The sequence below is a fragment of the Oncorhynchus masou genome, chromosome 5, assembly GCF_036934945.1.
Source record: "Oncorhynchus masou masou isolate Uvic2021 chromosome 5, UVic_Omas_1.1, whole genome shotgun sequence".
NCBI classification, from domain to species: Eukaryota; Metazoa; Chordata; class Actinopteri; order Salmoniformes; family Salmonidae; genus Oncorhynchus; species Oncorhynchus masou.
This window is the reverse complement of record NC_088216.1, coordinates 31,377,198-31,449,286: the sequence shown is the minus strand read 5'-3', so window position 1 is coordinate 31,449,286 and position 72,089 is coordinate 31,377,198. Positions and strand designations below refer to the sequence as shown.

At 42.0% G+C, this 72,089-nt stretch overlaps 1 protein-coding gene across 1 annotated transcript; it reads left to right on the top strand.

The window, feature by feature from the left end:
• The first annotated feature begins 26,904 nt into the window (after positions 1 to 26,904).
• On the top strand, positions 26,905 to 68,646 carry LOC135539419 (egl nine homolog 1-like). The gene is made up of 5 exons (XM_064965293.1): positions 26,905 to 27,956; positions 51,776 to 51,895; positions 64,330 to 64,466; positions 64,899 to 64,966; positions 65,279 to 68,646. Exons 1-5 carry the CDS (start codon positions 27,165 to 27,167, stop codon positions 65,332 to 65,334), a joined length of 1,173 nt encoding a protein of 390 aa, XP_064821365.1. The 5' UTR covers positions 26,905 to 27,164; the 3' UTR covers positions 65,335 to 68,646.
• Positions 68,647 to 72,089: the final 3,443 nt, after the last annotated feature.

The window sequence follows — 72,089 nt, the reverse complement described above, 5'->3', positions numbered from 1 at the left end:
CGGATAAGAGGAATACAGCTAATACTTTATGCTCCATTTACCACACAGCACAAGTGTTTATTTCACCTGATTGCATAAAAGACTATGGTGGAGTGAGAATCGTGGAGGACTGGTCCAAAATTCCTCCTGACCATTGCGCAGGTCTGATCCTCAACTACAGAAAATGTTTGGTTGAGGTTATTGCTGCCAAAGGATGGTCAACCAGTTATTAAATCCAAGGTTTCACATACTTTTTCCAACCTACACTGTGAATGTTTAAATGATGTATTCAATATAGACAAGAAAAATATAATAATTTGTGTGTTATTAGTTTAAGCACATTGTGTATGCCTATTGTTGTGATTTCGATGAACATCAGATCAAATTGAATGACCAATTTATTCAGAAATCGAGGTAATTCCAAAGGGTTCACATACTTTTTCTTGCCACTGTATATATGTGATACAGTAAGAACTGTATGTGCTCTCCTCTCACCTGTGCTAACCCTTCCTGGTCACCTGTGCGACCTACACACACAAGACCAGTGACCCATAACCAACATATAGTGCCCTCTAGTGTACAAAACAAGTAAAAATAACCCTTGACAGACAACATATATATCATAAACAGGCCAAAATGGCTCCTATAGACAGGGAAACATGTAGAGTGTAAGAAATGCAGAACGTGTTTTTAAAGGGACAATCTGGGATTCTAAAAAAATGGATTTACCAATCACAGATTGTCCCTTTAAAAGGGCAGTCACTCCATGCCGGTTCGAAAAATAACAAAGCAACACCCTGCTACTGATTTGGTAAACAGCTGAAGGGTGGAGCTGGAGAAATGTAACAACTCTCAAACACATGGACAGAGCTATAGATACAAGGACTGACCATCCATAATATCAAATGTATAGTTTTAATCATGTTTTCAGGCTATACAGTATTTGTTTACATTCACATTGTTGGATTAAAACAAGCTTATATTTTGAGTTCTGATGGGGCACTACAGTTGAACTAAGCTCATGAGGCATCCATGGGGCATCTATAAGTTACAGTATATTCTTCAATAATGAAGGGGTATATGTGACCCGATTCAGGAAACCAGGCGTATGTCGCAAGTCTTGACTTCACAGGAGAGCCGTTTGAACGTAAACATTTTTTTAAATCAAAATGTGTTTTTGGGCAGAAATGCCTTCTTGAACATGTGAACTTTCATGTGCCTTAATAACAAACTTGTATGCCATCAAACTTGTATGCATACGAATACAATTTATTAATTATAAGCCTTGTTGGTTAAGCCACAGAAAAAGTCAGCAACCTTCCCACTAGCCATGATTGGACATGCCGAGAGAGGAATTCGGATTGGTCTGCCATAGAAGCTCTTCAGTCTGTGTTGGAAATCCTGTCGAACGCGGCTTCTTAAGAATGTATTGTGTAGTGGAGCTGCATAAGTGTTGCTCTCCACTTTCTGGAGGATCACGTTTTGAACTCAGTGGAATTAGGGTATTATAGCTAAAGAGATGGAGGAAACACCTGTCTCGGATTACATCTTCAAACTAAGGGCAACCGTGGCATGGCATTTCTGTCAGGGAGACGTGTCAATGCATGATGATTTATACAGGTAAGATAGTCTAGCGTTAGCTAGCTACATTTTCAGATATTACACGTTTTCTAATTTTGACAGAATGTGGTTTAATTTCAAGTTAAAGTGTACTGTTAGCTAGCTAGCTAACGTTAGCTGGCTGGCTCCCTTGCTGATGTTATCATTTGTTTCCCAGAGCCGTTTGCTAATCTATTTAGCTAACACTGAACATGGTTGGTTAGCTCCCAGTGCTGTGGCATTGTTGTTTAACTAGCTAACGTTAGTTGGCTGGCTTGTTAGCTAACGTTATGTGACTTGTGTGAACTTACACTTTGTTTACCTAGCTAGGTACATTGTTTACCTAGCGAGCTAACGTTAGCTGGCCGGTTCCCTAGTTGATGTTATAATTTGTTTCCCAGAGCCGTGTGCTGTTCTAGTTAGAGCCATGGTTGGTTAGCTCCCAGCACTGTGGCATTGTTGGCACTGTTCATTGTTTAACTAGCTAACGTTGGCTGGCTGGCTGGCTGGCTCACGTGGCGTGTATACAACACCCTTTGAATATGGCCGGTGTCAGTAAACGTCTGCAAAAACGTGTAATGAAATTGTTGCCAGCAGAGCTGGTTAGGCTGTTTTCATGTTATCCAGAGGTAAACAAATCATCGGCCAGAGCGTCAAGTGTGTGCTTTGAGAGTGAAACGAGATGGGGGGGAGGACTAAAGCTTAGGTTGAGGGTGTGAACAATGCTGAATGGGTGTAGACAAAGAATAACTCTACAAAAGATAGCAAAACATTCAAAGGCGATTTTGTCAAAAGTGAGTTTACAAGTTGATCAACTTTCAAAGCAGAATTACTTTCCCAATCTTCCTCAAAATGTATGATATACCATTGTATCTCTGAGTCTCTACTTTTATCTAATGTAAAAACACATAAGACCGAATCCAGCTGGTGAGTCACATATATCATTCATTTAAGTGTCTAAATGGATGTAGCAATTGCAGATTGTTCCTTTAAGTCTTGAATTTCTAATGTAAATGCACCAAGCAAAATGTAATTGATGTACAGAATTCCATTGAGCACCATACTGTACATTACAGGACAAGTACAGTCCAATAAAAGGCAAAGTCCTTCAGCAGTCATCTAAAAAAACACCCAAAAAGGAAAAGAAAATGTCCTACAGAGAGAGAGAGTCAAAGAGTAAAATACCAGTAAAAGGACCGTTTCTATTTTTACCACTGCACCAAAAAGTCTTACCACTCTGGGTTTTTACCAGAGTGATATAATGGAATAATGGAAGCATGCAATGACAACGTTACTACATAGTTGTCTGTTGTTGCAGCTGGAACTTCCATCAGAGAAGCTATTTGAGGATGACTGGAGGTCCTGTCTCCCCCGGGGCTACGCTTCAGGCTTGCCGCCTCTGAACATCGACATCTCAAAGTGGAGGCTGAAGTGAACAAAGATTTTACAGCAGAGAGAACAACGACGCAGCTGCATACAGGCAGACATGGCCTCCATCACTCGACAAGCATCAACAAAACAATGACTAACTGAAGCACTGTTCTCCACTTCACAGTTCTGATCTTAGAAATCTGTACATAGACAGTGTGTGCATTCTTTTATTCCAGCTCAATATTAAATCACCTAGTTTAATGATTCAGCTAATCCACTAATCATGGTCTTGGTCATTAGTTGACGAGACAAATCAGGTGTGTTGGTGCTGGGTTGAGACTAAAGCCCACACATACTGCAACCCTCCATGAATAGGGCTGAAGGACGCTGACTTAAAGGGACAACACCCTCCAAAATGTCAAGATGAGTTCATGTCCCAGGAGATCTGATTTGTATATCCAGCTCTATGCCACAATCCAAATTGAAGGAATAAGGTGATCACCATGTAATTTACACTTCTGCGGTGCTTATCTTTTCCATGAATTTGGGGTTGGGCTGGATCTCCAAACCAATGGCGTTTGACATTAACAGGTGCTTTGGTATACTCTTTTACAAAAAAGGTGCTGTCTAGAACCTAAAAGAGTTGTTCGGCTGTCCCCATACTGTAGGAGAACCTTTTCAAGAACCCTTTTGATTCCAGGTAGAACCCTTTTGGGTTCTATGCAGAACACTTTCTACAGAGGGTTCTACCTGGAATCCAAAAGGGTTCTACCTGGAACCAAAAAGGGTTCTCCTATGGTGAGCTGAAGAACCCTTTTGAAACCCTGTTTTCTAACATGCTGACAACCCCGTTCGCATCACGTGAGCAAGCGTTGCAAAATAAATTTACACATACATGTTACTCAATCATTGCACCCACACTGCTTGTGCGCGCTAACGAGCGTCTGCGTGGCCAGGTGCTAAAATTGAACTACCATTTACTCGTTGGTTTTTATACCTACGTGGGTAATTGAAAGACGAACTGAGGTCCACACTCCATTCCAGTTGGTAGTGGTAATGCACCTTAAAGTTGATTGCCAACCGCCATATGAAGACCAAAGAAGAAGAAGAAGCCTGAAGGAGGAGAGATTACTAGAAACAAACGTTTACCATTTCATTTGTGGATTAATTGTCGGTTCAGAGGACCTTGTGCATTTCAGGTAAAATAACAACCCAATGTTTATATCCCAGGATAAATTAGCTAGCAATAGCAAGCTAGCTAGCTAAATTGCCATAAATGTTTAATGGTTTTTGACCTGTCCCCAAATTAATATAGTTGGTTCAGAGTTTGTTTTGATATTTTAACCTAAGTGTCCTGATCGCGTCCAGTGTGGGGGGACAGAATCAACATGCGCGCCATGGCGAACACGGACACACGCGCACATATGGTCTGGTCAGCATGTAGGAGTGTATTCTAGTGACAACCATAGCGAGCATGTCAGTAAGCTCTCACAGCATAGCCATTAGGCTTCGGTGCTCTTAGTGGAATGGCTTGCGATTTTGACTGAGGGATGCAAGATTGCTCATTTGAAACCATCCCTTCCTCTGCCTACAACACAGTACAATGAGAATTTTGTACATCTATGATTCCATCATATTGGTCAGACAGCATAACGAGATAACTTGGAATGGTATCATTCTGCAATATGATGATAATAATATACAACCAATTTGGAGGCCTTTCCTCCCTGTATGACTTGATAATGAACTTACAGTACTTGACATACAGTATATTCCAATATTTGATTAATATAATTTCATAGATACTAGATTGCAAAACTTTATGCCTCAAAAAGGTTGAGGAAAATTGAAATTGTCATATTCTGTATGAAATTTAAATGACTTTACAATGCTAAAGGCTTGTAGGGGGACAGGCGTTGTCAAGCATGTACACACACAAACACACACAAACACACACACTTTTTGTCATGTCATTGGTCTATTGGGACCTTGCGTGAGAACAAGAAGGTTTGAATCTTAAATGCATTTAACCTCCAGTCTGGAATGGCTGCTAATTTCACTGGGTTAATTTGGTTATTGATGCATGAACAGACAATACCCACCCACATATTCCCATCCACACACACATATGCAAGCGTGTACGGTCGCACATGCGCACACACACACACACACGCACACACACACACACACACACACACACACACACACACACACACACACACACACACACACACACACACACACACACACACACACACACACACACACACACACACACACACACACGTCATTCAACAAGCCTCTGTATACTCAGACAGGCTGATAAGAATACACACTGAAAAATATCATCACAAGCACACACTCCGAACATACACACACACGTAACAGTATAGCTTCTGTCCCTCTCCTCGCCCCTACCTGGGCTTGAACCAGGTACCCTCTGCACACATCGACAACAGCCACCCTCGAAGCATCGTGACCAATCGCTCCACAAAAGCCGTGGCCCTTGCAGAGCAAGAGGAACAACCACTTCAAGGTCTCAGAGCGAGTGACGTCACCAATTGAAACGCTATTAGCGCGTACCACCGCTAACCATTTCACATCGGATACACTCATTTTCCTTTTGACCTCCTCCTTTTCCTCAGCAACCAGTGATCCGGGTCAACAGCATCAATGTAACAGTATAGCTTCCGTCCCTCTCCTTGCCCCTACCTGGGCTTGAACCAGGTACCCTCTGCACACATCAACAACAGCCACCCTTGAAGCATCGTGACCAATCGCTCCACAAAAGCCGTGGCCCTTGCAGAGCAAGAGGAACAACTACTTTAAGGTCTCAGAGCGAGTGACGTCACCAATTGAATCGCTATTAGCGCGTACCACCGCTAACCATTTCACATCGGATACACTCATTTTCCTTTTGACCTCCTCCTTTTCCTCAGCAACCAGTGATCCGGGTCAACAGCATCAATGTAACAGTATAGCTTCCGTCCCTCTCCTCGCCCCTACCTTGGCTCGAACCAGGGACCCTCTGCACACATCGACAACAGCCACCCTCGAAGCATCGTTACCCCTCGCTCCACAAAAGCCGCGGCCCTTGCAGAGCAAAGGGATCAACTACTTCAAGGTCTCAGAGCGAGTGACGTCACCGATTAAAACGCTATTAGCGCGTACCACCGCTAACCATTTCACATCAGTTTACACACACACACACACACACACACACGCACACGCACACGCACACGCACACGCACACACACACAAACACCAGTGCCTGCCCACTGGGCACAGACGTCAGTTCAATGTCTATTTTTTGGTTGAGTTGTCAACAAAAAATGTTACCATGACATTGGATTTAGGTTAAAGTTCTGTGAAAAAAACTCAAAATTCCCTTATGTTGTTGACGTTTTGCAAACCCAATCATTTTCCCACATTGATACGTCATGACATAAAAAAACAGTTTAAAAAACTTCATGACGTGGAAACAACACTTATTCAACCAGTTTTTGCCCATTGGGTGGCTGCCAAAGAACCCCTGTCACTGGCATCCCCCTGGCAGCGGTGGAATTTCAACACTGATCTCCTTCCACGCAATAAGCTACTGTCACCTCCGTGAACAGTCACAAGTCTCAGCTCCTCCAACGCCAACCATGCTATACACACACACACACACACACACACACACACACACACACACACACACACACACACAAACGTGTGCTCACACACATACAGAGACACACCCCAATACACACACACACACCCCAACACACATACACACACAAACACACACAGATACCCCCGTTCCACACACACCGCCCCCATACGCACACACGGTAGCCCCAGAAATGTCAAGTGGAAAGGAAGGCGCCTTGTCACAAAGGCCAAGCCAACTACTGTAAAGGTCAGTCCCAGAATCCACCTCTCAAATGGAACCCTATTCCCTATGTAGGTCACTTCTTTTGACCAGGGCACATAGGGCTGTAATCAGAAGTAGTGCACTATTTAGGAAATGGATTGCCATTTGGGACACATTCAAAGATTTCCTGGAGATAGCCGTCATTAACTGTCAAACTGAAAAGAAGGTCTTCATGTACCATTTTACTATGTACTTAAAAAAAAACCTGCTGTAAGTGATGTGGGTAAGTATTTTAGGTCACAACTAGCATAACTGCTTTTTCCTGTGCAGTAAAGTAATGTGTTACCCATGAAAATATAGTGTAATTGAAAAATATGATTCTAATTCTTTGGATTTCAAAGGCAATGGAGGGAGGGGCTTGCGTTGAGAAGCGCTGTCTTTGTTTTCCTTCTTTTGATACAGTTCTTTACAAGTGAATCATAAATCAAATTAAAAGAGCAGCCACAATTCTAACCGACAGACAAAAATATCTGTTGAACACAATACTGTACATTTCTAGCTGAGCATTGCATTCTGTAATGGGGCCCTTTGGAACAGACTCCTGATTAAAGTTAGATGGGATTCTACGTATCCTAGGTGACCTATGCCCTTAAAGGTGAAAGGCAAAAGATTCCTGCTTTGACATTTAAAAAAATACAGATAAATATATTACATTTTGTTTAGGCTCGAGCGATACTTTTCAATGTGTGAGCATGCGTGTGCTTTCTATCAGCACAATGGGAACGGAAAGCAAGCCCATGCTCGCACACGGAAAAGTATCGCTCGAGTCCAACATAATGGATTATAACGTTGTGAAGTTTCAGAATGACACATGTTTGTGTGTACAACATCCAAAGACATACATCTCTATACTGAGAACTTTGCCATTTCTAAAATCAAATCAAACTTTATTTGTCACATGCGCCGAATACAACAAGTGTAGACCATACCGGGAAATGCTTACTTACAAGCCCTTAACAGTGCAGTTCAAGAAGAGTTAAGAACATTTTCACGAAAAAACTAAAGTAAAAAATTACAAATAAAAAGTAACACAATAACAAAACAGTACCAAGGCTAAGTACAGGTACTGGTACCGAGTCAGTGTGCGGGGGTACAGGTTAGTTGAGGTCATTTGTAGATGTAGGTAGGGGTGAGGTGACTATGCATAGATAATAAACAGCAAGTAGCAGCAGTGTACAAAATAAATGGAATGGAAGGGGGGGTCAATGTAATAGTTTGTGGCCATTTGATTAATTGTTCAGCAGTCATATGGCATGGAGGTAGAAGATGTTAAGGAGCCTTTTGGTCCTAGACTTGGCGCTCCAGTACCGCTTTCCATGCGATAGCAGAAAAAAACGTCTATGACTTGGGAGACCAGAGTACGCACTACCCTCTGTAGCGCCTTACAGGTCAAATGCCGAGCAGTTGCCATACCAGCTCCTTTATCTTGCTCACATTGAGGAAGAGGTTGTTGTCCTGGCACCACACTGCCAGTTCTCTGACCTCCTCCGGAATAGGCTGTCTCATCGTTGGCAGTGATCAGGCCTACCACTGTTGTGTCGTCAGCAAACTTAATGATGGTGTTGGAGTCGTGTTTGGCCACGCAGTCGTGGGTGAACAGGGTGTATAGGAGGGGAATAAGTACCCACCCCTGAGGGGCCCCAGTGTTGAGGATCAGCGTGGCAGACATGTTGTTGCCTACCCTTACGACCTGGGGGCGTCCTGTCAGGAAGTACAGGATCCAGTTGCAGAGGGAGGTGTTTAGTCCCAGAGTCCTTAGCTTAGTGATGAGCTTTGTGGGCACTATGGTGTTGAACGCTAAGCTGTAGTCAATGAACAGCATTCTCACATAGGTGCTCCTTTTGTCCAGGAGGGAAAGGGAAATGTGGAGTGTGATTGAGATTATATCATCTGTGGATTTGTTGGGGAGGCATGCAAATTGGAGTGGGTCTAGGCCCTAGGGTATCCGGGAGGATGCTGTTGATGTGAGCCATGGCCAGCCTTTCAAAGCACTTCATGGCTACCGACGTGAGTTCTAAGGGGCCATAATCATTTAGGCAGGTTACCTTCGCTTCCTTGGGCACAGGGACTATGCTGGTCTGCTTAAAAAATATTGGTATTACAGACTCAGTCAGGGAGAAGTTAAAAATGTCAGTGAAGACACTTGCCAGTTGGTTTGCGCATGTTTTGAGTACACGTCCTTTCTGGCCCAACGGCTTTGTGAATGTTGACCTGTTTAAATGTCAAATCAAATCAAAATCAAATCAAATGTATTTGTCACATACACATGGTTAGCAGATGTTAATGCGAATGTAGTGAAATGCTTGTGCTTCTAGTTCCGACAATGCAGTAATAACCAACAAGTAATTTCTTCAGCCTCCTGAGGTTGAAGAGGCGCTGCTGCGCCTTCTTCACGACGCTGTCTGTGTGGGTGGACCAATTCAGTTTGTCCGTGATGTGTGCGCCGAGGAACTTAAAACTTACATCCCTCTCTACTGTCCCATCGATGTGGATAGAGGGGTGCTCCCTCTGCTGTTTCCTGAAGTCCACAATCATCTCCTTTGTTTTGTTGACGTTGAGTGCGAGGTTATTTTCCTGACACCATACTCTGAGGGCCCTCACCTCCTCCCTGTAGGCCGTCTCGTCGTTGTTGGTAATCAAGCCTACCACTGTAGTGTTGTCCTCAAACTTATTTAGTCTGCCTGGGAGCAAGACATCCTGGTCCGAGACGGGACTGATTTTCTTTTTGTAATCCGTGATTGACTGTAGACTCTGCCACATACCTCTTGTGTATGAGCCGTTGAATTGTGACTCTACTTTCTCTCTATACTGACGCTTAGCTTGTTTGATTGCCTTGCAGAGGGAATAGCTACACTGCTTGTATTCGGTCATGTTTCCGGTCACCTTTCCCTGGTTAAAAGCAGTGGTTCGCGCTTTCAGTTTCACGCGAATGCTGCCATCAATCCACGGTTTCTGGTTGGGAATGTTTTTGCTATGGGAATGGCATCATCAATGCACTTTCTAATGAACGCGCTCACCGAATCAGCATATTCGTCAATGTTGTTGTTTGACGCAATACTCACATCGCCTGCCAAGAGCCTTATCAAACAGTCATCCAGAACAGCTGGTGTTCTCGTGCATGCTTCAGTGTTGCTTGCCTCGAAGCGAACATAAAAAGGCATTTAGCTCGTCTGGTAGGCTTGCGTCACTGGGCAGCTCGCATCTGGGTTTCCACTTGTAGTCCGTAATAGTTTTCAAGCCCTGCCACATCTGACGAGCATCAGATGGACATATTTTGGTGTTTTTGAAGCCTTTGTACATGTTTTATCACCGCACTAAACCGCTCAGTGTGGCTCAGTTGGTGGAGCTTAGCTCTTGCAACGCCAGCGTTGTGGGTTTGATTCCTATGGGGACCAGTACAAAAATGTATGCACTCCAGCTGCTCTGGATAAGAGTGTCTGCAAAATGCCTTCATTAAAAAATATATGTCAATGGTGGGGGAAGTGAAATCACAAAAAAGTACCTGGAAACTTCTATAATGTGCCATCTACATAAAAAATGTTGGTTTAGTTCACAAATATAATTTGTTCAAAAAGCTAAAACCCACTATAGCTGATTCTGGCTTCAAACTCCTCTGGGTATTTATCTGTGTGCGAGTGTGTTCCTGAAGGGGTTTGCTTTAAAGCAAAAACGACACATTTCGGTGATCTGAACGCCTTCTCGCAAAAACTTTTGACACGCCAGTGATGGAAAGATCAATCCAAAGTGTTCAACCGACATGCCAACCTATAACTTTGAATCTGTCTTGACATTTATACTGTCCCCTTTACTGTCAAAAGAAGTTGCAGAATCGAGTCACTCAAGTGTTGACTTTTCCTTCAAATGTGACAGATAAGCTGGCCCACTTTCATGCTGAGAAGATACCCTGCCAAGCATTTACGACGTCCTGCTATTTCTCTAAATAGTTCTATGCTATCCCTAGACATGGAGGGAGAAATGCTTGCAGTAGCAGCAGCAGCAGTGCTACCTCAACGACTCATGTCAGTTGTCCCTAGACATTGATCTTGGGTCAGTGTTGCATCTGTACCTAGAGGAAACTTCAACCTGGAGCACCTCAGTGACTCACTTTCCAGAACAGGGAAAATGGTCCCAGACGGCACTGTGTGATTATGTCACAAGCCGTGGTGCGGCTCCTAAAAGCAAAAGGCAGACAGGTATGCATTAGCCCCTTAAACCAGACTGAGTGAGCACAGTGGCCAATCTGGTTGAGTTCAGCAGTCAGTAATATTGACCAGGCTAGACATGCGTAGCTACATATTTCAAAATAAAACTGTAGAATTCAGATTTGGGATAGTAATATTTATGCCACTGTCTTAATTTATAATGTCATGATGTTGGCCTGGGGATGTTACATTTGCAAACACCTTGGTTAACATAGTGATTCTGGGAACATCAGAAGGTGGGGGAAATAAACTATATTCTGGTAATCCGACCAATTGAACATATGCGGTGGTACTTAATGAATATGATGTCAGTTCGGTTGTCATCTGAGACATTCTCATCAATGATAAGATGACATAAACTTACAGTGGAAAGTATACACATCAGAGTTATCGGATTCACATGGAATTGTTGTTCAATTTAAATGTTTGAATATGAAATCATTCGTGATGGGATGAAATGTGATTTTAGCATCTAAAATGTGAGATTTGGGTTTTTATAAGGTTAAGGCTATGCTCAATCAGTGGCTCACACCAGTGAAGGGACATTTACATTTACATTACATTTAAGTCATTTAGCAGACGCTCTTATCCAGAGCGACTTACAAATTGGTGAATTCACCTTCTGACATCAGTGGAACAGCCACTTTACAATAGTGCATCTAAATCATTTAAGGGGGGTGAGAAGGATTGCTTTATCCTATCCTAGGTATTCCTTGAAGAGGTGGGGTTTCAGGTGTCTCCGGAAGGTGGTGATTGACTCCGCTGTCCTGGCGTCGTGAGGGAGTTTGTTCCACCATTGGGGGGCCAGAGCAGCGAACAGTTTTGACTGGGCTGAGCGGGAACTGTACTTCCTCAGTGGTAGGGAGGCGAGCAGGCCAGAGGTGGATGAACGCAGTGCCCTTGTTTGGGTGTAGGGCCTGATCAAAGCCTGGAGGTACTGCGGTGCCGTTCCCCTCACAGCTCCGTAGGCAAGCACCATGGTCTTGTAGCGGATGCGAGCTTCAACTGGAAGCCAGTGGAGAGAGCGGAGGAGCGGGGTGACGTGAGAGAACTTGGGAAGGTTGAACACCAGACGGGCTGCGGCGTTCTGGATGAGTTGTAGGGGTTTAATGGCACAGGCAGGGAGCCCAGCCAACAGCGAGTTGCAGTAATCCAGACGGGAGATGACAAGTGCCTGGATTAGGACCTGCGCCGCTTCCTGTGTGAGGCAGGGTCGTACTCTGCGGATGTTGTAGAGCATGAACCTACAGGAACGGGCCACCGCCTTGATGTTAGTTGAGAACGACAGGGTGTTGTCCAGGATCACGCCAAGGTTCTTAGCGCTCTGGGAGGAGGACACAATGGAGTTGTCAACCGTGATGGCGAGATCATGGAACGGGCAGTCCTTCCCCGGGAGGAAGAGCAGCTCCGTCTTGCCGAGGTTCAGCTTGAGGTGGTGATCCGTCATCCACACTGATATGTCTGCCAGACATGCAGAGATGCGATTCGCCACCTGGTCATCAGAAGGGGGAAAGGAGAAGATTAATTGTGTGTCGTCTGCATAGCAATGATAGGAGAGACCATGTGAGGTTATGACAGAGCCAAGTGACTTGGTGTATAGCGAGAATAGGAGAGGGCCTAGAACAGAGCCCTGGGGGACACCAGTGGTGAGAGCGTGTGGCGAGGAGACAGATTCTCGCCACGCCACCTGGTAGGAGCGACCTGTCAGGTAGGACGCAATCCAAGCGTGGGCCGCACCGGAGATGCCCAACTCGGAGAGGGTGGAGAGGAGGATCTGATGGTTCACAGTGTCGAAGGCAGCCGATAGGTCTAGAAGGATGAGAGCAGAGGAGAGAGAATTAGCTTTAGCAGTGCGGAGCGCCTCCGTGATACAGAGAAGAGCAGTCTCAGTTGAATGACTAGTCTTGAAACCTGACTGATTTGGATCAAGAAGGTCATTCTGAGAGAGATAGCGGGAGAGCTGGCCAAGGACGGCACGTTCAAGAGTTTTGGAGAGAAAAGAAAGAAGGGATACTGGTCTGTAGTTGTTGACATCGGAGGGATCGAGTGTAGGTTTTTTCAGAAGGGGTGCAACTCTCGCTCTCTTGAAGACGGAAGGGACGTAGCCAGCGGTCAGGGATGAGTTGATGAGCGAGGTGAGGTAAGGGATAGGGTCAAGCGGGCAGGTTGTTGGGCGGCCGGCCGTCACAAGAAGCGAGATTTCATCTGGAGAGAGAGGGGAGAAAGAGGTCAGAGCACAGGGTAGGGCAGTGTGATCAGAACCAGCGGTGTCGTTTGACTTAGCAAACGAGGATCGGATGTCGTCGACCTTCTTTTCAAAATGGTTGACGAAGTCATCTGCAGAGAGGGAGGAGGGGGGAGGGGGAGGAGGATTCAGGAGGGAGGAGAAGGTGGCAAAGAGCTTCCTAGGGTTAGAGGCAGATGCTTGGAATTTAGAGTGGAAGAAAGTGGCTTTAGCAGCAGAGACAGAGGAGGAAAATGTAGAGAGGAGGGAGTGAAAGGATGCCAGGTCCGCAGGGAGGCGAGTTTTCCTTCATTTCCGCTCGGCTGCCCGGAGCACTGTTCTGTGAGCTCGCAATGAGTCGTCGAGCCACGGAGCGGGAGGGGAGGACCGAGCCGGCCTGGAGGATAGGGGACATAGAGAGTCAAAGGATGCAGAAAGGGAAGAGAGGAGGGTTGAGGAGGCAGAATCAGGAGATAGGTTGGAGAAGGTATGAGCAGAGGGAAGAGATGATAGGATGGAAGAGGAGAGAGTAGCGGGGGAGAGAGAGCGAAGGTTGGGACGGCGCGATACCATCCGAGTAGGGGCAGTGTGGGAAGTGTTGGATGAGAGCGAGAGGGAAAAGGATACAAGGTAGTGGTCGGAGACTTGGAGGGGAGTTGCAATGAGGTTAGTGGAAGAACAGCATCTAGTAAAGATGAGGTCGAGCGTATTGCCTGCCTTGTGAGTAGGGGGAAGGTGAGAGGGTGAGGTCAAAAGAGGAGAGGAGTGGAAAGAAGGAGGCAGAGAGGAATGAGTCAAAGGTAGACGTGGGGAGGTTAAAGTCGCCCAGGACTGTGAGGGGTGAGCCGTCCTCAGGAAAGGAGCTTATCAAGGCATCAAGCTCATTGATGAACTCTCCGAGGGAACCTGGAGGGCGATAAATAATAAGGATGTTAAGCTTGAAAGGGCTGGTAACTGTGACAGCATGGAATTCAAAGGAGGCGATAGACAGATGGGTAAGGGGAGAAAGAGAGAATGACCACTTGGGAGAGATGAGGATCCCGGTGCCACCACCCCGCTGACCAGAAGCTCTCGGGGTGTGCGAGAACACGTGGGCGGACGAAGAGAGAGCAGTAGGAGTAGCAGTGTTGTCTGTGGTGATCCATGTTTCCGTCAGTGCCAAGAAGTCGAGGGACTGGAGGGAGGCATAGGCTGAGATGAACTCTGCCTTGTTGGCCGCAGATCGGCAGTTCCAGAGGCTACCGGAGACCTGGAACTCCACGTGGGTCGTGCGCGCTGGGACCACCAGATTAGGGTGGCGCGGCCACGCGGTGTGGAGCGTTTGTATGGTCTGTGCAGAGAGGAGAGAACAGGGATAGATAGACACATAGTTGACAGGCTACAGAAGAGGCTACGCTAATGCAAAGGAGATTGGAATGACAAGTGGACTACACTTATCGAATGTTCAGAATGTTAAGCTTACGTAGCAAGAATCTTATTGACTAAAATGATTGAAATGATACAGTACTGCTGGAGTAGGCTAGCTGGCAGTGGCTACGTTGTTGACACTACACTAATCAAGTCGTTCCGTCGAGTGTAATAGTTTCTACAGTGCTGCTATTCGGGGCTAGCTGGCTAGCTAGCAGTGTTGATTACGTAACGTTACGTTAAAAGAACGACAATAGCTGGCTAGCTAACCTAGAAAATCGCTCCAGACTACACAATTGTCTTAGATACAAAGACGGCTATGTAGCTAGCTAGCTACGATCAAACAAATCAAACCGTTGTACTGTAATGAAGTGAAATGAAAATGTGATACTACCTGTGGAGCGAGGCGGAATGTTGACCGGGTTGTTGAAGTTCAAATCGGAAGACGTTGGCTAGCTGTTGGCTAGCTAGCTAGCAGTAACTCCTACGTTAAGGACGACAAGTAGCTGGCTAGCTAACCTCGGTAAATTAAGATAATCACTCTAAGTCTACACACTCTAAACTACACAATTACCTTGGATACGAAGACAGCAAAGACAACTATGTAGCTAGCTAACACTACACTAATCGAGTCGTTGAGTGTAATAGTTTCTACAGTGCTAGTGGACGTTAGCTAGCTGCTGGGCAGATACGTTAGGACGACGAAATACGATAATTACGCAATTATCTTTGATACAAAGACGGCTATGTAGCTAGCTAAGAAGAAGTTGCTAAGATTAGACAAATCAAACCGTTGTACTATAATGAAATGTAATGAAAAGTTATACTACCTGCGGACCGAAGTGTAGATGCGACCGCTCGCTCCAACCCGGAACCGGGACATGGGCTATAAAACTTTTCAAACACGCCCGCCTCTCCCTTCTTATATAAAGTCTTGATGACAATGTAACCTCCTGTTCCGGGGATGTGAGGATGACTGTCCGATGTCAGAATGGTTCAGATAATAACTACAGAATGAAGCCAACATCAGCGTGAGCTTTGGTTGCGAATGGTATGAACTTTGAACTCTTATTCACTACAGATGTGATACCTCCTAGCCGTTGAGTTAGCAACAGCCGCTGCAAACGAGGGTTAGGAAGGAACAGGCAGAGTATCCCGTCTATCACATAACGACGTTACTACAAGCATCCAATTGACCACCAGAGACATTCTTCAAAGGACAAAGGACTCGGTTTGGCAACATGGCCTTCCATCTACCACCAACCTACTGAAGCGCAGCTCAGAGTAAATATTTATTGCATTTTCCTTTTCCAAATGGGCGGTAATTTAGAATGCATAAGATATTGTATTTACGATAGCACAGCTTCACCCTTTGTTCCTCAGTCTTGCCGCTCTTTCACTCAAACCCAGCCCCTTTTCTTTTGTGTAACATGCTGACATATACGTTCCGCCCGCTAGGGACGTTTTCCTTTATGACGTCATTTGTAATCAAGTTATGATTAATTATGTGTATGTGTAATTCTGTGTGATTATTTAGATATTTAGTAAATAAATAATTAAACCCATTTTTGTATTGCTGATTCAACTTGTTAGCCAGGGTTCGTGCAGATAACCAAGAATTTACAACTTTTAGATGAGACTGAATTAAGGTGACGATTAATATTGACTGCTATTGATGTAAAATATTACTAGGTCTTTAAGAGTTTATTAAGAAGATAACAGCTCTATAAATCTTATTTTGTGGTGCCCCGACACTCTAGTTAATTACATTTACATGATTAGCTCAATCGGGTAATATTAATTACGGATAAAGGAATTTATAGAATAGCATGTCATATCACTTAATCCGGCATAGCCAAAGACACAACAATAAGTACACACACAAACACACACAAGCACACCCCTCATAGTACACAGTAGGCCTATTTTACAGCTTCACTCACAACTGGGGCAAGAAGCCACGGGAGAAAATAACATTTGGAAAAAACTACAAATATAAAACAGTCTGTGAAAGAGATAGAAAGCATTATGAATTCACAAAAAAACATGGGAAATCTCTGGAAGCATGTGCTACTTGAGTAATGGTGTGAAAAGTTAAACTTGCTACAAATAACCCTCACACGAGCAAGGCAAATTTAACCATTTGGGACTTGAATCAGCCTACTGCTTAAAGATTCATTACTTAAGAATCAGGTCGCTGTGCTGCCACCCCAAAACACTGTGACATGCAGACTGGTAGTAGCTAGAAAACAAACTAAATAAATAAAAAGAAGGAAATTACAATAAAGTCTTGGCAGTGATGGCTTGACTACTGTAAACTCACATTCAGAAAATTCACAGGCAGCCAATGCAGAGACCTAAAAACTGCTGAAATGTTTGCTCTCCTCTGGTCTTGGTCAGTACCCGTGCTGCATCATTCTGTATGTTTTGCAGTTGACCAATGGCTTTCTTGGGTAGTCCAGACAGGAGAGTTTGACTACTGTAATGCTCTCCTGTCTGGTCTACCGAAGGAAGCCATTGGAAAAACATACAGAATGCTCCAGCACGGGTACTGACCACGACCAGATGGAGAGTACACAGTACACCGGTTTTAAGGTCTCTGCACTGGCTGCCTGTGAGTTTCAGAATTCATTTTAAGATTATTTTATTTACATGCACCCCAATACATATCAGAAATGCTTATGTGTGTCCAGTAGGTCCCTCAGGTTCTCTGACACTGGCGTTTTAACCATCCCAAAGTCATCGAGAAGCATTATTTAGTTATTATGCTGCAAGGCCTATGGAATAGCCTGCCAGAGAACCTGAGTGGGGCCAAAACTGTGGACATATTTAAAAGAGATCTTAAAACACATTTTTAGCTTTACTTTTCCTTAGGTTGCTTTTTGAGTTTTTCAGTTTTTGTCATTATTTTAGTTTTTTTTTTTATCTTATAGTTGTTGTGTAGTAAATATTTCAGCTTTTATTTTCATTGTTTATTTATTTCTCTCCCTGTGAAGCACACTGCGTTGCATTCCACGTCTGAAATGCGATCTATAAATAAAGCTTGATTTGATGGGTCTCAGACATATATGTTTTTTGCATGTGCTCGCTGTTTCGGTACATTTTAAATTAAACCACAACCAATTACATCTGTGAGAATAATAAACCAATAAGCACACTTAAACTGTAATAATAAGCATAACCTTAACCATAGCCATAAATGTAAGGATAATAATCACCATGTAACTTGCTCCATTTTTGCAATACTGTGCATGCATTTTCACCATATGCATAACCATATGACTTCCTCCATTTTCATCATACTGTAGCCTACATACATTGATTATAGCTTGTGAAATCCAGCCGACTGGAAACTTTGACCACGAGATTAATCAAGTGTACAGAATGTTTTAACCAAGGTCATGAACCTTCCATTCACACGCAAACACACACGCGGAGAGATACTTTATGCCTGCAGATAATGGCCAAACTCGCTGTAGCCAGAAAAGAGAGAGACAGAGAACAGAGAGAGAGAACAGAGAAAAAGGAGAGAAGAGAGAGGGAAAAGGTCACACCAATTAAGCAACACAGAGGTGGCGGAGAGTTCTCCAAATCGTGTCGTGGGGAGGCCAAGCGTGAGGGCCCTGACAGAGGCAATGTTCAACACGGACTCATCAGAAACAGGAGGGATAGATCAAATAAACAACCAAAAAAAGAAAAAACACGTTTCTATTTTGACTATGGTTCCGGGCAACTGCTGTCCCTTGGCTCTCAGCTCTCACATATATTTCACTTTGCAACAAGGGTGATTTCTGTTTACAAATTTCACATGCGCCAAATTGATGCAACTAGGGCACACTGGCAGATGGGAGTTGGTTTGTGTAAATCATGAGAGGAGGAGCCCCTCCCCACCGACTACTAGAGGCGCAGATTGTCGACCAGACAGACTCCTTGTTGACCTGTTGCAATGCATTCATCCACCAGGCGGGAGTGTAACTACTCAAAATCTAAATTGGAGCACTGATGAGCCCAAGTTTGGGTCGTGTTCATTAGGACATACAACAGAAAATGTTTTTAAATGTTTTAAAACAAGCAGTTCTTATTGGACAAGTACAGATAGTACCTCCCCATTTCACTCCATTTAGGTGTGTTTCCCTCCTTTCATGCCTACCCAACACAACTATGGTGTAGTTAACTATGGTCTAAGGTGAACCTGCTCATCGAACTGGGACAAACATCAAATGTATGTCTGAAAGCGCAATGTAGAAAAACCCACTATCTGTGTCTGCAACAACTGAATACTGGTCTGAGTTACAGTAAGCATAGATGGTGCTTGTTTAATTTCATTAACCTCGACAACACTGCAGGAAAAGTGACTTCAGTCGATTGATGTGGTGTTTTTTCAAACAGTTTTGTAGTGACATTTTATTTTCTATCTGTACTGTACTGTACTGTATGTAAGACTGAATTTGCTGAGCACCAATAGCCTGTATTACAGCGACCTCTACTGGAAGCATGTTTGTGTGGTTTTTGTGACAGCTCTTTTGAATTGATGAGATGACAGACATTTTTGTTATGGTGACAATAACATCATTGTCTTGACATTTGACATCAAGATGTGCTGTTTGTGTGACACTGCATTTTTAATTAAATAGTGCAGGAGAAATAAATACTATGTGATATCTTTACATTTGTATATTTTCACCAGTAGATCAGATTTTCTCTTATTTTGCACTTTTTTTCTCTCTTATATTGTGAACTTTGCTTATGATGATTAGCACCCAACCACAGAATTATAGACGGTACAATATCACCTCAAAATAATCTCCATCCAGTACATTTGATACAGTGTGACACCGAGGGGAAAAACAAGGAAAAGGTTGTAGCCTATACATTAACTGTAAATCATCAAGCACACATAAAAGACCAGAAACGTAGCTGAGCCATAAAATCAACACAGTTTAGCCAGCATTTCATCAGCTAGATGAGACTCTTAATGACAACCATGAACACAAATGAGGTCATATGAGGTCTTGAGCGGCCCATCAGTAAACAATAGCTACAGGCCCAATAGCCACAGGAAGGAGGGTTTAGCACTTGGATCTATTTTTACTGCGGCAATTAACATCAAAGAATGTGATATCTCTCCATTCTTTGGCCCCAGTCTGACACGTAGCTTCGTCGAATGTTGGATGGCTCCTTTCAACGCTGCTGCTATCACTTGGCCTGTCTCCATCTGTTGCAAGAGCATACCTCCACAACACAGATAGAAGGGAGATTGTGGTGTGAGAGAGGAAGGGAGAGGAAGATATAAAAAGAGAGAGAGAAAGTGTCTCTGTGTGTGCGTGTGTGTGCGTGTGTGTGCGTGTGTGTGTGTGTGTGTGTGACGCTTCTCCTCTTCGTCTGTGGAGGAGTAGGAAGGATCGGACCAATATGCAGCGTGGTAAGTGTCCATGTTAATCTATTGGAACTGAACACACAAAAACAAAATAACAAAGTGAATGAAAGAAAAGAAACAGTCCGGTCAGGTGAAACAACACACTAAACAGAAAACAACTACCCACAACTCAAGGGCGAAAACAGGCTGCCTAAGTATGGTTCTCAATCAGAGACAACGATTGACAGCTGCCTCTGATTGGGAACCATACCAGGCCAAACACATAGACATACAAACATAGAACAAAACATAGAATGCCCACCCCAACTCACGCCCTGACCAACCTAAAATAGAGACATACAAAAGGAACTAAGGTCAGGACGTGACTGTGTGTGTGTGTGTGTGTGTGTGTGTGTGTAAAACCTCCTTGGGAAAACCTTCTTATAACCTTATAATTATGTTATTTCATAACCACAATAGAAAGACTATACAGATTATACTGTATGGGAAATGTATCAGAGGAGTTTGGGGTTGGGGTCAATTCCAGGAAGTAAACTGAAAGTCCACCCCCCCAAATGTAACCTTATAGGAGGCAATGAGGAAATTTGAATAGATATTGGAGAATTTACTTTTTGTATTGACTGAATTGAATTATATTATTCACGTTTAGAAGTGTGTTTAAGACGTCATTTCTGGGACTTAGAACATTTGAATAATGTGTCCTAATTAACAGTTTTATTTCATAAAGACCATGTTTTTGGGCCATCTTTCCATCATACATGTGTCTATGTAGTTTTGTTATGAAATTACTGTATATTGAGTTGCCACAGCTTAATTGGTTTAAAGTGTGTTGAGTTGTTGCAACTTAATAGGTTTAGTGCAATCGGTTTCCTTAAGCCATTTGAGTAGCAAGTTTTCATGTTCAAGTGAGCTTGTGAGGACAGACGCTGGGATATGAAAAGCAAGTGCATGGAATGAATATTTAATAAATAACAAAACAGGGACAGCGTCTGGACAATGGGAACAAAACAACCTTAATGCAGACACAGGGAAAAAAAATAGGAAGTGACAGATATAGGGGAGGCAATCAATAAGGTAATAGAGTTCAGGTGAGTCCCATGAAGCGCTGATGCACGTAATGATGGTGACAGGTGTGCGTAATGATGGGAAGCCTGGCGCCATCGTGCACCAGAGAGGAGGAGCAGGAGCATGCGTGACAGGGCTTAACTCATTTGTGTGTTAGCTTCACTCAAAAGTGAATTCACTCAAAAGTGTTATGTTACAATAACATAGTATATTTAAGTAAAGTCGACAACATTTCAGTACACTTCACTTAATTATTCAGGTAAGGTCAACACTACTGTGTACACGATTGTGTAATTTGGGGCGGTAGATATCCTAGTTGTTTGAGCGTTGGGTCAGTAACCAAAATGTTGCTAGATCGAATCCTCGTGCTGACGAGGTAAAAATCTGTCGTTCTGCCCCTGAACAAGGCAGCTAACCCACTGTTCCTAGGCCGTCATTGTAAATAAGAATTTGTTCTTAACTGACTTGCCTAGTTAAATAAATAAATGTTACATTTACATTGATTATTTAAGTACGGTTAACAAGAATAGTATAGCTAGTATAGCTCTATGGCCTGAAACATTGCTGACTTTTGTCTACCTTATGACAAACTTATGTCTACCTTATGACTTACGACAGGGTTAGTTATGTCTAGCTTATGACAAGTTGTTATGTTTACCTTGTGACAGAGAGGTGCCTGGCAGTGCCCATGGTTGTGTGATTCGTGGGACCGTCTGGTTTATTTAAGGTGACGAGGAGAAAGGGAAGAGAGAGAGGGAGAGAGAGAGAAAAGACAGCACACCTGACTTCCTCCACAATAAACAGTTGGGATCCATCCCAAATAGCACCCTATTTCCTATGTAGTGCTTAGGGCTCTGGGCCATAGGGCTCTGGTCAAAAGTGCACTAGAAACGGAAGAATATAGGGTGCCATTTCAGACGCAACCTCGAAAATGAGCTGGCGTGGTAGGCGGCCAAGAATATCAAAACGTCTACCCACATCGACACAACCTCAACAAGACACCGGGTCCCTTGTTTTCCATGGGAGCGGTGAACCGCATAAGCGACACAAAGATGAGGACAAAACAGAGACGGTTAAATAGTATATTAATGACCTCCGTTTTTTGCGGCATCTTCTAAAAGGGTTTGGTATATTGTGATACCCTCTAATGGAGGTGGTAATAGAGCCGCCATGTAGATAGGGGCAGGAATTTATATCTGGTATGCATCTGATAAAAAAAACAGGGCTCTTATCACTTTGGGTCGACTGGGCCTTTCTTAGCGAGACAATACATCATAGACTGAGAGATGTGGGAGTTTATGTGGGTCGTGAATGTGCTGTTGCTTGAGTACTCTCTCCACGTTCTCTTTAAACGCTTACACCCTTCTACTGTGAAGGTATGGCTTAGTCAAATCCCCTATGTGAGAATAATGGATAAATTGCAAAGATTTAAGGATATCTTGGACTATTTATCCATAAATTGCTGGGTTCATTCTATCCAATCATTGATTATGATTTTGACTGCCTCCATAATGAGCTGGTGTTGTGCACTTTTCATTCAGAACACTGCAAAAGGTCACTTTCACACAGTTGTTTTGCATATACGTGCATCGGAGAAGTAAACACAGCTGCAAGCCAAAACTGGCAATGCCAATACTGTGACGCTTCCAACACCACGTGTGGGTTCAGGTCTACCCGCAGGTGCCAACGTCAGTACCGCCATGGCAGGGCCTAACAAAGCATTCAGTGTTGGGGCGAGCTAAGTCGCTGCCGCCGTCAGATTGAGCAGAAAGGAGAAGGTGAGTTATTGCCAAACATACCCTGTGCCCCAGTGACAATGTTGTTGAGTCATTGTATATGTGGCAGTAAAGTGGGCCATATAAGCAACTGTGCAGATGACAGTTAGGCTGGCCATGAAGTGAATATAATAGGCCTACCTACTATCCAAACATGCAGTACCAGTCAAAAGTTTGGATACACCTACTCATTCAAGGGTTTTTCTTTATTTTGTACTATTTTCTACATTGTAGAATAACAGTGAAGGCATCAAAAATATGAAATAACACATACAGAATCATGTAGTAAACGAAAAAGTGATTTAAAAAAAATCTAAATATATTTTATAGTTGAGATTCTTCAAAGTAGCCACCCTTTGGCTTGATGAGAGCTTTGCATACTCTTGGCATTCTCTCAACCAGCTTCAACTGGAATGTTTCTCCAACAGTATTGAACACTTGTTGGCTGCTTTTCCTTCACTCTGCAGGCCAACTCCTCCCAACCAACTCAATTGGGTTAAGGTCGGGTGATTGTGGAAGCCAGGTCACCTGATGCAGCACTCCATCACTCTCCTTCTTGGTCAAATAGCCCTTACACAGCCTGGAGGTGCATTTTGGGTCATTGTCCTGTTGAAAAACAAATGATAGTCCCACTAAGCCCAAACCATATGGGATGGCGTATCGCTGCAGAATGCTGTGGTAGCCATGCTGGTTAAGTGTGTCTTGAATTCTAAATAAATCACAGACTGTGTCACCAACAAAGCACCCCACACCATCACACCTCCTCCTCCATGCTTCACGGTGGGAACCACACATCATCCGTGGAACAAAAAATCTCAAATTTGGCTTCATCAGACCAAAGGACAGATTTCCACCCATCTAATGTCCATTGCTGGTGCTTCTTGGCTCAAGCAAGTCTCTTCTTCTTATTGGTGTCCTTTAGTAGTGGTTTCTTTGCAGCAATTCGACCATGAAGGCCTGATTCACACAGTCTCCTCTGAACAGTTGATGTTGAGATGTGTCTGTTACTTGAACTCTGTGAAGCATTTATTTGGGCTGCAATCAGGGGTGCAGTTATTCTAATGAATGTATCCTCTGCAGCAGAGATAACTCTGGGTCTTCCTTTCCTGTGGCGATCCTCATGAGAGCCAGTTTCATCATAGCGCATGATGGTTTTTGTGACTGCACTTGAAGAACCTTTCAAAGTTCTTGACATTTTCCGGATTGACTGACTTCCATGTCTTAAAGTAATGATGGACTGTTGTTTCTCTTTGCTTATTTGAGCTGTCCTTGCCATAATATGGACTTGGTATTTTACCAAATAGAGCTATCTTCTTTATACCACCCCTATCTTGTCACAAGACAACAGATTGGCTCAGACGCATTAAAAATTAAAGACATTCCACAAATTAACTTTAACAAGACACAACTGTTAATTGAAATGCATTCCAGGTGACTACCTCATGAAGCTGATTAAGAGAATGCCAAGAGTGTGCAAAGCTGTCATCAATGCAAAGGGTGGTATCTTTGAAGAATCTCAAATATAATATATATATTTTGATTTGTTTAACACATTTATTGGCTAGTACATGATTCCATATGTGTTATTTCATAGTTTTGATGTATTCACTATTATTCTACAATGTAGAAAATAGTAAAAATAAAGAAAAACCCTTGAATGAGTAGGTGTTTCCAAACTTTTGACTGGTACTGTATAACGGGGTATTTCAGAATTCAGAGGCCAGAGAGTGTATTATAAGGATGTTATAACTACTTGTGAGTTGTTATGACAGTTTACAGCAAGTGTCATAAACTACAAAGGTAGGCCTATCATAAAGCATAATAAATGCATGTGCCTCACATAGAAAGTTACTAAAAGTTGTTGTGAAGATAGCCTCCCTTCTTAGCTTATCTAAGATAGCGTTAGCAGGAAAAGTTCCAGCAAGCCAACTGTTACTCAGACAGACCTTATCAAAGCACTTTTCATATCAGGGATAATTACGCCCCAGATGTAGCCACTGAGAGATGTTAATGGTTACTGTACAAACAACAACCACTATAAAGACTTTCCCTGTGGGAGAACATAACATCTTAACCTTTAGGTTTTACAATGTATAATTCAAGTTAAAACTCTACAGTGTTCAAAAGTAGTCAACTGTATTAGTGTTGATTTTCAAATCTTTACAGTTACTGAAACTCCCTGAAAGCTAACACTAATAGTGTTAAATGTAACACTAAAAAGTGTCTATATTGTTCCACACTACACAGAGGTAGCTAACGCCATGTGTTATTTAACAACATCTACACTTTCTTTGCTGTGAGATAACCGCCACAATGTTGGGCTGTCGATCAATTTAGAAAAGTTGATCAAAAGTATATTTGTTTTAAAGAAAGCTTGAACTGTTGGGAAAGGGCCAGTGGTCAAGTCAGCTTAGATGGAAAAGCAATTCCCTCTGGACTGTAATCTAAAATTAACTTCAAGATAACTACAGCAAAAAGCAGTTGGAAAAAGCCCCTAATGTTCCCTTCAAAAACATGGTTGACAATATGTCTGTCCCAGACCAATTCTCTACCTCTCTCTAAGATAGCAATGGGAAATAATAATATTTGGGTAATTTTTTTGTCATATCCAAGGGTGGGATGTCATAATCAGTGCCTTGGCACACTTCATGTGGTGGCTGAGTTGGCCCTAGTCTAGTGCCTAGAATAAACTTGGTAACACTTTCTAGTGTTATAATTTACAATAAGTATATCATAAGGCATTATGCAATTTTAAGGTATGTGTGCCACATAGAAAGTGTTACCAAATGTTTCTACTTGGCGATTTGTGTTGTTGTTGTTTTATACTACATTTGTATCCCTCTGATTATACAGCAAAATGGGTATTATCCCTATCCAAATATTTTTGTTGTTGTTGATATTTTAACCATATTTTATTTGAATTGCATGCTCAACTTTTTAAATGCCCCAACACCCTTTTATTCCAAAGTTGAGCATTATAATTTTGACTTTAGCAATTATACACTTCCAATTCACGGTTTATTATAACCCTGGAGACAGTAAGGTTGCAGGTTGGTCTTCCTTGATTTTACAATGAAACACATTCATGTCTTCCTCTTCAGGAGAGGTGAAGGTCGAGTGTTATATGAGGTCCTCCTCTCTAAAAGGACTGAAGCCAACTGTGTACGTGCAGCCGCTCCAACAGTTCCTGTAAGAGTGCCAGTATTTACCAAGCAGGTGTTCAACTCGGTTTAATATTAATCCTCATTTATTATATGCTGCTGGTGTAGAGGAATTTGTGGGTAAAGGAACACAACCTTTCGTCAGTATCTGTTTTCAGTGAATGAGTCAAACATCAATGGGTAGTGATTTGCTGTCAACACTTTTGATAAGGTGTTGCTGTTTATTATCATTACTGTCCAGGTATTTCTGGTTTATGATATAGGAGATATATTTCTGATTTTATGATTATTATGATATTATATTTATAATGTTGCATCATATGTTTAAAATCAACTCTGAATATATAGTTGTGTTAATGTTAGGTTATAGTCACTCTTCATCCTAGTATAAAAGTACATTTGATGAATGAGAGCATATATGGATGAGTGTCCAAAATAGGCTAATTTCATATTGCAAATTAACAAAGCTTCATTGCGGGTCAAACTCTTTCTATTTAATTATGAGAAGAACATTGGGGACATCAAATCATGAAATGTACACATAACACATTCATCATTTAGGAACACATTTATAAGAAGTAAACATAACATGCTGATGTAAACAACCACTTTAACTGAAAATATAAAATAATGAGTGGTTATAGCTTATTAATAACGATCTGAATGATAAAAACAACAGCGAATTGGAAAAAACGGCACGCTTTGTTTCTACCTTTGAATGGGCCTTGCCCCCCTCAGCCGTTGGCCCTGCCCTCGTTATGCTGACGTCAGGGGTTGGGTTACTTTGGACTACGTGTGGAGTGAAGTTGAGGGGGGAGGGGGTGGGGTACGGTGCATCGGCGCCATGCGACTCGACCAGAACGACACACAGCAAACGAGAGTCAGGCAATTGGTTGTCGTGCTCAAACAGTATTTTATCTATTACCAAACCCAAAAGGAGGGCAATTCACCATGTGATTAAATAATTTAGCTGGGATGCCGCCGCTCTCCAATTTCGTTTTGTATTGTTTTAGGAGTCTTACAAAACTTACACGGTAGCAGCGCGTCAAAGGAGCTAGGTTTAAAGGGGTGCTCGCTCTGCCTTAAGCATGGAGACGGAGAGCGCGAAGGGAAGCGCCGTCGTGACCGATTTGGACAGGGACCAGCAGTATTGTGAGCTTTGTGGAAAGATGGAAAACCTGCTTAAATGTGGACGATGTCGGAACTCGTTCTACTGTAGTAAAGAACACCAGAAATCGGACTGGAAGAAGCACAAGCAGTTTTGCAAAGAGGCCGAAAAACCTCAGTGTCAGCCGCAGCCCGAATCAACACAACAGCCCGCACGGACTGCGAAAGCAGGGCAAGGCAAGCGGTTCAAAAAGAAAAGCTCCGAGCAACAGAATGACACAGCTTCTCAGAGCACCACTAACACTGGACGTTCAAATCCGCCTGCAGATGGCGAAAGAATGAAAGATTTGATCACTTCGGCAACTCGCTCGGGTAGTGTGTCTGACAGCAAGCAGTCTGGGGAAGGAATTAAGCTCAGCTATAAGACCAACGGACAAACGATGTCCCCCCCGGAAAAACTGGCTATGAACTATATCGTTCCATGTATGAATAAGCACGGCATCTGTGTTGTTGACAATTTCCTTGGAGAAGAGACTGGACTGAGTATTTTGGAAGATGTGAGAGCCCTCCACAAGACTGGTAAATTTACTGACGGACAGTTGGTTAGTCAAAGAAGCGACTCCACTAAAGATATACGAGGAGACAAAATAACTTGGACTGAAGGAAGAGAGCCTGGTTGCGAGAAGATAGCCTTTCTCATGAGTCGCATGGACGACCTGGTCCGACACTGTAATGGTAAACTGGGAAACTACAAAATAAATGGAAGGACGAAAGTAAGTAAACACTGAAAGTGAGTTACACATTATTATTAGATGTTAACATATTGAAATAGTTATTTATCCTCTCCAGTTGGGACTATTTAAAAGTTATGACTCTTAAACATTTGTTTTTGCAGCAACATAATCGTAACATTGAAAACAGGAATCAGATATTTAAAAAATGTGTAATAGTATGAATATGGTATCATATGAATTATACTATTATAAGAATATATCATACATAATCTTATAATAACATATGCCTATTCTTAATATAATAATTCATAAGAGTAGGCCTATATGGTGCATTTGGAAAATATTCAGACCCCTTGATTTTTTCCCCCACATTTTATATTAAACAATTTAATCAATTTTAGAATGTCTTTCTCTCCTCAATCTACACACAGTACCCCATAATGACAAAGCAAAAAATGTTTTTATAAAATTTAGCAAATGTATTTAAAAAAAACATCACATTTTACATATTTTTTATTTAACCTTAGCTAAGTCAGTTAAGAACAAATTCTTATTTACAATGACGACGCTGGGCCAATTGTGCACCGCCCTATGGGACTCCCAATCACGACCGGTTGTGATCCAGCCTGGATTCCAACCAGGGTGTCTGTAGAGACACCTCTAGCCCTGAGATGCAGTGTCTTAGAACGCTGCGCCACTCGGGAGCCCAGTATTCAGACCCTTTACTCAGTACTTTGTTGAAGCACCTTTGGCAGCGATTACAGCCTCGAGTCTTCTTGGGTGTGACCCTACAAGCTTGACACACCTGTATTTGGGCAGTTTCTCTCATTCTTTTCTGCAGATACTCTCAAGCTCTTTTCAGGTTGGATGGGGGAGCATCGCTACACAGCTACTTTCAGGTCTCTCCATAAATATTCGATTGGATTCAAGTCCAGGCTCAGGCTGTGCCACTCAAGGACATTCAGAGACTTGGCTGCGTGCTTAGGGTTGTTGTTCTGTTGGAAGGTGAACCTTCACCCCAGTCTGAGGTCCTGAGCCCTCTGGAACAGGTTTTCATCAGGGATCTCTCTGTACTTTGCTCTGTTCATCTTTCCCTTGATCCTGCCGTTTGGCAAACTCCTTAAAGGCCTGATTGGTGGAGTGCTGCAGAGAGGATTGTCTTTCCGGAAGGTTCTCCCATCTCCACAGAGGAACTCTTGTGTTCTCTCAGAATGACCATCATGATCTTGGTCACCTCCCTGACCAAGGCTCTACTAACCCGATTGCTCAGTTTGGCTGGGCGGCCAGCTCTAGGGAAGGTTCTTGGTGGTTCCAAACATCTTCCATTTAAGAATGATGGAGGCCACTGTGTTCTTGGGGACCTTCAATGCTGCAGATATTTTTGTTCTGACATGAACTGGTCAACTGTGGGACCTTTTATAGACAGGTGTTTGCCTTTCCAAATCATGTCCAATCAATTGAATTTACCACAGGGGGACTCCAATGAAGTTGTAGAAACATCTCAAAGATGATCAATGGAAACAGGATGCACCATAGCTCAATTCCGAGTCTCATAGCAAAGGGTCTGAATACTTATGTAAATAAAGTATATATATTTTTTAATTAGCAAACATTTCTAAAATCCTGTTTTCGCTTGGTCATTATGGGGTATTGTGTGTAGATTGATGAAGAAAAACATGAATTTCATGCATTTTAGAATAAGGCTGTAACGTAACAAAATGTTTTAAAAAGTCAAGGGGTTTGAATACTTTTCGCATGCACTGTATGAACAAGAATATGAAAGTATTGTAGCGAATTCTGAAAGTAGCCCAAATATGACTAGAACCGTAGTCTGCAGCTGTGAAGCTTGTTGGACGTATTGCTAAATTCTTTAAAGCGACATTGGAGCCAGTTTATGGTAGAGAAATTAACATTCAATTCTATGGCAACAGCTCTGGTGAACATTCCTGCAGTCGGCACGCCAATTGTCCCCAGCACAAGGTGCACCTGTGTAATGATCATGCTTGTTTAATCAGCTTCTCGCCTGTCAGGTGGATGGATTATCTTGGCAACTTACGTACTGTACACCACTTCTTGAAACAAAGCAGAATCAGTGTTACTCACAATACAATGACTTGATGCTTATTAAATTGTTAAATTAATTAAATATTAGTACTGTATAATATACTGTATGCTATATGTAAAAACAGAAAACACCCAAATTCAAGTGTTAAATCAATTTTATTCATGGATTGCCACTGTTACAACAGTGAAACAGAAAGGATATGTGTTCGAACACAGTAACAGCTTCTGTTTTATAATGACAAAATTAATAGCCCAACCACCAAGACACACGGTCAGCAAGACGTGTGGTCAGATGATGAAAATATCAGTAGCCTAAACATCATTATAAGCACCAGGTGGCATTGATAAATAGTGAAAAATCATAACAAAAGCAATAATGGCATTATAATGAATGTGTCTATGACAGCAGTCAAAAATAGATAATTATTGTCAGCTCGTGCTCACATTGTGTGTGTCTTCACGCAATGGCACAAATCTTCGTAACTTTCACTTGCTTGACACACTGACGTACAGTGCAGTCGGAAAGTATTCAGACCCCTTGACTTTTTCCACATTTTGTTACGTTACAGCCTTATTCTAAAATATATATATTTTAAAATTCTAGACATTTTTGCAAATGTATTAAAAATATAAAGATACCTTATTTACATAAGTATTCAAACCCTTTGCTATGAGACTCAATTCAGTTCAGGTGCATCCTGTTTCCGTTGATCGTCCTTGAGATGTTTCTACAACTTCATTGGAGTCCACCTGTGGTAAATTCAATTGATTGGACATGATTTGGAAAGGCACACAGCATTGTGTCGAGCATTGAAGGTCCCCAAGAACACAGTGGCCTCCATCCCTCCAATACATTTTTATAGAAACTTTGCAAAAATAGATAAGATAGTGCTACCATGGAAAGGCAAATACCTTTCTATTTGTGGAAAATCACCATGATTAACTCTTTAGTCATGTCCCAGTTTACCTATTTGTTTATGGTCTTGCCTACACCTAGTGAACAGTTTTTTTTTTATTAAATGGAGAGAGAAAAAATATTCCATTTTATTTGGAACGGCAAGCCAGAAAATAATTACAACGGGCCTATTTATATAATGAATATGAATTTGAAGGACAGAAATTAATAAATATTAAAGCATTAGACCTCTCACTAAAGGCTTCAGTCATACAAAAGTTATACTTAAATCCAAATTAGTAACAATGTCTCGGTTCAAGAAAGGCCTTTTCCCCTTTATTCTGATTACAACCTCACTTTCAGATATTTGAAAAGGAAATAATCTCCCAAATATCACTATTTTCAAAGCATCATATAAAGTTGGTTGCAATTAAAATTTTATCCACCAGAAAAGACAACAAATAATACAACAAATACTGGTTAAACTCAAATATACTAATTGATAAAAAACATTGCCTTTTTTAAATTTTATTAAAAACTAAAAATCTTCGTAAATTATATCATAAATACGACCGGTAGAGTTATGTCATACATACTTTTTTGTGTGTTCGCCAGCTCATGTTTTTATTCATACAAGCAGCTAACAAAAACATATGTAAATTTCTGCTCGACCCAAAATTACAACCAACTAATTGCAGAATTACCACAAAAATGTAAGAGGAAAGCGGAAAGGGGAAAGAGTAAGTAACTTGTCTGTCCGCCCTGCATTAAAGACCATAATCGGTTAAAGAAAATAGTGATGAATAAAAAAGTATACCAGTTTCATTTAATGACCAAAAAAATGGCAGCCGTGCCATATAGACTGCAAAGTAGATGGGAAGAGATTTTTCCATGGCACATGGTTTATGAACTGATACGCAAAATGAGGCCGGATTCAAAATGTATATATTTTTCAATTTAAATTATTATACAACATTCTTGCAATCAATAGAATGTTATTTATTTGGGGGATACAACTTTCCCAGCTCTGCAGAATTTGCTGTGAAGAGGCAGAATCATTAGATAATTTGTTTTGGTACTGTCCATATGTAGCTTGTTTTTGGTCATAGATCCAGGAATGGCTGAAGATTTGCAATATTTACCTGGAGCTAACGCTGCAGATAGCACTACTGTGCGATCTGAAAAGTCATAGTCAATCTATCAATAATATAATAATACTTTTAGCAAATTTTTTTATTTACAATCGGTAGAAACAATGAGAATAGAAAGGTTCAGAACTTTCATGAAACATCACAGCGCGGTTGAAAAATATATGGCAAATTGAAATCCAATAAGGATGGTGTTAAGAGATGGATGGGAGGTTTTGAATGGAGCTGAAGGTTGGGACTAATAACAACAAGATAACCATTGTAAAACATACTGTGCCTGTAAAACGAATATAGGTTGAACTTTTTTTAAAGACACAGTTTGAGAGATATGGCATCAGAATGGGCATCCGAAATAGATGGAAGGGGTTGAGGGTAGAGGAAGGACTGGATTAAAAACAAACAAAATAGAAATATTGTAAAATAGACTGGCCATAAAATGTATATAATATGTATAAGTTGGAAAAACAGGGGAGTGTTGTTGTTCACTAGTTTGCACCAATTGTGGGAGGGGTAGTAGGGTAATAAAGGGAAAATGTATATAAAAAAATATGTAGTGTGTGTGTGTGTATATAGCATGGCTGGCGATGGAGGAGCTGTGTGTATATTTTCAAAAATTATATGGGGGATTGAAAATTATGCACTGACGTACAATTGATGGAAGCTACAATCTATCTGCAAAAAAAAGACCAACTATTTGGCCCAAATGCCAAGTGTCACATCTGGGAGAAACCTGGCACCATTCCTACGGTGAAGCTTGGTGGCAGCATCATGCTGTGGGTATGTTTTTCAGCGGCAGGGAGATTAGTCAGGATTGTGGGACAGATGAACTTAGCAAAATACAGAGAGATCCTTGTTGAAAACCTGCTCCAGAGCGCTCAGAACATCAGATTGGTGCGAAGATTCACCTTCCAACAGGACAACAACCCTAAGCACACAGCCAAGACAATTCAGGAGTGGCTTTGGTTCAAATTTCTGAATGTCCTTGAGAGGCCCGGACTTGAACCCGATCGGACATCTCCAGAGAGACCTAATAATAGCTGTGCAGCGACGCTCCCCATCCAACCTGACAGAGCTGGAGAAAAGAATGTGAGAAACTCCCCAAATACAAGTGTGCCTAGCTTGTAGCATCATACCCAAGCAGACTCGATGCTGTAATTGCTGCCAAAGGTGCTTCAACAAAGTTTCTTTATTTTTACTATTTTCTACATTGTAGAATAACAGTGAAGACATCAAAACTATGAAATAACACATATGGAGTAATGTAGTAACCAAAAAATATATATATATTTGAGATTCTTCAAAGTAGCCACCCTTTGCCTTGATGACAGCATTGCACACTCTTGGCACTCTATCAACCAGCTTTGTGAGGTAGTCAGTTTGAATGCATTTCAATTAACAGGTGTGCCACGTTAAAAGTTAATTTGTGGAATTTCTTTCCTTCTTAATGCTTTTGAGCCAATCAGTTGTGTTGTGACATGGTAGGAGTGGTAGAAGATAGCCCTATTTGGTAAAATGGAAATTATGGTTATTCTACAATGTAGAAAATAGTAAACATTAATAAAAACCCATGAATGAGTAGGTGTGTCCAAACTTTTGACTGGTACTGTATTAAAGTTTATAAAAACATGTTTTTGCTTTGTCATTATGGGGTATTGTGTGTAGATTGAGGGAACAAACAATTTAATCAATTTTAGAATGTCTGTCACGTAACAGTGAACGTAAATGTGGAAAAAGTCAAGTGGTTTGAATACTTTCCGAATGCACCGCGCCTTTGTTTGGGTGTAATGCATAATAGTCTTCGGTTCTCTCTTTGTTGTGTCCCCGTCGTCTTGTCATTCTTCAGCCATATTGTGGAGTACAATGGCTGTGCAAGTGCCTTATTTTGCACAGAGGGAGGGATCTCACACCCCACTTTGTTCACGGTGCCTGCCAATGACAGTGGAGTAAAGAAATTGTCCATGGTGACATAGCTCCCCTTGCCAACCCTGATATAGGGTACATGCCATTTTGTAGATTATATTTAGAACAGATCAATACAATAGCATGGCCCATCCTGTTCTTCATTCACAATTGGCAGTTACATAATTATGCATCTTTCTCTTGCTCATCAACCCATTCACCCCCTTTTCCCCCCATCATACTATACTTCATTTATTTAATCTGTTTTTATATGTGTGAAATTAGTTCCGGTATAGTTCAGGTTGAGCTCCGAGGCAATTATTGGGGTGATTATCATCTGGACACTGCACTTTCAACTGTCGGGAAAAGGAGGGCCAATGGGGAATAACCATTCACTCCAGTTCTGTTTGTGATAAGATTCTAACATTGACAGTGTGTTTATATATACGTATTTAGGAAAAGTCAAGAATGGAGGGGCATGACTTAAAAAATGGCAGAATAAAAAAAATGAAATTCATGGGCAGTCAAAAGTGTTAATCCTAAAACCGATAGAAAGGATTCAGCGATGGCTTGCCACTGACAAACAAGATTATACATGAATCCTGGAATGACGGCCAATCGCTCATGTCCAACTAACGGCGAGGATGCGTTAGACACCTGTGGGTGATGGTCGACCACTGACGGTGTTGGACTGATCGTCGGTTCCAAAACGTCCCCTACTTTATGACTGAGTTCCTGCCCGACTTTATCGCTAGCGTCCCACCTCGTCAACAGCCAGTGAAACTGCAGGTCGCCAAATTCAAAACAGAAATCCCATAATTCAAATTCCTCAAACATACAAGTATCTTACACCCTTTTGAAGATACCCTTGTTGTAAATGCAGCCACAGTGTCCGATTTCAAAAAGGATTTACGACGAAAGCACTCCAAATTATTATGTTAGGTAAGAGCCAAGTCACAGAAAAACCCAGCCATTTTTCCAGCCAAAGAGTGGAGTCACAAAAAGCAGAAATAGAGAGAAAATGAATCACTAACCTTTGATGATCTTCATTAGATGACACTCATAGGACTTCATCTTACACAATACATGTATGTTTTGTTCGAAAAAGTTCACATTTATATCCAAAAATCTGAATTTACATTGGCGCGTTATGTTCAGTAGTTCCAAAACATCCTGTGATTTTGCAGAGAGCCCCATCAATTTACAGAAATACTCATAATAAACATTGCTAAAAGATACAACTGTTATACATGGAATTTTAGATCCACTTCTCCTTTATGTCACTGCTGTATCAGATTTCAAAAAAACTTTACGGAAAAAGCATGCAATAATCTTGAGTACAGCGCTCAGACAACAAAAACAAGCTATACAGATATCCGCCATGTTGTGGAGTCAACAGAAGTCAGAAATAGCACTATAAATATTCACTTACCTTTGATCTTCATCATAATGCACTCCCAGGAATCCCAGTTCCTCAATAAATGTTTGATTTGTTCGATAAAGTCCATTTATGTCCAAATACCTCCTTTTTGTTTGCGCATTTAGTATACAATCAAAACTCATGAGGCGCAAGCACTAGCTCCAGACGAAGTTCAGACGAAAGGTTATATTAGGTTGTTTTTATCATAAGTCTTCAAAAATGTTCCAACCGGAGAATTCCTTTGTCTGCAGAAATTCAATGGAACGCAAGCTAACTCTCATGTGAACGCGCGTGGTCAGCTTATGGCACTCTGGCAGACCTCTGACTCATTCAGCTCCCATTCCCCTCTCTTTCACAGCAGAAGCCTCAAACAAGGTTCTAAAGACTGTTGACATCTAGCCTTATGAAGTGCAATATGACCCCATAAACACTGTATATTTGATAGGCAATGACTTGAAAAACTACAAACCTCAGATTTCCCACTTCCTGGTTGGATTTTTTTCTCAGGTTTTTGCCTGCCATGTGAGTTCTGTTATACTCACAGACATCATTCAAATGGTTTTAAAAACGTCAGTGTCTTCTATCGAAATCTACTAATTATATGCATATTCTAGCTTTTATGGCTGAGTAGTAGGCAGTTTAATTTGGGCACGCTTTTCATCCAAAATTCCCAATGCTACCCCCTACCCTAGAGAAGTTAACATATAAGCTAACCAATTAGATCCAGAAGTCAAATAATTACTTAAGATTGAACACATGTGGACTATATTTAAGTGTCACACAATCTGAGTATATATACACCTGTACTGAAAGGCCCCAGAGTCTGCAACGCCAATAAGCAAGGGGCACCACCAAGAAAGCAGCACTATGAAGACCAAGGAGGTCTCCAAACAGGTCAGGGACAAAGTTGTGGAGAAGTACAGACCAGGGTTGGGTTCTAAAAAAAATATCAGAAACTTTGAACATCGCATAGAGCACCATTAAATCCATTATTAAAAATGGTGAAAAATATGGCACCACAACAAACCTACTAAGAGAGTGCAGAGAACTGGAAGGAGAGGCGGCCAAAGAAAGAATTGGTTTTGGGGGTGACGAGAGAGATATACCTGCTGGAGCGTGTGCTACAGGTGGGAGATGCTATGGTGACCAGCGAGCTGAGATAAGGAGGGACTTTACCTAGCAGGGTCTTGTAGATGACATGGAGCCAGTGGGTTTGGCGACGAGTATGCCAGCCAACGAGAGCGTACAGGTCGCAATGGTGGGTAGTATATGGGGCTTTGGTGACAAAACGGATTGCACTGTGATAGACTGCATCCAATTTGTTGAGTAGGGTATTGGAGGCTATTTTGTAAATGACATTGCCAAAGTCGAGGATTGGTAGGATGGTCAGTGTTACAAGGGTATGTTTGGCAGCATGAGTGAAGGATGCTTTGTTGCGAAATAGGAAGCCAATTCTAGATTTAACTTTGGATTGGAGATATTTGATATGGGTCTGGAAGGAGAGTTTACAGTCTAACCAGGCACCTAAGTATTTGTAGTTGTCCACGTATTCTGAATCAGAGCCGTCCAGAGTAGTGATGTTGGACAGGCGGGTAGGTGCGGGTAGCGGTCGGTTGAAGAGCATGCATTTAGTTTTACTTGTATTTAAGAGCAATTGGAGGCCACGGAAGGAGAGTTGTATGGCTTTGAAGCTTGCCTGGAGGGTTGTTAACACAGTGTCCAAAGAAGGGCCAGAAGTATACAGAATGGTGTCGTCTGCGTAGAGGTGGATCAGAGACTCACCAGCAGCAAGAGCGACCTCATTGATGTATACAGAGAAGAGAGTCGGTCCAAGAATTGAACCCTGTGGCACCCCCATAGAGACTGCCAGAGGTCCGGACAGCAGACCCTCCAATTTGACACACTGAACTCTATCAGAGAAGAAGTAGTTGGTGAACCAGGCGAGGCAATCATTTGAGAAACCAAGGCTGTCAAGTCTGCCGATGAGGATGTGGTGATTGACAGAGTCGAAAGCCTTGGCCAGATCAATGAACACGGTTGCACAGTAATGTTTCTTATCGATGGCGGTTAAGATATCGTTTAGGACCTTGAGTGTGGCTGAGGTGCACCCATGACCAGCTCTGAAACCAGATTGCATAGCAGAGAAGGTATGGTGAGATTCGAAATGGTCGGTAATCTGTTTGTTGACTTGGCTTTTGAAGACCTTAGAAAGGCATGGTAGGATAGATATAGGTCTGTAGCAGTTTGGGTTAAGAGTGTCCCCCCCCCTTTGAAGAGGGGGATGACCGCAGCTGCTTTCCAATCTTTGGGGATCTCAGACGACACGAAAGAGAGGTTGAACAGGCTAGTAATAGGGGTGGCAACAATTTCGGCAGATCATTTTAGAAAGAAAGGGTCCAGATTGTCTAGCCCGGCTGATTTGTAGGGGTCCAGATTTTGCAGCTCTTTCAGAACATCAGCTGAACGGATTTGGGAGAAGGAGAAATGGGGAAGGCTTGGGCGAGTTGCTGTGGGGGGTGCAGTGCTGTTGACCGGGGTAGGAGTAGCCAGGAGAAAAGCATGGCCAGCCGTAGAAAAATGCTTATTGAATTTCTCAATTATGGTGGATTTATCAGTGGTGACAGTGTTTCCTATCTTCAGTGCAGTGGGCAGCTGGGAGGAGGTGTTCTTATTCTCCATGGACTTTACAGTGTCCCAGAACTTTTTTGTTAGTGTTGCAGGAAGCAAATTTCTGCTTGAAAAAGCAGCCTTGGCTTTTCTAACTGCCTGTGTATAATGGTTTCAGCTTCCCTGAACAGCTGCATATCACGGGGACTGTTCGATGCTAATGCAGAACGCCATAGTATGTTTTTGTGTTGGTTAAGGGCAGTCAGGTCTGGGGAGAACCAAGGGCTATATCTGTTCCTGGATCTAAATTTCTTGAATGGGGCATGTTTATTTAAGATGGTTAGGAAGGCATTTAAAAAAATATCCAGGCATCCTCTATTGACGGGATGAGATCAATATTCTTCCAGGATACCCCGGCCAGGTCGATCAGAAAAGCCTGCGCGCTGAATTGTTTCAGGGAGCGTTTTACAGTCAAGAGTGGGGGTCGTTTGACCGCTGACCCATTATGGATGCAGGCAATGAGGCAGTGATCACTGAGATCTTGGTTGAAGACAGCAGAGGTGTATTTAGAGGGCAAGTTGGTTAGGATGATATCTATGAGGGTGCCCGTGTTTAAGGCTTTGGGGAGGTACCTGGTAGGTTCATTGATAATTTGTGTGAGATTGAGGGCATCAAGTTTAGATTGTAGGATGGCTGGGGTGTTAAGCATGTTCCAGTTTAGGTCGCCTAGCAGCACAAGCTCTGAAGATAGATGGGGGGCAATCAGTTCACATATGGTCTCCAGAGCACAACTGGGGTCAGAGGGTGGTCTATAGCAGACTGCAACGGTGAGAGACTTGTTTTTAGAGAGGTGGATTTTTAAAAGTAGAAGTTCAAATTGTTTGGGTACAGACCTGGATAGTAGGACAGAACTCTGCAGGCTATCTTTGCAGTAGATTGCAACACCGCCCCCTTTGGCAGTTCTATCTTGTCTGAAAAGGTTGTAGTTTGGAATTAAAATGTCAGAATTTTTGGTAGTCTTCCTAAGCCAGGATTCAGACACAGCTAGAACACCCGGGTTGGCAGAGTGTGCTAAAGCAGTGAATAGAACAAACTTAGGGAGGAGGCTTCTAATGTTAACATGCATGAAACCAAGGCTATTACGGTTACAGAAGTCGTCAAAAGAGAGCGCCTGGGGAATAGGAGTGGCGCAAGGCACTGTAGGGCCTGGATTCACCTCTACATCACCAGAGGAACAGAGGAGGAGTAGAATAAGGGTGCGGCTGAAAGCAATAAGAATTTGTCGTCTAGAACGTCTGGAACAGAGAGTAAAAGGAGGTTTCTGGGGGCGATAAAATAGCATCAAGGTATAATGTACAGACAAAGGTATGGTAGGATGTGAATAGAGTGGAGGTAAACCTAGGAATTGAGTGATGAAGAGAGAGATATTGTCTCTAGAAACATAATTGAAACCAGGAGATGTCATTGCATGTGTGGGTGGTGGAACTAATAGGTTGGATAAGGTATGGTGAGCAGGACTAGAGGCTCTACAGTGAAATAAGCCAATAGGGATGTTTTTCATCAGCAGGGACTGGGAAACTGGTCAGAATTGAAGGAATGATGGATGGCGCTAAATACAGGGAAATTCTTGAGGGAAACCTGTTTCAGTCTTCCAGAGATTTGAGATTGGGACGAAGGTTCACCTTCCAGCAGGACAATGACCCTAAGAATACTGATAAAGCGACACTCAAGCGGTTTAAGGGGAAACATTTAAATGTCTTGGAATGGCCTAGTCAATGTCCAGACCTCAATCCAATTGAGAATCTGTGGTATGACTTGAAGATTGCTGTACACCAGCAGAACCCATCCAACTGAAAGGAGCCGGAACAGTTTTGCCTTGAAGAAAGGGCAACAATCCCAGTGGCTAGATGTGCTAAGCTTATAGAGACATACCCCAAGAGACTTGCAGATGTATTTGCTGCAAAAGGTGGCTCTACAAAGTATTGACTTTGGAGTGGTGATTAGTTCTGTTTTTTTGTCTAGGTTTTTTTCACAATAGAAAATGTTTTGCGTCTTCAAAGTGGTAGGCATGTCGTGTAAATCAAATGATACAAAACCCCCAAAAAATCCATTTTAATTCCAGGTTATAAGACAACAAAATAGGAAAAATGCCAAGGGGGGTGAATACTTTCGCAAGCCACTGTATAGCCATCTGATGCCCAACTGCACAGTCAATGACATGGCACACAACCGTTGGTACACATCTAGTCGTGAGATCAGTCTTCACCCCTCCACCTGACAGAACTGTACTAGGGTTACAATACAGTACTGTGTTATTCATCGAGTCTATCCACACACACCAGCTGAATCACGCTGCTAGTATGCACTCATTAAGCCTAATCTCTTGACAAACTTTGAAGTCTTAACCATTCTATGTACAGTACAGTGTTGGTGTGTACTGTTAACCGGTTGACCGGTGATGCAAAATAATTCAATACAAAGCTATTCGAATACCTTTGACTGAGCTGTATGGAGAGCAATGCAAGCGTAATTGCTGCTCTGCTCATGTCCCCCTGACTTTCGGATGTGTAGTGGACCTTGGCCCCTTGCGCCTCTCTCACCAGCTGTTAACGGCACTCTACTGCCAAACTCTCATGGTTTATCATTACTTCATTCCACAATCTGCCCCCGTCGAGAGGACTAGTTCACTAAGGTATGCATCTGTTGTGGCCCCTATAGGTTCTTGCCAGGGGTTCATTGCAAAGTCCACAGGCCCACCACTCAAGCTCAACACATGGGGCCCACCCCCTCTTAACACACACAAACTCAATGTTTTGAGGTTTGAAGATGTACCCAAAAAGTTGCTGTGATGTGCACTTATCTTTAGTTAGGAATCTGCTCAATAGGCGTTTAAAGGTAGAGGCTCAGCCAAACTGCTGTGTATCATCTCTCTCTATTGTTCTGAACTCTCTGATATAAAAACTTGAGACCATTTCTTTAAACAGGGACTTCCTGGCAGGCTGCACCCTATGCTACTGATAGGACGTATTTGAGTCATCCATCGCCAGGACGACCTTCACATTTCCTGCATGTGAGGAACACCCCTTTACCGCTAGCTTTGGGCCCTTACTTGTGTTGTGTTTTGGAGGACAATTGCCTTAAAGATACACTTTGGAAGTTTAGTTCTCATTGTTTAAGTCAAATTGTGGCTTGGATGTTGGCTGCATGTTTCATATGCATATTATACGTTAATACATGCATTTCCTGTTTTCATACACATCCATGAAAAATATTGGGGAAACAATGTATGCTTTTGCTCATGGTTGTGAAAAAGGTCACTCTGTCCAATGAGGTCATTTCTGGACAATGGGCAATTTCAGTCCATTTAGGGTACACCTTTGGCCCAAGATCACCTTCCGGCAGATATTACATATAGCCTCTTTAAGTTATTAGACCAATAGAGAAAAAAGACACTGATGTAACTGCCATTTTGTTTGGGGGTGTGTCTCTGAACCCTTTGAGCTGCTGTAGTTCTCTCAACTCTGTTGGTTAGCAAGGTGACTGAGTTTGTTCTGTCACAGCTGTGAAGAAGGACGACCCCTGATAGATCAGTGACTGTTTGGACGTAGATTGGATTGCTTCCCTTATCAGTCTCTATACACAGACAGACATATGCATGAAGCTCAACTTTGTCTGCCATGGAAAACAGTGGAGCTGTGCTTGCTTGTAACGCAAGCCCCGGATTCTATGAACTTTACTGATGGGTGTCTAACCAAACAAACAACTTCTAAACTACCCAGAGAATGTTGCTTTTGGAACCCGGACATGCTCCGTGTCTTGATGTATCTTCTGTCTATAATGATTGGTTCTGTGGTTGACATGGGGAATGCAAAAAGCAACATTTCACTACAAGAAAAGCCTGGCTTTTGTGTTAACTAAAATTGGTATCTGGTGTCAAGATCTCAAAGAAATATGAAATTACAGTAATTCTACACTAGAAACAACACTATGGTATGGGGTTAAAGGAAAACAATCATCTCCCTAGAGTACAGATAGGGCTTTCAAGTGAAATTTGATAAGGAAGTAATCCGCCCTGCAAGCTTAAATAGTGGCTTGTTTATTTTCTATAATAATTTGACGTTTGCCTCAGTCGTTAGTTTGTGAGAAGCAGACTAGTGTCCAGGCTTGAAGGTTTCATTTAAACAATTTCTGGGTGTTAGGCCTAAACAGTAGGAAAATAAACAGACTGACCATGATATTGTGTGCCATATCCGCTAACAAATTGGGGAAAAAAACTATCATAATTGTTTCCTAATTGATTGTTTTCCAGTGGTACTAGGACTTTGCACAAATGCACTCTGTCAAGGTCTTAAAGAATAAGAAAATGTCCCCTTTCCATGATTGCAAGGCTTGGACTTATTTGCCTGAAAAAATTGTACATCAATGTTTTTTGTCGCTTGTCACTATTTTGAAATATACATTTGTCACCGAAAGTGTTGGGTGCCTAACACGCTAAAGTTGTCTTAATTGATGGACTTTGACATTTTAAAATGTGTTCATTTATCAACACTTTTCAAAGTTAATTTAACGCTTTTCCGGGTAATTATATGTACATGTTGAAATTGTTTATTTAAGCACTGTGGGTGTTAAAATTGCTTAGGATATTTTCCTGTGTACTTTCCTGTTTGACAATTCAAAGGACATGTCAGCTGCAATTGATAGACTTTTGTACAAATTCAAGGAAATTGGCAACAGTTCAATGCAGCTGGTCCAGTTTCATCTGTCAGTTTGCTCAGCCATGTCATCTCCTTGTGGCCGTGCACTACAACAGGATGTTTGAGAAGCGCCAAAGCAGCACTTCCTGCAGACACTGATACGGGCAACAGGGCCATACTGGTTTCTCTGACCTTTAGCACAATAGCATGTTAGCACCTACTAGACAATGAGGAAATGCTCAAGTTACTAGGCAAATAAATGTACACTACCCCTTTCCCCTTAACATGGCCCATTGCATTCATTTGGGATCCACCTGTGCTCCCTAAAGAATCTTACTTATGAGGACCTACAAAATGCAGTGGTACACACATGGTAATGGGAAACCTATGGCATAATTCCTCCTGGTTGTGTATACTGGTTGTCTCAGGCCTCATAGAAATTCCAAAAACCTTTGGTGAGTTACTGGCTGGCTGCTTTAGGATTGTTTGAACCTGTCCTGGCAGTTTCCCCACCATTTTTATCCTGTCTAGGAAGCGCTTTTGATTAAATTAGGGGCTTGTTTGGATGGGCAGCGATGCAGTGGGTTGACCCTCACAGGCTACAGGCTAAAGGCTAAAACAGCATTTTAGGGAATGTCAACAAAACAGGCTGAGCTCTCTAGTGAGTCACATAGATGGTTTATCCAGGGTTGTGTTCATTAGTCCATAAACTGTGGAAAGCTGACCAATACCGGGATGTGCTACGTGGACTTACGCATTTTCATTTTTCATCGCATTTTTTTTTCTGTTGCATGCCCTACTGAACACAACCCGAGTGTCTGGGTCTGTCAGCCGCTACTTACTCCCTGGTGGTGGGTCGGTGCTGGAGCTCTAGCACAATGAAATGCCTAATGCCTCTACTTACATTCTACGGTGGAGATGCACAGGCTAAAGACAGCCCATTTTGCCACCTTGTTTTATTTCAGAAGACCGTGGTTACTCCATTCGCCCAGAACTCACAGTGGCACTGTAGACTCACTGTGGAAAGTCTGTGAAACTGACAGGAAATAAGAGTTTTATGTTACTCTGTTTTGAGAGGTTATTTAAGAGAATGTTCACGTCATAGCAACTTCAAATTTTTTCGATCCTTAAGTGCTCGAACTCCTTATCTGTGCTACAGCTCATATGTGAAAACAAAATGAACCCTGGTCCAAATGGGTTCTCATGTGCCTCTGAAATGAAATGACGTTGCTTTACCAATGGTTGGAGTGTGGCTACCGACTTTCATCTCCCGCTGCACAGAAAGCTTTGATATGATGGCACAACTTGTTGTAGCAAATTCTTACAGTAGCGCAATTCTCTTCCCTGATCTTGGGGGACCCATAGCTTTTGCACACTCAAGCCCCTGATAAGTTGAATGTGGTGTGTTTAGCGCTGGGATAGAACAGAAATGTCCACGCCCTGGGTGGGTCCTCAGGACCTAAATTGTAGAACACTGCCGTAAAGAAGAGCAGATTTATCGACTTTGATTGAATATTGCAGGTAATTTCAAACGTGGATGAGTTGCTTCGTGATCTAAGTGAAGTTGCATTGAAAGAGTAAAAACAGTTGCTTTTTAAACAGCTGCTTTATATAAATCCAGCTTAAGGCATAAAACAGTGCACATCCTTCTTGAAAGTCAGTCTCACTTTAAAAGGTCACTTTGAAGGCAGTTCAGGTCCTTCATCTCAAACACTAGATGTCTGTCAGACAGTAACTCATGTAGCGTAAACTGCACACTGAGGGGGTTGTGCATGACCAGTCTCAATCCTCAATTGGCTCGCTAACCTCCCTCTCTTGACCATAACAAATGTGTTTACTCCAACACCGGTTGAGCCTGGCCTGGATGCTCTTCTAGTGCCAGGGCTAGTCCCCACTCCCCGCTAGAGGAACAGCAGCCAGCTAGAAGACAGGCAGACAAGCAGCATCACGCACCGCACGTAGCACGATCATTAAAATAAAGCCTGTCTGGATGGGCTCCAGCTGCCGACACAGCCAACGCTGAGTTTAGATCAGTTCAGCCACTCTTCACCCTGAAGTAGGCTTGGGCAGTATACCATTTATACCATATACCGCAGTGGAGGCTGCTGAAGGGATAACAATAAATCACAATAATGTCTGAAACGGGAGTGAATGGAAAGAATGTGTTTGATGTTTTTGATACCATTCCACTCATTCGGCTCCAGCTATTACCACGAGCCTGTTCTCCCCAATTAAAGGTGCCTCCAACCTCCTGTGGTATACCGGGGTATTGAAAAAAAGCAGCAGGATGTTTTTTTCAATACCGTCTAAACTATGAAGTTTTTCACAAATATTTGTAGCTAACTTTTAACCATTTCACACGTACCAACAAACAGATGTGATCATCCTACAGTGGTCCCTGTTGCGTACTATCATACCTCTTGATTAGAATGCTTATTTCGAACGTCCATTTTCGATTGACACAACAATCAGCATTTGAGCTGGCCACATTTGTTTCCCCACAAACATTTTGCACAAACACAGTCCTTACAAAGCTATGTCCAGAATGTGACCAGTTTATTTTTGGATGGAATGATCAGACGTTCACATAAGTAACACAATCATTAAAACAAGAAAAATCTAGGCTACATTTGTTCTGGCGCTAACTGAGGAAAGATTGAAGTAACACAAGCGGTCATATTTTTATAACTCTCGGCTGATAGAAACTACAATATGAATGAGCTAATAGCAATTACTATTTATAATTAATCACATCACGGGTGAGCTCACCACTGATCAAAATAATTGAGTAAAACACTTTCTATGAAGTAATCTGACGATGGGTAGTTTGTGCGCACCGCCTTGCTTTTTCTTTTTTTCCTCCATCAACCACAGATAATAGGAGACAAGATGAGTTTGGTCGGTTTATAGTACAACCTTCAAAAAAAGTATTTTTTTCACACATCATAGGTGTCCATTGCAATAAATGCAATAATCGGGATGCATTATTTGTCAGTAGTACTTGAAAACAGGTGAATAAAACTGTAAATACATTATGCTCCATACATACTTACATGGGTAGATACTGTATGTGCCTACAGTAGAAACGACAACACGATATACAAAAAAATAAGGAACTTACTTTGATAGGAACGCACACATGTCCCAACGTTATTGTTTGTAAGGAAAACAACCAGGAAGGCAAATGTCCAATTCTTGCAAGACTGCGCAAATATATGCATATTTGATCTGCTCAAACATGAGTGAAGTTTATCCGGCTCAGTAAAGCCTCAAACATAAATTGTCCGCAACGCTGAAATGGGCTACTTCTATGTGAATTAATGAGGAGGTGAAACACACTTCAATTCAAACTGTTCTTAAAAAATACAATTTGTTAGAAAATAATTTTAAATTAACAAGTTTAAACATAGCCTATAGATAATTAGCAGGCAACGCGTATTAACTGTCCTGTTGCGTAATAAAATAATCACATTTAAGAACAGTGAGTGCATTCTGACATCACGTGCATAAAACAACTCACGACGGGGCGACCGTCAGAGATATTTGGAACTCACTTGTGAAAAGGTTTTAAGTTAATACCTGCAGTCAACTCGTGTTATACGTTAGGAGATAAAGCAGATTGCGTTCTTAATTTCACCTGTGACATTATTTTAGATTATGAAGCTTACCGTAGTTCCCCAGAACAGTTGAGCCAGTCGCGTGTTTGTTTTTAAATCGCACAGCAGGAGCCGGTATGTCCATAGCGTTCTATATCTATCGGCGTGTCTCAGTTGTGTGGCGAACACATGAGGCAATGCAATTCACTACTAATGGCTTTCTGCCAGAAGTCAAAAACTCTGGATGAGTTATCTGCACAGTTACAATTTTTTCCCTCTGTTTCCTATTAGCATTTTTCCTCCTCTGTTCTTTTTCCATCTGCTCAGTTTACACATGCTGCTCTTCCTTCAGAAAAGCATGCATCACATCTTTATTTGCACAATTCACCTAGTTCACTTTTGCTTGTAAATGTAAACTCACTGAAAAATGACATTCGGTAGCTACTAACCTGTATAGCTTTATGAGCTCGATTTCCTTGTCTTTGCAATTAGTTTGTTTGTTTTTCACTCGTTAGCAGTTAGCTAACAGTGTCTATGTGATTTTGCTATTAGTTTGTGCAAATTTAGTTAGAATTTTGATAATAGCTCCCCTTGTTCTCCCCTCCCATTTACATTTTACATTTAAGTCATTTAGCAGACGCTCTTATCCAGAGCGACTTACAAATTGGTGAATTCACCTTCTGACATCAGTGGAACAGCCACTTTACAATAGTGCATCTAAATCATTTAAGGGGGGGTGAGAAGGATTGCTTTATCCTATCCTAGGTATTCCTTGAAGAGGTGGGGTTTCAGGTGTCTCCGGAAGGTGGTGATTGACTCCGCTGTCCTGGCGTCGTGAGGGAGTTTGTTCCACCATTGGGGGGCCAGAGCAGCGAACAGTTTTGACTGGGCTGAGCGGGAACTGTACTTCCTCAGTGGTAGGGAGGCGAGCAGGCCAGAGGTGGATGAACGCAGTGCCCTTGTTTGGGTGTAGGGCCTGATCAGAGCCTGGAGGTACTGCGGTGCCGTTCCCCTCACAGCTCCGTAGGCAAGCACCATGGTCTTGTAGCGGATGCGAGCTTCAACTGGAAGCCAGTGGAGAGAGCGGAGGAGCGGGGTGACGTGAGAGAACTTGGGAAGGTTGAACACCAGACGGGCTGCGGCGTTCTGGATGAGTTGTAGGGGTTTAATGGCACAGGCAGGGAGCCCAGCCAACAGCGAGTTGCAGTAATCCAGACGGGAGATGACAAGTGCCTGGATTAGGACCTGCACCGCTCCCCTTGTGTGCTATGCCGGTAATATCGTAAATCTCGGGATGAGAGAAGGACGGTATGAAAATCTGGATACTACCCATGCCTCCTCTGGAGGTGGCGCGGTGTCAGAGATCGAGTAGGATGAGAGAGTGGGAAACATCACTCACACACACAAACACACCGAGGTGCATTCACACAGACACACACTCACTTTCAAACGTTGAACCATGCATTTACACAGAAAGACTGAAACATGCACAAACACCCTCACCTTCAGACACACAAACACAGGAATACTCAGACATTTACACTCAGACACCGATACACTCACTCCAAGTGTGCAAAGACTGGAGTGTTGAAGCACATTATGCGCAATGCCTATAAGTGCAATATAGCCTATTCCATTTGTGTGGCCTTATACAGTTCAGAGCTGTGACCCATTTATGCATTGTGCCTAGAGTAAGCGAGTACCTCGCTCCAATACATGTCTATTGCATTACACATACATTGGCTTTCTCACGTCTGCTTGCAGCAGTGCGGTATAAAATGTAACTGATCACCATCAACTTTATTAACATAAAACATTCATTAAACATCTGGGAAATAAAGTAACAAGAGCAGCAATTTCAGGTCACAGTTACCAAATTACCCTCAACCCCCTATAACAGTCTTGCTATGCATATTAAGTGCTTACAGTATGAGATGTTTCTTGCGTTTTGTAGGCCACTGTTGTCATAATATGGTATGCGTAGGGTTGCAAAACGTTTAATCAATTTCCCGGTTTTTGCAAAATCCCTGTTGGTGGATTCCTGGATTCAGGAGCGAAAAAGCAGGAAATCCGTAATCCCCCAACCAGGGAATTTATTGAAAGCTTCCTGAATTTTACAACCCTAGGTTTTGTACGGGCACTGCCTGTATAAAGGTGGTATGGCTGCCAACCTTTTTTCTCCATTCACCTGCTCTCTCTTAATGGGGGCACTTGAGAAATTGCTCTTGCACAGAGCTGATAGGAGGCATAGCATGGCATGCGAGACATGACCACCAGAAGCCAAATGACGCAATGCCCACATAATGTAAACCCCCACGGCTCACCACCCCTCTCGCACTGAGCGAAACCTCTCTGACGCACTTCAGCCCCACACTCCATGTCTTCAAATGGCATCTGACGTTATCTTCCGCATGTACCCGTTCACTCCTTTGACTTGCGTCAGCCCTCGGAGGTGTGTTAGCTTTGTCCCGACTCGTCTTTTGTTTGCGTGTGTCGGTCGTTCCCTCCATTTCGAGCCCAGCTTGCACCTGCCAGCAGGGAAAGCGCTAATGGTTGGATAACAGTTGAAATAATGGCGAGTGGATTGTGGGGGCTGTCATGTGTCATGCGTAGCCTGTCACTGACTGCCGGCTGCAGCGTGGAGATCACGCTACGGAATCCGAGGGTGAGCGCGGGGGAGATCGAAGCAGCGTAATTTATATTTTAAAAATGTCAAGTCATTTAGCCGAAGCTCTTATCCACAGTACTTACAGGAGCATTTAGGGTTAAGTGCCTTGCTCAAGGGCACATCAGATTTTTCACCTAGTCGGCTCGGGGATTGGATCCAGCGACCTCTCAGTTACTGGCCCAATGCTTTTAAACGCTAGGCTACCTGCCGCCCTATCCTGATGAGCTAAGCAGAAAAATTTAAACAATAGCAGTGGGCCTTTTTTTTCAAGTTTCTGCTGCCCTCGTTCCCAACGTTCCGACCTCGACATTCCAACGCTTTCGAGGATGGATTGTTCTGTTGTGCAAAACAAAAAAATCAAGACCTTGGTTATCACAAGGTCTGGCCTTCACGGCATGGCTTCACGACATGGTCTCCACACAGACAGACAACCACACACACACACGCAACTTTGATCACCACCGCCTATCCCAGTTAGACTCAAAGTCTGACCCAGAGCGCCGGTGACCTATTTCGTGACCTCAGACCCCCCTTTCCTCTCTTCGATTTCCTTTCTTTTGCGTGCGGGCCTCTCTTAAATAAAAAGACGAGGGGGTTTCCACCATCTGGAAATGACCCTGGCGGAGAGGGGTGAACGGGAGACGTGCAGAACATCCTGGTGGTTAACAGCCTCCCGCCCCCCTCTCCCCTCATCTCACCCCACCTCTCTGTCCTCCTCCACAGATGGAAAAGAGATCAGAAGGTCTTCCAGTTCACAAATAAGCACATACAGAAAGAGCCCGGTAATCTGGGGAAAACAGCAGTGTAAGCAGTCTCATGTCATGGTATCATACAGTCCTGTGGGGTGGTGGTTACATTCTGGCCATTGTTGGCAGTCTAAGAACCTATCAGAATTATGTTATCAGTGTAGCATAGTTATGATTATTGTAGAACATAATTGAAGAGGACTTGCTATGGGAACTTGACAGGTATATTGTTTGGAAAGCAGTTCCAATTCAGAGTGTTGTCATTTTGCCTACTTTGGAATTGAATGATTTGTCACGTCAATGTCTTCTGTTTCTGTGATTAGATATGAAATTTATGGTAACACTTTATTTGGATCGTCCCAAATAAATGGTTTGTACATGATTTGTAGATGTTCAATAACTGTCAACAACATTTCAGCTAACTATCCACTAACCCTAGGCCTAATCTTAACCTTAGCAAGTAGTTGCTTATCAACAGATAGTTGTCCCCCATGATTAAATGAGTCCCCGTACGTTCGTTCGTCACACGCAATTTCTCCGACACCACTGGACTGATTTTGATGAAAACTTAGGTGAATGATGTGTTTTGCCCTAGAGATCTGGCATTTACAAAATGACACATTCCGCCCTTTAGAATTTTGTGTAAAACACGCTATGCCTATGGCACAGAATTACCTATCTGCACAAAACTTGATATGTGGCATCTATAGACAGAAGTCTCAACATATCTCTTGATCTGTTTGACTCCGAGTGATTACATCTGGCACACGCTCAGGGATATGATAGCTAACCCATGCAATGTCTCAGACAGCACTGGCCCGATTTTGATTCAACTTGGCCGAATGATGCATCTTGCGTTAGAGATCTGTCATTTATAAAATTACACTGATTGATCCAAGGGAGGTGCTGCATCGTTCGTGGGGGACGACATGTTTACTTTTGCCTCGTTTGTTGAAAGTTTGACCATCTGTACTTTCAAGGTTCCAGTTGTATCGTCACATGCACAAAGACAGTGAAATGCCTTTTTTGCAAGCTCTTTCCTAACAATGAATGAATCAATATCAGAGCACAGTGCCATCTCTTTTGGTCCGTAGATATGGGACTATCCAAATAAAGTCTGACGAAATATACTACTTTGCGACTACTCAATTGTAGCCTATGTCCTTGGAAGTACTATACATCTCCAATGACCAAGCAAAATGCATGCGTGTGTGTGTCCCTCTCCTCCACTTTGGCCCAGTCCCGTGGCAATACCCGAGCACCAAAAAGATGTATCCATTTATAAAAAAGAAAGATTTATCTGTGCATAAAAAAAATGTACAAATCCACCCACGGTTTGTTACGTAACAACTTGTGCCTGTGACCCAGAGACCGACATAATAAAGGGGAAACGTGCTCGTAAGCCAACAGTTCTGACCTATTGTTTTCTAACACTTGAAGTAAAGGCCTGACTGATGACACAGCAAAAACAACTTGGCTACTCCAATTAGCCTCTTTCCTTTCAAATCAGCCCAGCAAGTGTGTCAGTCGCCCCTCTGCCTCGTCTTTCACCCATCAGCAATTATGAATAACAAGCTCGCCTTTTTGTTTGTGAATCTCTCTTTTTTTGTGTTAGCATGCTTTGAACAGGAATAATTGAGTATATACTTTGTATACGCATGCATTTCAATAGCAGTATTATCCATTATGAATCAACGAGACATCTTAAATGACATGACAATTTCATAATAGGAAATGTGGTGTTCTATTATATGCTTTACCAGAGTGTAGCCTAATCATGGAGGCAAGCATTCTGAAATGACATAGAATAGCGTGTTAAAAAGGGGTCACTTTAAACAATTGGCTTTGTGTTAATCATTTGTTGTGAAATGCATTGTAATGATTGTCACATTTAAAAATGTATTTGGAAAGCAACAGCCAAGCAACTGAATTGCATCTGTAATGATATCCTCAACCGGTGTAATTTATTGCTAACTTGCATGGACATCTTAGAAATAGGTGTTTGAAAGTATGTCTTCTGTTGGGAAGCATTTTTATTTTCTGTGACAACTTTTACGACACTGTCAAAATGGCCACCCAAAATATTTCCTCCTGACATGCCCTTCTCATGTTCTTTTTCAGGCTATGGTGGCCTGTTACCCAGGAAACGGGACTGGGTATGTACGCCACGTGGATAACCCTAACGGCGATGGGAGATGTGTAACATGTATTTACTATCTCAATAAAGACTGGGAGGCTAAGGTATGTCAAAATAATGAACTCAAAGCAAACTTTATGTCCAATATTTAGTTTATACTAACCCAAAATTAGTTTGAGGACATTTCACTGGGTAAAGAAGTATTTTTCATGACAAGATCTAGATGGCATGGGAAAGACTACATATTTTGGTCAAATTGTAACCAGTAAAAACAATTCTGGTTCCTTAAAAAAGAACAGTAGATCTATACAAGGCCTATTCATCAAAGATGCCATAATGATGTCATTGCAACCAGTTCTCTCTGCTGGGAACAACACTGTGGCTTTGAATATTGACTCTGTTAATTCCATGCCAGTCACCCTTCAGTTTCTGGATGTAATCCCAAAGTTCACCAAGCAGACTACTAAATGAGTTTATGCGGAGGAGAGAAGCGTTGATCGATAAAGGGGAAAGGGGGGTGTCTAAACAGGTACTGACACGCTATGGATTAATCCCATACATACTGTACACTGACTCCATTGCCTGGCAACCCAAACTCCTTGCTCCAGAAACCAATGGGTTGGGACAGAGCTAGAACACATGTTGGTAAAGCATTGTTTTGAAAATGTATCATTGGCTTTGAAACTCTGATTGGTTTGAGAGGATCCAGTCTGATGACTTTGTTTTGTAAAGCACCCCTCATTTTGACGTCACCACAGACAACTTCAACGATGGCAGTCTGACTAAAGTATGTAGCAAACGATAGAGCGGCGGAAGAATTCAGTTTGAGTCGGTCAGGTAACTGACTCCATGCCATATGTATGGTGTCCATATTAGGACAGTCTCTGATAGACAAATCAGAAGGATACCAACGCCTTGTGAATCTGAAGCTGTTTTAATATGACAACCATACATGCTACGGTATGACAAGTGATGACAAAAGCAATTTCTGACATGGCTGACTATGGAGTCCTGTTGGGACGGAAAACATGTAATGGACACAGTCTGCATAATTTACAGCTAATGTGGGCACTCACTGCTATTACATTTTCATCTCAATTGCACAAATCATACACAAAATCCCCCACACACACAGGCATTTATGCACCAAAGGGGGTGGCAGTAACTTCTAGAACAAACCCCAGGGCTACCACTAGAACATTGTGATTGCAGGTGGAAACTATGCTGGAATGGGGATGACAGGCAGGCAGATCCTCAAGCTCTCCCACTCTGACGTTGTGGGCCTTGATTCTAATACGATAGCTCCCTCCCTGCTCCTTCCCCCTTATCTTTGCCTTTGCTGACCCTCCTCTCAGATCTGAAAGAATTAACGTGAATAGGGAGATAAGGAGTTTGGAATCCACTAGTGGGGTCATATAGTTGGGCTGCAGCCTAGGTCCTTGTAAGACTCGACAGAAGAGAAGCTGTCAGTCTCACTGCCCTACAGGCTTGGTATAAGAGTAGCAGCTAATTATTAAATTAGGACCACTTAGAGATTTTACCTGGGTCATGTTCAGTAAGGAGAAAACAGAGTGAAACAAGAGGAACTACCTAAACTGTTCCAATAAAGACACAGATTTTTAATTTACTGTTGTGTAATAATGGTGTGCCCTACTGAGCACGACCCTAAACTTGCAAATGCCTCAACATCAGACATCCCAAACATTTTGTTGTAGCCCTGAACCAGCACACCTGATTCACCTAATCAAGGGCTTGAGGATTAGTTGAATCAGGTGTGCTAGCTCTGGAATATCACATATATGGAATGGTTGGAGGTTTCCGAGGAATGCTGGAGAAGTTGATGCATCATCAGTGTTTCCCACTTCCAGTCATCCAGTACCCCCGGACAAGCACACCTGATTCAACTTGTCAACTAATCATCAAGCCCTCAATTAGTTGCATCAGGTGTGTTTGTCTGGGGCAACAACAAAAATGTGTGCTGTTGGGGGTACTCGAGGACCAGGGGTTGGGAAATATTCTAATCAATGATGCCTGAGAACCTGGGAATTATTGTCTGACAGTTCCCAACAAGGGTTGTTCTGAGACCCTAGGCGAAGCCAAGGGCCGGGATACAGCCCATGGAGGGAGTTGTCACATGATAATTCCCGGGTATGAGGGAGTTATTGCTTTTTAAAACTTTTGCCAACATATTTACACAAATATTTTTCCTAAAAAATATTATTTTAACAAGTAAATTTGTTTTTGCATTCTGAAATTGCTACCCAATTGGGCTGGTCGTTAGTTCTTTTCTCATGTTTTGACCCAGTCATTAAATTAAAATAATTATATTAATTTGACATTGCTATGCTAAACAAATCATTGGCATGTAGCTAGCTAGCAGAGATTCAATAATGATGAGAGACAAGAACCTCAATTTTTATTTATTTATGTTTATTTCACCTTTATTTAACCAGGTAAGCTAGTTGAGGTCAAGTTCTTACAACTGCGACCGTGCCAAGATAAAGCAAAGCAGTGCGACACAAACAACAACAGAGTTACACATGGAATAAACAAACATACAGTCAATAATACAATCGAGAAAGTCGATATACAGTGTGTGCAAATGAGGTAGGATAAGGGGGGTGAGGCAATAAATAGGCCATGGTGGCAAAATTATTACAGTATGGCAAATTAAACACTGGGGTGATAGATGTGCAGAAGATGAGTGTGCAAGTAGCGGTACTGGGGTGCAAAGGAGAAAAATTAATAAAATAATGACAATATGGTGATGAGGTAGTTGGATGGGCTATGTACAGGTGCAGTGATCTGTGAGATGCTCTGACAGCTGGTGCTTAAAGCCAGTGAGGGAGATATGAGTCTCCAGCTTCAGAGATTTTTGCAGTTCGTTCCGGTCATTGGCAGCAGAGAACTGGAAGGAAAGGCGGCCGAAGGAAGAATTGGCTTTGGGGGTGACCAGTGAAATGTACCTGCTGGAGCGCGTGCTGCGGGTGGGTGCTGCTATGGCGACCAATGAGCTGAGATAATGCGGGGCCTTACCTAGCAATGACTTATAGACCTGGAGCCAGTGGGTTTGGCGACAGATATGAAGCAAGGACCAGCCAACGAGAGTATTTCGGTCGCAGTTGTGGGTTGTATATGAGGCTTTGGTGACAAAACGGATGGCACTGTGATAGACTGCATCCAATTTGCTGAGTAGAGTGTTGGAGGCTATTTTGTAAATTACATCGCCGAAGTCAAGGATCGGTAGGATGGTCAGTTTTACTTGGGTATGTTTGGCAGCATGAGTGAAGAATGCTTTGTTTGCAAAATAGGAAGCCAATCCTAGATTTAATTTTGGATAATTAATGATTTAATAAATATACAATAGGCCTACATAGGCAGCAACTTATGGTTGGCAAGTCCAAGCTAACCAAGCCAGTTGTTGATGTTAGTGACGTTTCCATTGATGGCACTCGAATGGAAGAACTGTCCATGGTCCTGGCAATGGTTAGTGACAGCCAGTGTTTGCCTCTTCTTTGGTGGAGAATCGGACATTCCTCACATCACTGCAAGCTAAAATGTCACTCCAGCACTTTCTGTTCTCCATGTTAGGGGCTGCTAAAAACCCTTAAATGAGCTCTCTCACCGATTGCCACACACATACATTATTTCCTGTTGTCCCACATATCAACCAATCAGCATCCAGGACCCAAACAACCTGTTTTATAATGATCTACATTATGAAATCTACTAAGAGGTAGATACCCGGTAGATACTTCCAGAGGGTCTTAATAGCTGTTAATATACTGAAGAAGGATATTTACGCAACATGCAACAGTTTCAAAGATTTTACTGAGTTACTGTTCATATAAGGAATTCAGTCAATATCAAATAAATTCATTAGGCCCTAATCTATTTCACATGATGGGGAATACAGATATGCATCTGTTGGTCACAGATACCTGAAAAGAAAGGTAGAGGCGTAGATCAGAAAACCAGTCAGTATTTGGTGTGACCTCCATTTGCCTCATGCAGCACGTCACATCTACTTCGCATAGAGCTGATCATTGTTGATTGTGGCCTGTGGAATGTTGCCCCCTCCTCTTCAATGGCTGTGCGAAGTTTCTGGATATTGGCGGGAACTGGAACATACTGTCGTACACGTCGATCCAGAGCACTCCAAACCTGCTCAATGGGTGACATGGCTGGTGAGTATGCAGGCCATGGAAAACTGTGACATTATCATCTTCTAGGAATTGTGCACAGATCCTTGTGACATGGGGCCGTGCTTTATCAAGCTGAAACATGAGGTGATGGTGGTGGATGAATGGCACAACAATGGGATCTTGTCACGGTATCTCTGTACATTCAAATTGCAATCAATAAAATGCAATTGTGTTTGTTGTCCGTATCTTATGCCTGCCCATACCATAACCCCACTGCCACCATGGGACATTCTGTTCACAACTTTGACATCAGCAAACCACTCGCCCACAGGAGCTCCCAGATCAAGCTCCCAGATCTCAGCCATGTTCAAGTCTAGCTTCTCAAGTGTCCTCAGTGATTGAACATTCTCAGTGTAAACGCGACATCCACCGTCACCAGCCCATGTTGAGGTCCACCGTCGTGGTGCATCCCGAGACGCGCCAGCTGCCTTTTAAGGTGAATTTTACACGCTATCTGCCATCTGCCCGGAACAGTTGAAAGCGGACTCATCGGTCACGACGCCGAACTGCAGTCAGTTCAAGACCCTGGTGAAGACGACGAGCACGAAGATAAGCTTCATTGAGATGGTTTCTGATAGAAATAATTTGGTTGTGCAAACCCACAGTTTCATCAGCTGTCCGGGTGGCTGGTCACAGATGATCCCGCAGGTGATGAAGCTGGATGTGGAGGTCCTGGGCTGGGTTGGTTACACATGGTCTGCGGTTTTGAGGTTGTTTGGATGCGCTTCCAAATGATCTATAATGATATTGGAGGTGGCTTATGGTAGAGAAATTAACATTCAGTTCTCTGGCAACAGCTCTGGTGGACATTCCTGCAGTCAGCATGCCAATTTCACGCTCCCTCAAAGCTTGACACATCTGTGGTGTTGTGTGACAAAACAGCCCATTTTAGAGTGGGCTTTCATTTTCACCAGCACAAGGTTCACCTGTGAATGATCATGCTGTTTAATCAGTTTCTTGATATGCCACACCTGTCATGTTGGTGGATTATCTTGGCAAAGGAACATTTTTTTTCTAATTTTGTCTGTTATAGTTGAAGTGTACCTATGATGAAAATTACAGGCCTCATCTTTTTAAGTGGGAAAGCTTGCACAAATGGTGGCTGACTAAATACTTTTTTGCCCCACTGTAATATGATGTTAGATTACACCAAGACTTGGTCTGTGCCATCTACAGCAGTGTTAATCTTGGTCCTTGGGACCCAAAGTGGTGCACATTTTAGTTTTTGCCCTAGCACTACACAAATCCACTAATCAAAGGTTTGAGGATGAGTTGATTAGTGGAATGACGTGTGTAGTGCTACAGCAAAGCAACAAAAAAAATTGGCCCTTTGGGTCCCCACAACAAGGATTAGGAAACACTGATCTACACTATGGGTTTATTTACAGATTGATGAACAGATCAAGTTTCTAAAATGAGGCCTGGGTAAGCCCAGTTATGGATAAATATACTTTATAAGACAAATTGGGACTGCAGGATGAATTAGAAAGTATGTGTGTTTGGTGCCATTTACACCATGCAGATACTCAGGGTGTTTCCACACTTGGTCCCTTTCAGACAATTTTCGCTTTTTTTTTTGGTTCAGTGTGAACACTCCAAAGGAACTCAGACCCCTCAAAAGAGCCCCCCCCATATGGAAAGATGTTTTAACATAAATACATTACATTTTTATATCAATAATTACATTTTTTATATCCCCAAAAACAATTAATTAATATAAAAAATAAAAAAAAAAATCTATATTTTTATTATTGATATGATTTAAAAAAGATATATATATATAATTTTTAAATAATTTTTGATATTGATAAATCATTTTTGTATATCTATACTTCTATGATAATGACCTTCATGGGGGCAGGATTATATTTGCATGCTGCATATCTTCCCTGCTCCCAACAGGAAGACACAGCAACATGCAGCAAAGATGCGCAGGGTGCCGTGACCCTGTTGCTACAGTAATATAGACATTATGTAGGCCTAAGCACAGCTCTTCTGACACTGTTGAGGAGCAGCAGTGGATAGTATTTTCGGGGAGGAAATCGAACTCACAAACACAGGTTTCTCCATTGAATCCAATTGGGAGTTAATGAATTTATATAGAATTTCAATGAATACATGTTAAAACAGCTTGCCATAGCCCACCATGTGATCTCGAGAGGTTGCTTGAATTCCAGTTCCCTTTTTTAGGGCAATTTAAACTCCAGAGGTTCACTTGTCATTCTTCCCGCACCACACTAGGCTACTTCAACACGGTTTCCCCTGACATAACCCCTCACATTGGTGCCACAAAACAAAATAGAGATGATGTGAGGGGTCGCAAAAAAAAAAGTGCTGTTTTTTTTTTTATATGGATTAGCTTTTTGTCAAGGATACACAGAAATTCCAAAATATGTGTGGACATTTTAGTTAAGGTTAGTTGTTTGCAATATGTTATCTATAGGCTAAGGGAGCTTCATAAGCTGTTTATTCAACACCATATTTGGTGAGAATCACAACAGGGTACAAAATCAATTCTAGCTCTTAAGGGAGCATTAGCCTACATTGGGTGTAGATTTTCAACTACAGCATTATTTAATCTGCAGTTATTATTCTGCTATTTATTTTGTTACTAATAATATTTACATTGCCTTCAGAAAGTATTTTGTCGCTGGCCAATACACAATACCCCATTATGTCAAAGTGGAATTGTTTTGTTCAAATTTTTGCAAATGGATAAAAAATTAAAAGCTAAAATGTGAGTCAATAAGTTTTCAACCCCAGTGTTTAACATGATTTTTGAATGAATACCTAATCTCTATACCCCACACATACAATTATCTGTAACGTCCCTTCAGTAGAATTTCAAACACAGATTCAACCACAAAGACCAAGGATTTCTAATGTCTTGCGACGAAGGGCACCTATAGGTTAGATGAGTAAAAATATCCCTTAATTACACTTTGAATGGTGTATCAATGAGGCCAATGGTGACTTTAAAACAGTTACAGAGTTAAATGGCTGTGATAGAAGATAACTGAGGATGGATCAACAACATTGTAGTTACTCCACAATACTAACCTAATTGACAGAGTGAAAAGAAGACAAGCTGTACAGAATACAACTTTTTTTTTTTTTTAATACATCCTGTTTGCAACAAACGTTTTGTCCTGAATCCAAAATGTTGCACAATCCAGGTGTGGAAAGCTCTTTGAGACTTACACAGAAAGACTCACAGCTGTAATATTGTGTGTAGGTCGTTGACACAAAATGACAATTAAATAAGTTTTAATCCCACTTTGTAACACAACAAAATGTGGAAAATGTCAAGGGGTGTGAATACTTTCTGAAGGCACATGTTAATAGGATATTTTAACTAAATGCAATCTATTAACTTCCAAAATATAAATAGGTATGTCTAGCTGTCCGGTAACTAATGGAATGGGCTTGTCTTGCTCTTTGTAAAAATCCTGAGTGCATTGAGTGAATGTTAGAAACATTTCTTGGTTCCTTTCTAAACATATCAATTTGAATGCAAAGAGGACTCGGATCACAGAATAGATTAAGTGAACTGGCAAAATAATTGAGTCCTCGTTTTAAAGGCAGGGGCAGTGTGAATACAAAGAGAACCGAGGTAATTAACTTCTCTTTTTTTTTACCCGAGAGTTCACTTTAAAGAGAACTGTGAAAACACCCTCAAAGAGCTCGGTTCGGTGTTGATTCTAGTAGAAACCATGTTGTTGGCTGATTGTTACCTCGTACATATAAAAAATAAGTTAAACGGTATTTCCACATTTTTTCAGGTAACTTTATAAGCTCATAGTGGGTAACAAAATTGGAGGCATAGCTGTGATTTACTATGAAGGAAACAGCCAAGAGGACACAAGTTGTGATACCAAGAGAGTACAGGGAACTTACAAATACCTGCACACAATACCTGCACATCTCTGAATAGAGAGAGAATTAGCACATAATCACTTTTAGTTTACTTTAAGGTACTGTTGAACTGATTTTCAATCATGTAAGCACGAGGTATCATTTGCCCTTTTAAGTGTATCCACATGGCATTATGGAGTGATATTAGAGCTGACAGAAATAGAATCTGAATAGAATAACTTTGAATCATTTCAAAATTATTGAGATCAGATAAAATTTCTGTTGCCATTAAAATCACTCCAAACAGCAATACCTTCCCTTTTAGTTATTTTCTACTTAAGATGTAGGGTTAAGACCAATTTACTACTCTGTCATATCCACTAGTTCCTCATCATTCCCCAGTCCCCCTTAGGAGGCGAACGGTTAACTTAATCCCCCAGAGAAGCTTGGGGAAACGTGCATGTTTGAAGGTCAACAGACCCCGCTCTCATGTCATCTTCACACACTGCACACACACACACATCGGACCCCACGCAGTCACAGGCAAACACACACACACCCCTCACACATACCTGTCACACACCGGCCCCCAAGCAAACCTGCATTCATAAGTTATGTAAATCACGCTGTGCAGATTCCTCATAGCTATGTTTAGCACCAGATTAACCCACAGGAAAAAGCCATTCTCCTTTAAAAAATGTCCCACCCTTAACATTTCTATCCTGCGTGTTTCAAGGGGTGTGTGTGTAGGGATGCGTGTGCACCTATGTGTGTTTGCATGCATTTATTTGTATGTGTTGGCATGTGTGATATATGGCCAATATACCACAGATAAGGGCTGTTCTTAAGCACAACACAACACGGAGTGCCTGGACACAGCCCATAGCCATGTTTTTTATTTAAATAGGCAAGTCAGTTAAGAACAAAATGCTATTTACAATGACGGGCTACCTGGGATCAGTGGGTTAACTGTCTTGTTCGGGGGCAGAACGACAGATTTTTACCTTGTCAGCTTAGGGATTCGATCCAGCAACCTTTCGGTTACTGGGCCAACGCTCTAACCACTGTCGCCCCATGTATCACAAACCCCCGAGGTGCCTTATTGCTATTATAAACGGGTTACCAATGTAATTAGAGCAGTAAAAATAAATGTTTTGTCATACCTGTGGTATACGGTCGATATACCACGGCTGTCAGCCAATCAGCATTCAGGGCTTGAACCATCCAGTTTATAATGTGTATTTTGGCCTGTGTGTCATTGGGTTTGTTGCCTTGGTGTTGCTCATTTTCCTCTTAACTCACACTGACCCAACTCCCAGAAAACGCTACACGTGGTAACAGCTTTATCCGTGGATGTGATTGCTCCTCTGTTTTCCATGTCGTGTGTACACAACTTATCTGCATAGAGTAAATAGCGACAGACACATCAAAAAGAGATGCGTCCCTTTTTCAGGACCCTGTCTTTCAAAGATAATTTTTAAAAATCCAAATAACTTCACTGATCTTCATTGTAAAGGGTTTAAACACTTTTTCCCATGCTTGTTCAATGAACTTTAAACAATTAATGAACATGCACCTGTGGAACGGTTGTTATTAAGACACTTAACAGCTTACAGACAGTAGGTCAATTAAGGTGACAGTTGTGAAAACTTAGGACACTAAAGATGTCTTTCTACTGACTCTGAAAAACACCAAAAGAAAGATGCCCAGGGTCACTGCTAATCTGCGTGAATGTGCCTTAGGCATGCTGCAAAGAGGCATGAGGACTGCAGATGTGGACAGGGCAATAAATTACAATGTCCGTACTGTGAGGCGCTTAAGACAGTAGTACAGGGAGACAGGACAGACAGCTGATTGTCCTCGCAGTGGCAGAACACGTGTAACAACACCTGCACAGGATCAGTACATCCGAACATCACACCTGCGGGACAGGTACAGGATGGCAACAACAACTGTCCGAGTTACACCAGGAACGCACAATCCCTCCATCAGTGCTCAGACTTTCTGCAATAGGCTGAGAGAGGCTGGACTGAGGGCTTGTAGGCCTGTTGTAAAGGCAGGTCCTCACCAGACATCACCGGCAATGACATTGCCTATAGACACAAACCCACCGTCGCTGGACCAGACAGGACTGGCAAAAAGTGCTCTTCACCAGTTGTCTCACCAGGTGGGATGGTCTGATTTGCGTTTATTGTCAAAGGAATGAGCGTTACACCGAGGCCTGCACTCTGGAGCGGGATCGACTTGGAGGTGGAGGGTCCGTCATGGTCTGGGGCGGTGGGTCACAGCATCATCGGACTGAGCGCTTGTTGTCATTGCAGGCAATCTCAACGCTACAGGGAAGACCTCCTCCCCCATGTGGAACCCTTCCTGCAGGCTCATCCTGACATGACCCTCCAGCATACAAATAATTACACATGTTAAGTTTGCTGAAAATCAAAGCAGTTGACGGTGAGAGGACGTTTCTTTTTTTGCTGAGTTTACTTCCTCATTCCTCCCCGCTATTTGCCTAACAAGCGGTTGATTTAGCCACAGCTGAAGGCGAATCTGATACAAATGGTTTGAACTAGAGGTCGACCGATTATGATTTTTCAACGCCGATACCGATTATTGGAGGACCATAAAATCCGATACCAATTAATCAGTCGATTTTTTTTATTTTTTTATTTATTTATTTGTAATAATGACAATTACAACAATACTGAATGAACACTTATTTTAACTTAAAATAATACACCAATAAAATCAATTTAGCCTGAAACATGTTCAATTTGGTTTAAATAATGCAAAAACAAAGTGTTGGAGAAGAAAGTAAAAGTGCAATATGTTCCATGTAAAATATTTGCCATGTAAGAAAGCTAACGTTTCAGTTCCTTGCTCAGAACATGAGAACATATGAAAGCTGGTGGTTCCTTTTAACATCAGTCTTCAATATTCCCAGGTAAGAAGTTTTAGGTTGTAGTTATTATAGGAATTATAGGACTATTTCCCTCTGTACCATTTGTATTTCATAAACCTTTGACTATTGGATGTTCTTATAGGAACTTTAGTATCGACAGTGTAACAGTATAGCTTCCGTCCATTTCCTCGCTCCTCCCTGGGCTCGAACCAGCAAAACAACGACAATTAGCGTGCGCTAACTAGCCAGCCATTTCACTTCGGTTACACAGCCTCATCTCGGGAGTTGATAGGCTTGAAGTCATAAACAGCGCAATGCTTGACGCACAACGAAGAGCTGCTGGCAAAATGCACAAAAGTGCTGTTTGAATGAATGTTTACTTCTGCCTACCACCGCTCAGTCAGATACTTGTATGCTCAGTCAGATTATATGCAACGCAGGACACGCTAGATAATATCTAGTAATATCATCAACCATGTGTAGTTAACTAGTGATTATGATTGATTGTTTTTTTTATAAGATAAGTTTAATGCTAGCTAGCAACTTACCTCGTGGAGTGCAACGAGAAAGAGGCAGGTCGTTATTGCATTGGACTAGTTAATGTTGCAAGATTGGATCCCCGAGCTGACAGGGTGAAAATCTGTCATTCTGCCCCTGAACAAGGCAGTTAACCCACTGTTCCTAGGCCGTCATTGAAAATAAGAATGTGTTCTTAACTGACTTGCCTAGTTAAATAAAGATTAAATAAAGGTGTAAAACAAGAAGTCAAATCTGCGCCCAAAAATACCGATTTCCGATTGTTCTGAAAACTTGAAATTGGCCCTAATTAATCGGCCATTCCGATTAATCGGTCGACCTCTAGTTTGAACCAAAATGCAACCCTGTTTCGCTCCCGAACCTCATATCACTTTTTTTCTGCACAGTCAGGGTCACGTCATACACTACATGGACAGAAGTATGTGGACACCCCTTCAAATTAGTGGATTTCAGCTACACCTGTTGCTGACAGGTGTATAAAATTGAGCACACAGCCATGCATCTCTATCCGTGACTTTCAACCTGGCACCGTCATAGGATGCCACCTTTCCAACAAGTCAGTTTGTAAAATTTCTGCCCTGGTCAACTGTAAGTGCTGTTATTGTGAAGTTGAAACGTCTCGGAGCAACATAGGCTCAGCCACGAAGTATCTGCACGCATGGTCCCCCTGGTCTGCAAATATATATATTTAAATATATATTTAATTACAAAGGTTATTGTTCGATGATATTTGCAATTGCTAATGAAACTTGGTGCTTGGTTTCCCTGCGGAAGATTGTCATATTAACAATGTACCTAGCTGCAGCATGGCATTTAGAAAAAAGTAATGTTTCAATGCCCAGGTGTTCTTAAAGGTGTTTTTAAAGGTTCTTATTCCATATGATTTTTCTTTCTATTCGTACCTTTAGCTGTTTTATGAGGGGATATGTTCTTTGACAAATTAAAATAGGGGAATACAATGTTAATAATTTCTGAATTAATTAATTATTGGATAAGTTTGGATAATTTATTGATGTCACACATTACTTGTTTTGTCTCGCAGGAACACGGAGGAATCCTGAGGATTTTCCCAGAGGCCAAGGCACAGTTCGCCGACATCGAACCTAAGTTCGACCGCCTGCTCTTCTTCTGGTCAGACCGGCGGAACCCCCATGAGGTGCAGCCGGCATACCACACCAGGTAGGGTGATCTCTTCACTTGACCTTTTGACCGCAGAGAAAATGTCATACTCCTGACCTTCGACCCAGGGTTGTCTGCTTGTCTTCCATCACAATCCCACACCTCCTGTTTTGTGTTGCTTATTGTAATGTCATTTAAGTAAAGCATCCGTCAGGCCATTTTGAGAACTTGGTTGAAGCGTGAATTGTGACATAGTTTACATTAGGTTAATGCATGCCTTGATCTATGAACAGACATTATTGTAAAGTGTTACCACATTAAGCAACACCACCAACACTATCCAGCTTTAATATATTTGAAAATGCTCAATAATGTTAGAATAGTTGGACCATAACAAATGGTTGGGTAGTGTTAGTGTTAGTATGTATATCTATTATGTGAATCATTGTATGTTCGTTGACCTCTGTTTCCGTTGTCTCACTCGCTGTCCAGGTATGCCATAACAGTGTGGTATTTTGATGCCGATGAACGAGCTCGGGCCAAGGAGAAATACCTAACAAGTAAGATGGAGTCCTTGGGCACATATTCATAAAAAATCTCAAAGTAGGAATGCTGATCTAAGATCAGTTTTGCCTTTTGGATCGTAATAAATAAGATCAAATTATCCTAGATCAGCACTGTGAGACTAAGACTCTTTATGACTACAGGACCATAGTGATCATCATACGAAGTAAGAATTTATAGGAAGTCATTGAAAAATAAGAATTTTGTTCATAACTGGTTGAATAAAAATTAATAAAATAAGAATTTGTTCTTAACTGGTTGAATAAAATAACTCTCCGCTCTCCCTCCTTCTCTATTCTGTCCTATAGGTGCAGGAGAAAAGGGAGTAAAGGTAGAATTGAACAAGCCGTCGAATCTGAGGTAATATGAGAGAAGCGGTTGGTCCTGAGGCGCCACTGCCATCCCCTGCTGCTGCTGTGGACAGATTCGGAAAGAGGGATGGATGGAAGGAAGGAAGGAAGGAAGGAAGGTGGGATGAAGAGGAGAGAGAAGAAAGAAACCAACTCGGACTAGTCCGCTTTCTTTACAATTTAATATCCAAAGTTGACACACACACACACAGACAGACCCTGAATGTGATGGCATTGCACTGCAAGGACTCATCATTATTTCCCAAGTTTCTGTTTTTGCTTGTTGCTTTTTTTGCCTTTATTATGTGTAGAATGCCAGTGTAAAAATTAGCTTTGGAGAAAAAACAATATGTATGGAGTGAGCCGAATGCAAAGAAGTTATATTCTTGTGAATTTTGGGGTGATGTAAGAAGGGTACCCATATGTGCTTATTTGTCAGACGGGTTGTCATGGTCTCCATCGGCTGGATCTCTCACTGTTAAAATAGAAAAAAAGGTACAGAAGACTGTGTATGATGTCCCTCGACAGGAGGTTGTCACAAACTGTCCGGCTATTGCCTGATGCACACTATAAGGCCGACTCAAACCGTACTGTGCTGATTTGGATACTTTCTTTTCACATGATCCTTTGCAGCACGGTTCTAGTAAATGAGGATGATGCGTAACCAAGCCAGAACAGTACAGTATGGTTTGGCTTAGTACAGTGAAAAAGCTATTAATAGCTTAAGCTGCACTGACTCGAATACGATAGAAGTTTTCACGTTTGTGCAAACGAGCTGTGGTGATTTTCACATTGCAGGCGTATGTTGATTACGGTGCCGTTCTGTGTCCTGGCATCCATTGCTTGGTAACTGGGTCCTGTTCATTAGGCATCAAACAGAAGAAAATGGACTGAAACTGACATGCTCGTTCTCCGTTGCAAAGCATTTTGAAACGTTTCCTTGCGTGCCCTTATGAACACGGCCCTGTGTACGTTAAAGGAGCATCCTAACCTGCGATCAGAGATCTGTCTGTTGTTGCAGACGTAATATCACCGTTGTCTTAAAAACCAAAAACTGACACCTACCTATTAGCCTTGCAGCGACCTTGCATCTCTGAAGTTTAGTTTTGAATAAAAAGGCTGATTTTGTAAGTGCAGTTTGAGTATGCTGCTGTATCGTCTCGTCATTACAGCATGTGTGGGGTGTGTGTGTGTGTATCTGCACGTATGCATTTGTGCGATTCTTTCTCTGACCACTGAGCCGAGATTGAAAGTGAGTGAGAGAGACTGTAATAATACAGTCATGACTATTCTCTCCGGCTATACACCATCGCCATCATGTGGTCACAAAACCATAAATGATTCATTCCTGTTAAGGCACATCTGACCAATGAGTTTATCAACAGGATAATTGGCAGACCTAACTGAATGCGGCCGGTATCCAAGCGGTTAAGAGCGTTGGTGCAAGTATCCGAAACGTTGGTTTGAATTTTTGCCATTCTGCCCTTGAGCAAGACAACCCCCAACAACAACGGCGCCGTTGACGTCGATTAAAGGCAGCCCCCCGCACCTCTCTGATTTCAGATGGGTTGTGTTGAACACATTCAGTTGTGCAACTGATTAGGTTTTCCATTTCTCCATCCACCCTTAAACATACCACAGAACCTTTGCATGTGATTTTGTTTAAACTGTATCTATTTGCCATTGATCTATTCATTTGTCAATAAATCAGTTGACAAGTAAATAAGACATTTAGAGAATAAATGGTTTCTTGAGATAAACATGTCTTGTTTGCATCAAGTTTAAAATATAAATTGCGGTAAATAAGACTTTTTAATTGGTTTCATTATAAAGGTGAAGCTCAATCAAGCACAGCTGAAATATTAGACCTTTTTTCACCCATTTCTGAATATATCTCTTCATTGCAGAACTTCTCTTCCCAGACCATGTCTCACATCACACCCACAGGAAAGCCAAGGATATTTTTCTAGGCCCTACTCTTTTGGTTTTTACAAGTGTATGAAGGAATAAGATGGGTGCAAGGAATATGGAGGAAACTCCCCAAATAAACAAGAAATGACAAAGCTGTTAGCGGTTGAGTGAGTAACAGTCTGGCTTGTTCTGCTCTAACCAGGAGTATGGTCCCTACTATCAGGAGCAGGACAGGGGCCCACCTATTGCATTCAGAAAAAACACCAAAATCATTCATGATTTTGAGTTTACATCAAGGGCAACCAAGAAAACAAAGATTAGATGAACGGTACAGGCCAGGATGAGAAATGTTCCGCCAATGACCGTCACCCTGTCTTTGGACAAATTCCACTTGAGGTATTCAGTGCACTTGGCCCTGAAATTTGGACCCCACCACCCCCAGAGTTCTAAGGATGCTGGAGATGGCGGTGATGGCCAAAGCTACTAACCTACTGTAATGGGGAAACAGAATAATTGCCTGTAAGGACAAAGCAAAGGTCACTAGGGAGATCATCCACCCTGCCACTCCCAGGGTGTTGACCACAAACTCCATCCAACTCCTGCTTCAGTGGGGCTTTAGGAGATATTGGAGGGATAGACAGTTCTGTACAGCATGGTCCCCCTGGTCAGGAGCAAGGATGAGGCCCCCCACCTGATATAAGTTGCCTTCAGCTCACTCCTCTGGGCAATCAATGAGTTGTGGGAGTTTCAGATAATGTTTCTGGCTATCCAGGAGAAAGGGATGAGGAAGAGATTTCCAGTTGGAATCACTATGGCCTTGGACTTTTGACTCTTGATGTGGTTGGTGCTTTTGACCCTGATGAGCAGCATCACCCCCAGAACCCCAGACATGATGGAGATGATGGTCAGGGCTCTGGAGGCCTGCAGGTCCTGAGGTAAGGCCAGCATGGAGTCGTAGACCTTACACTACATCTGGCCTGTGTTCTGGGTCACACATCTCATCTACAGGCCCTCCTAGATGAAAAGGTTGTCTCCTATTGTTGTCTCTATCCAAGTGGGGAGTGTGCAGACCTCAATGGTCATGACAAATCCTGTCTCCCTGGGCGATGCCTAAAATGTCCATGCCCATCAACATGCTCTCTTCTATACTTGCCCTTTCTGGAGGAACGGTGATACAGAAAACCTAATTCCAGAACAGCAAATAGGTAAAAACTTCAGAAGATTTCCGAAAAGATGTACAAACCAAGTTCTAGCATGGCATATTCTTCCACTTTGAGTTTCACAGACATTCGTTGCTGAAGTTTTCTGTGCGATTAGAGTGCAGAGCCCAGAATCCCTGTCTGCTTTACTTTGGTGTCAAAAATTAGGCTGTCATGGAAACAAACTATTAATAAAGACGTGGTTATACATTTTCATTGTATTTATTGAGATTTTTATTTATATGAGAAAGTAATTTGTCATCATGATACCAACAATTATAAGTGGACAGGCACAGCTATATCCTTTTAGGTTCTTTATTCCAAACACTGCTTGACGTGGCCTCCACGCAGGGAGCCATAACTTACTTCCATCTGCTGTAGCACACATACAAACCAATGGTGCATATAAACACTAGATGACTGATGGGTGGCGCTGTTTTGAAATCACTGCGTCACCATTTTAGTACCCCTCCACCAGTGTAAAAAAGGAAATATTATTTTTTGTCAAGCATATTATATTACAGACACCTTAATGCATACTTTTAAATTGTATTATATGAACAAACAAAACAAAAAACGTTTCCTTAAAATACAATTCTTAGAGAGTATGAATGTTACCGTTCACTCGACAACAAATTAATACTTAAATATATGTAATTTTGCCCTTGAAACATTAAATTGAAATAATGTAGCATTCCATTCATTCCTATGGAACCAAATGCATGCTTTTCAACCATTCGCTGCCTGCACCCGCACGCCCGACTAGCATCACCACCCTGGATGGTTCCGACCTAGAATATATGTGGACATCTATAAGTACCTAGGTGTCTGGCTAGACTGTAAACTCTCCTTCCAGACTCATATCAAATATCTCCAATCCAAAATCAAATCTAGAATCTGCTTTCTATTTCGCAACAAAGCCTCCTTAACTTACGCCGCCAAACTTACCCTAGTAAAACTGACTATCCTACCGATCCTCAACTTCGGCGATGTCATCTACAAAATGGCTTCCAATACTCTACTCAGCAAACTGGATGCAGTTTATCACAGTGCCATCCGCTTTGTTACTAAAGCACCTTTTACCACCCACCACTGCGACCTGTATGCCCTAGTCGGCTGGCCCTCGCTACATATTCATTGCCAGACCCACTGGCTCCAGATCATCTTCAAGTCTATGCTAGGTAAAGCTCCGCCTTATCTCAGTTCACAGGTCACGATGGCAACATCCACCCGTAGCACGCGCTCCAGCAGGTGTATCTCACTGATCATCCCTAAAGCCAACACCTCATTTGGCCGCCTTTCCTTCCAGTTCTCTGCTGCCTGAAACTGGAACGAATTGCAAAAATTGTTGAAGTTGGAGACTTTTATCTCCCTCACCAACTTTATACATCTGCTATCTGAGCAGCTAACCGATCGCTGCAGCTGTACATAGTCCATCGGTAAATAGCCCACCCAATTTACCTACCTCATCCACATACTGTTTTTTATTTATTTACTTTTCTGCTCTTTTGCACAACCAGTATCTCTACCTGCACATGACCATCTGATCATTTATCACTCCAGTGTTAATCTGCTAAAATTGTAATTATTTGCCTACCTCCTCATGCCTTTTGCACACAATGTATATAGACTCTTTTTCTTTTTTTTTCTACTGTGTTATTGACTTGTTTATTATTTACTCCATGTGTAACTCTGTGTTGCTGTCTGTTCACACTGCTATGCTTTATCTTGGCCAGGTCGCAGTTGTAAATGAGAACTTGTTCTCAACTAGCCTACCTGGTTAAATAAAGGTGAAATAAAAAAATATTTAAAGAAAATGGAGGATTGCTCCTTCCCGAGAAGTACCAATATGGTGGAAAGTGGCTTCAAAGTCTATCAATGGCCAACACATATCAATAGCAATCTAGTGTTTTATTACATCTTTGATACAAACCCCTACAGCAGGGTTCCCCAACTGGGGAAACTTTTCTTGTTTTAATTTTATTGCTTGACATAAAATACTGTAAAAACACCAGGAAATCAGTTCCAAGTGATTTTAATTTTGGAAATCTGTTCCGAACTAATCCCACGCATAATATAGTCACATGATCATATACAAATGTAAGCATGGTTTGAAATGACCTGTTTGTGATTCTTGGGGTAAAATTGCAGTCTACAAATGATTTGTAATTATGTTCAAAGGGAGGAAATATTCCCGGTAACTTTCACAATTTTGCGTCTGAAAATTCCCGGAGCTTTGGAAAATTACAGGGAATTTTGCAACTCTAGTAGTAAGTACTACTGAAACACGTAATTATTCAACAATTCATAATAGTATTTTGGGCCATCTACAGGATTTCAGTCTTACCTTGTGGCACAGCATAGCAGCACGTGGAGATCATCAGAAGTCCTGTCTGCAGTTACATTTTGTAGTTTCAGTTGGAGTAAACACCAATGTTATGGACAGATCCTCAAAGAATATTCCTATTTAAAGTTTAGAAAATGGGAGGGACAACCTGTGTGCTCTTATGAATGCCAGCCAGACAATTGTATTTTTATTTTGTCTTTATTTAAACTAAGCAAGTCTGTTAAGAAAAAGTTCTTATTTTCAATGACGGCCTAGGAACAATGGGTTAACTGGCTTGCTCAGGGGCAGAACAACAGATTTGTACCTTGTCAGCTCGGGGATTCAATCTGCCGCCCCATACATTCTCCACTTCCTTGAAAACACACCATAACTCAGCAGTCTAACACTCAACAAGGAACAAACATGCACAAAACATATTGGGAACCAGAGGGTTAAATAGGGAAAAATAATATTAATGTGATGGGAACCAGGTGTGTACAATCAAGACAAAACAACATAGAAAAAGAAATGTAGATCGGTGGCAGCTAGAAAGCCGGTGACGACGACAGCCGAACGCCGCCCGAACAAGGAGAGGCACCAACTTCAGCGGAAGTCGTGACATGAAATTAGTTTTAAAATGGCAAAATGTTCTCTCTGCCCCATGGAAAAATTAGGAGAATTGTATGAAATATGTTTTAAATCTGAAAAAAAAATATTTTTTTTAAATAAAACTTAAAATCTCGTTATGCCCCCAAAAGGCTATGGCTGGCCATGGGGCCCTGGTTCAAGCTGTTGTACACCCTGGGTGGTAGGAAGCTAAGCTGCTTAGCAAGCACACTTAGGTTTGATACACCACTTTAACAAAAGTTCTTTTTTTTACACTGTGTGCTCTTATGAATGCCTGAAATAATACTTTCCCCACTTCCTTGTTTTTGATGTTGGTCTAGATAAGAAAATAAGGTAATCTGAGAATCAAAGTTCATATCAATATGAACTTTATCAATATTGCCAGTTGATCAAGATGTTCTTTTTGTCATCAGACTTTCTAGATCAACAGCTATGTTAGTAGGAATTGTCACGCATTTAGCAGGTAATAGTATTATTCGTCAAACACATCATAGAAATGTTTGTGCAAGATTTTACTTTTATGACCTGTTTTATGACCTCTATGGTTTCATCTCACACAGATGAGGTGTCACTGTAACAGACTTAAAGTAAAGTAAATTTAAAGTTTCATTGGACACTTTAACTGTCCAATGAAAATCTAATTTAAAAAAAGTTAAAGTTTTGTTCATTCACAACCAAATAATGTTGTTGACTTGTCCTTTACTTC

Excerpts from the sequence above, each read along its gene's own strand:
- LOC135539419 (XM_064965293.1), top strand. The coding sequence starts at position 27,165 with ATGGAGACGGAGAGCGCGAAGGGAAGCGCCGTCGTGACCGATTTGGAC. Across the intron at positions 51,896-64,329 it reads ATAAAGACTGGGAGGCTAAG|GAACACGGAGGAATCCTGAG; the intron begins GTATGTCAAAAT and ends TTTGTCTCGCAG. Across the intron at positions 64,467-64,898 it reads CAGCCGGCATACCACACCAG|GTATGCCATAACAGTGTGGT; the intron begins GTAGGGTGATCT and ends CTCGCTGTCCAG.